General features: G+C 34.7%; 3 protein-coding genes across 3 annotated transcripts; all 3 read left to right on the forward strand.

The window, feature by feature from the left end:
* Positions 1-10,202: 10,202 nt before the first annotated feature.
* On the forward strand, positions 10,203-11,099 carry LOC124162893. Its single transcript, XM_046539637.1, has one exon. It carries the CDS (start codon positions 10,203-10,205, stop codon positions 11,097-11,099), a length of 897 nt encoding a protein of 298 aa, XP_046395593.1.
* A 50-nt stretch (positions 11,100-11,149) lies between these two features.
* On the forward strand, positions 11,150-12,349 carry LOC124162953. Its single transcript, XM_046539758.1, has one exon. The coding sequence runs from the start codon at positions 11,150-11,152 to the stop codon at positions 12,347-12,349; it is 1,200 nt and encodes a 399-aa protein (XP_046395714.1).
* Positions 12,350-20,367: 8,018 nt separating this feature from the next.
* On the forward strand, positions 20,368-43,026 carry LOC124169037 (N-sulphoglucosamine sulphohydrolase). The gene is made up of 10 exons (XM_046547506.1): positions 20,368-20,711; positions 21,591-21,717; positions 22,783-22,919; positions 25,346-25,493; positions 26,729-26,967; positions 33,536-33,655; positions 34,662-34,841; positions 35,068-35,240; positions 39,842-39,988; positions 42,777-43,026. The coding sequence occupies exons 1-10, from the start codon at positions 20,576-20,578 to the stop codon at positions 42,918-42,920; spliced, it is 1,551 nt and encodes a 516-aa protein (XP_046403462.1). The 5' UTR covers positions 20,368-20,575; the 3' UTR covers positions 42,921-43,026.
* Positions 43,027-72,089: the final 29,063 nt, after the last annotated feature.

The following is a 72,089-nucleotide window of genomic DNA, read 5'->3' on the forward strand; positions in this document are numbered from 1 at the left end:
CATTTTTTAATAATCACAAAAGGTCTTTAATAATTTTCATAACTAAACTAGCTACAATTTGCATGTCAATTTTCAGCTCCGGTGTTGCCCTTACTGAAACACCTAAAGTTTAGCTGAAAATCATGACAGTGTATGAGTTTTCAAATTATTTTCTAACGGGAAGGTACATTACATACCTGCAAAACAAAATAAATTGTTGACGGTGAAGAATGCCCTTCTGGTATCTTATATATATCTCAGACTTAGTGGATAGCATATCCTCCAATTTAAAGTTTGATGTAAGATCTCGTCCTAAAGGAGATAAAAGGTCTCCTATTTGGGGAGGAGATATGGAGGTCTTTACCCAGGGCAAGGCCCTAGAAACCTTCTCTGTGAAAGTACTCTGTTTACATTATTTCCAAATGTGAAAATCCAGATATATTTTCCAAAGGCAACTATAAACAAATTATACATTCCAGTCAAATTGAAATTTTACATAATTGATTTAGGCTTATAAACTGTAATAAGGGGATCGTGTCAAGGTATTTATAGTCTGTAATTCATGCGTAATAATGTCCGCCCTGCGACTAATTTTTATAATTTGGATCATGTTAGAAAACCTATAAAACCGCCACAGCCATAAGAGATCCTTTCCATAGTCAGCGTAATACTTTGAATGATTTTTTTAAACAAAAAGTCCATACTGGAGGACAATATGGAATATCTCTACCTGAGAAAAAACATACTGCGTTTTTCAACGATCGTTAATTTCTTCGGTCACCTTTTGAGCAGTGAAAGTAATCTAGCTCAGCTGTGAATCTCATCAATTTCACAGATGGAAAAACCCGGGAGTGTTTTTTTCCTTCTACTAATAGCATGCTCCAAACTTGCCTCTGTCAAGTGGATAGACGAAGCGCTGATACTTAAGAATTAACAGGCCCTGTTCCTGGCACCCAGAATGAAATTTACTTTCTCGGTGACCAGAATCGACCGGAATCGGATTTGTCACAATCCAACATATATTTCCCTAAACATCATGGAAAAATAGATTAGGTACCTATTCATAAATAAATACAATTGAATCGCATAAATATCCTACGAGGTTTTCACCTTTATCCACAACGTATATTTTTAATAACAATTCATTTGTTTTAATGCATAAATAACTATAAAAATACAAATAAGCACACACACAAATTTAATTTCAAAACTGTCAAATGTTTATGCATGCATACATTTTTAATTAAAAAAGTATAATTTCCGCTTAGTCTCATAAACTTATTAGCAAGTTCCATCAATCATAACACTATTATTTTATCAGCTGTATATTCTGTCATTTTTTATTGGAAAACTTTTTAACAGATTCATTCTTTAGGGATTTTTAGTTCAACAATACACATTCTCATTTACAACTTTTTTTATACTTATATGTTGATTAAGAGTAATAATGATGACTTAAACGATTTTCAATTTTTTATCTATATTTTATTTATTGTAGCTAAATTACTGATACCAAATGGTATCATGTTGAATTCTTTTGGTAGTACCCCTTCAAATGTATTACTACCACACAATGTGTATTGCAAAAGTCACTGCATAACAGAACACTGAAACTGTCATATTTTCATGCTTGTTCCCCTTTCCGTATCTCTACCTAACCCTTCTCTTCCCTCTCGTTTCCCCCCCCCCCCCCATCCTCCGAGGAAAAAATGCCTCCGTGGAGTCGCACAATGTGAACAGCACTTCGATAAATGCTTTGCTCGGCAGCTCTAACAAAAGAGTCACATCTGTCATCACAGTTCATGCTCACTTTCACTTCTTATCCTCCTCTCTTATATCGTGAGGCTATACTAAGCATTGACAACTCAATCGGAATGGACATGAAAATACCAAAGGAAACTACCAGATGACTGATGCCTGTTCGAGTCGAAATGACGATTAATGGCCAGTAGATACGTCTGAACTCGTCTCAATCCAAGAATGAACTTCCCTCAATGAACTTTTTGCAAGGCCGTAGAAGGAAAAATATTTCCAGAGGGTTCCTTTAGGGATTGGGGGAGTTAATTAGGGGGAGCTCTACTCAATACCTGTATCTTCCAAATATTTCTTGTGTCTGAACCACCCCCTTCCCCGCCCGCTATGGATTTGTGTTGCTCAAAACTTTTCCCAAGCTACGGCAATTAAGAACTCACGTGATATCTCTCCTATACTTGATTAATTTTCTGCATGGCCACGAGTGTGATGAATCTATTAAATAACAGCATGGTGCGGCACCATTGGTGCCCTAAAACCGTCATTTACCGTTGTAAGTAATATCATCTCGGCGTTTTTACATCACACTCCTGAAAATATTACAAGGAACCTCCTCAGATATCCAGGTATCACTGTGCGTCACATGGTAGTCAGGCTGGATTGTCGTTGAGGAGGAAAAGCTGGCAAGCGGGACGGCTGGGGAAAACAAGATACGATTTCGTTCGGGTCTCAGAGCGCAGGAAAGGAATCCGTGGGCGTTGTGGAATTGGTAAAAAAAAGAGGAAATCTTGGTGAAATATGAAGGTGACAAAATAAAACAATTGGAGCAGGGATGGGATTGGGGGAAGTGATCGAGACGTTGAAATGGGTGGAGAGTGAGGAATGTGACAAGGGACGAGTGGGGTGGGTTTTTTTTTAAGGAGGCTATTTAAAGCGGAAATAAGATCGTCGGTTTCCGCCGCCGAGGGAAAATGTCAAATACGTCGCCGGCCCTAAAATTCTCAAGTACAGCGCGCGTTATGCATGTTGTTTTGCAAAATGTCGATGTTAATTAGTGCACGTTACTGTGCACTATATGAACGAGCAAAAAGACAAATATCTCTTAGCGCGCCTTTGCGTGATTGCTTTGAATTTCAACGATTTCAAAAATGAGCACTTCAATAGCCATGTTGTGCTAGTGCCCCGCGCGAAATTTATGAGTGCGCGTTATACTCGAAATTTTAGAGACATGCGGATAATAGCCAAAAGCTGTCCTGCGTTTTATACATGAGAGCGCGTTTCATTTAGACAGTAAGGGTAATATGTAGACATTAAAATTTCATAACCGAGTAAAATATTAGGTATTAAAGAAATTTTTCAGGATAGGAAACAAAAATTCTGCGAAAATAAGGGAACTAAAATTAATTTGGGATACATTCTTTGACCCTTGATAGTAAAAATAACAAATTATTATCAAAATTTACATCACACTCTGGACAATAATTTATTTTTGATTCAAAGTTAATTCATTCATTTTTTGTATTCGAAATGACTAGCGTTCGCAATGTGGAAATAATATGTCCCAAAGCAGAAATCATTCTAGCATCTATTTTCAATTTTAAGAAATTCTTTGGGTTGAAAATAGAGTTTTTTAATGATATTGTGGCAGATAAAGATTAAATTATTCTTTGGTATTGTTGCATGTATTGTTGCTTTGATATTATTGCAGATCAAGATAAAATTATGCACATAAATTTCGAAATAAAATATTTATTCAGCACCCAGGTTTGGACATTTTACGTCATCGTCAGAGGTTGTGACGCCCGGGGAAAGTACCGCCCGAGGCTGCTCGCGTTACTCCTGTGCGTGGGAAGGAAAGCGTGGGAAGAAGGTATCGGCGATGGCTCGAGGGATTGGGAACGGAGCTGCAGGATTCTCGAAGGATTGGTGGGAAGGCGCCGCGGAACTGAAGATGAGGATGGGAGGAACTGACGCGGGGAAGAACGAATACGTGGAGGAAATGTCGAAGGGCACGTCATTGATATATAGGAGGAGAGAGCGGGAAAGAGTCCCTCGGTGTCCCAAGGGGAGAATGAGAACCACGAATTGCGTAACTCGTGGGTGTCACCCTCGTCCCAACCGGATTTTTCTCTTCCTTAATCTGGGTTTACACGTCCAAGCTGGGGCCGTGTTCTGTAACTCCAAACCGATCGGTGCGGCACCGATTCGTCGGGTGCGACGTCACACCGACTCCCGGCAAGAAGTGGTGCGATTCTGTATGAACCCGATCGGTGCGGTACCGACGTGAGGACGGGAGATCGTCGGTAGCCGTGCCGACAGCAAAAAGGTGTCGGTACGGCCACCGACTAGTGGGTTTCATGAACTCCCCGGTGCGCATTGTACGTTTTATTTTGTTTTTACCTCATCACCGAGTAAATAATGAGGTTTGCTGCAATGTTATCTTTTTCTGTCCCTTCGAATACGCCTCTATAATTCACTGTGTCATCATCTATATTGATTACCTTGACAGAAATATAAGATATTGGTTAATAAACATGAGGTTTGCTAGCATATAATGACTTTCTCTCATTTATGTTACCACTTTCACTCGCTTGTAATAGGCTTTATTTCTCTCTATCATCATTTATTTGCTCCTTTGACATAAAAAATATATTTTTGATTAAATATGAGTTTTGCCGCAATGTTATCACTTTATCTCACTCTGAATAGGCAACTATTATTTCACTGAATCATCATTTGGCGTTTCTCTCGGCATAGAAATAAGATCTTTTTATTTAAGTATGAAGTTTGCCACAACGGTATCAGTTTCTTTAATTTGTAATAGGCAACTATATTTCCTCTGATCGTCAGCCATTGATTCCCTTGACGATAAAAGAAGATATTTCTTAATAAGTATGAGGTTTTCCGCAATATTATCATTTTCTCTCACTTGGAATGCGCTACTTAAACATATGTATTTCACCCAATCACAATTTCTTTACCTCCTCGTCATTACACTTCTTTTAATTACACCCAGCTCCATATTTTTATAACAATTTCCTAACTTGTTACTCTAATATGACATTTACATTTTCTTTTGAATCCTACTTTCACGTTCCATGGTACCTATGTTATTTTCGTCTGCTACGGTGCCAATGGCATAACCTTCCGTTGATAACATTTAGACGGAACTTACTTAATGACAACTATATTACCAAATCATGAATAAATAGCAATATATGGAACCAATATTTAAAAGAAACTACGATCTCATGGATAGTTTCAATAATTCATTCCAGCAACAACAATCTCCATCACATACAAACTATATTGTGATGTTGTAATATTGTTTCCTTCGATTCTGTAGGTACAGCATTACTACCACACTTTATATAAGCATTGTTAACAACTTATCCAATATCGATTATCTTAATCTAGCAATAAGTCGTAATTTCCGCAAATAAAAAGATTGAGAATGACGACAACAAACTGTGCCAATGAGTCTTCACTTGTTTTACCCTTCTTTCATTGGTGGAGACACGTTAGATGACTTTTAACTTCGGATATATTCGGATTTTCCCTGTTTGAGAAGGAGTGGGAACCGTACCGACTGGTTTGATACCGACGACCATACTGAATCGCTGAATTTGCCGTCGTCGGTATGGAAACCGTCGTCGGTACGGAATGATGTGCTGTCGGTGGGCTGGGAAGGGAAACCGACCGGTGCGGTACCGACGAAATACAGAATACGGCCCCTGACAGCTATAGAACTCGACTGAACGCTCGACTCGTGCAAGAGAACATCGATATTGACACACTGCGAAGAGGGGGAAGAAGTTATTGCGTTGGTCGTCCAACTTTCACGGGCAGATTTAGGGGGGGGGGTTTCAATGACGCCTATGTACCCCAATTTTTTTCAAATTTATTTATATTTTTGTGGGAAGTAAAAATGTAGTAAAAGAAAACAGCAGCATGTAGATATTGGGAAGGCGATTTTTTTTTTCATTTCTACTTATACTTCAGCTGCGGTAAGCTAATATCCGAGCACAGATAATAGGATATGTTTCTTCACGCATAATACAAAATGGTGTCTTTTTGAATGACACTAATGGCTTCCATCTTTAATTATCCTTTTAGATGAGTGTTCAACGAGCGAAGACTAGGCGACAGTAGTGCTTAAAATGGCCTGACAAAATAAGTAGTGCATTGACACCACATTAGAATATCATTACAACTTTGAGAAGCATTTGCTTGATCATATTTTTGAATTTAAAAAAATTAAAAAGTGCTAAGATATATTAGCATAACAATGAAATAAAAATATACTTAATATATTTCAAGTTGTTCGTTTTTTCGATGAGAAAAATTAAAGCTGTACTTCATACAATCAGTCAGTGTATTGTTCAATTCATGAAACTTCAGTAGATTTTTAACTCTCCTCTTTCCAATATTGTACATATTATTTCCAACATCGCCGAATATATACGCTAAAGCTTAATTTTGCGGCATTCCGTACACAGTTAAATGCACCACACTTCGAACCTTAAGAAAAGGGGAACCTATCTAAAACGTCGCCAGTATATACTGCGGAATAGACACAGCGAAGTTTCATAGTTTTAGGAGAAAAAAATGGCCAAATGCTGTAATTCAATAACGTGTAAATTATAGTTTTGTATGCCATGCTCAATATCATACTATTATGGAGTCTAAAAAAAACACTCGCCCAGGAGGTATAGGATAGGAGAGAGGGAGAGAAACCGGATGGAATCAAGAGAGTAGTGAGTGTGCGTAGGACAAGGAAATGTCTTGAGGAGCGGGACTAAGGGAAGGAGGAAAGCGGAAATGGGCGAAACGGGAGAGAGGAGGCGAAGCGAATCCGAAAGGGGATTTCCTTCCCGGGCAGATTGTTTTACTGTGGAGGAGTGGGGAATGAGAAGAAGGGGTAAAAAAAGAGGATCCGAGGAAGGTGGCAGAAGAAATCCTTGGGAATGGGCAGGAGGTTGGGTCCCACAATAGGGCACAAGGGCAGATGGGGTGGAATAGGGATTAGGGGGAAAGTCTCGTGAGGGTGCGTCGGATGGGGTCCTGAGAGAAGGAGAGAGAGAGCTTCCGAAATGAATCTGTAGGTGCAAACGAGGATGATAGGGTAAGATTAGGTTGGCGGGAGATGGGCCGTCGCTGCTGAGGGAGACGGGAAGACTGCATGAGAGGAGGAAGATTGAGAAGAAGAGAGAGACGGTAAAGGAAATCTTACAAAGAAATATATCGGAGGAGTTATGACATAATTGTCGGGATTGAAGGTTCGGCCGAGGACGAAAAGTGGACGGAAGGGCTCGGAGTCTCAAGAAACAGTCGTTTCCAGTCCATGGGCAAATTAAAGACGTCGCGTCCTTTTGGGGGAATGGGTGGTTCACTACTTTCCGTGGCGCCTTGTTGATATGCAAAATCTCTCTGCGAAAATGATCCTGAGGTCTGATATGTGTAGACTAGTGGCTTTTAGACATTCATCGTGGAGCGGTCATAAAAATTGCCATCTTTTAAAGTTCTCCCGGAATTAAGAGGGGTCGCCCCCCCCCCTTCCCCTATACTCCATCCCTTAATCCGCCACTGTTCCAGTTCAGTGCAGAGGGTGAAATTTGGTTTGTATTTCCTTCCAATCTCCGACCAGATAATTTCTTCAGTTTCCAGCGGGCGGATTAGGCAGAAGTAAGATGTGAATATTTGAAACGAGTGAAATAAAGGTATGGCTGTTAGGGAAATCGAGAAAGTTAGTCATGGCATTGGTATTTGGCGAGGGATTGTATTGGGCACCCGTTGCGATGGGGCAATCCAGGAAGCTGATTAGATGGATAGGATTAAGACCGAGAGTGAAATATTTTGGGCAAGAGAAAAGTTAAATTCAGGGCAAATAGCTTAATTTTACGGGAGAATGCGTCATTTATGAAGGTGGAGTTATCACCGTGTTTCTTAAGGTTGAAGTTCCGTATTGATCTCTAAACATCCTTAAACCGAATTTCGACGACAGAATGCAAATTATGTTCTGATTGCTGACCTTTTTTTACTCGATGTTATATACAATCACACAATCCTACTGAGGGCACAAACAACATCTTCCCATGATAATAAAAAAGGATGGCTGTAAACAATAAAAGAGTGAGTGTGTCGGTGCAATATATGTCTATTGATTTCAGAAAAAAATATCGACTCACCATTTTTACTTCGCATTTTCATTTACAGAAAACTAATTTTGCCCGTCGTGAGTGAAATTATTGCTATCATGAAAAACGATTCGATATCCTCGATCGAAAACGATTGAAATGATGCGTAAAGTTTTTTTTTAGCTAGCGGTAGCGATTATCCCGAGGATGAGTTTTCTCAATGAACGGTTTGTGCGATTGACACTGTTTTTTATTGGAATCACGAAAGTTATAAATCACTTTTTTATGATAAATTAAATTACAAAGAGAAGCAAGGTTTTCATGAAAGGTGTGACAATTTGCATTTTTTTCTGATTACTAAGGGGGTTTACTCCGTGTTTTCGGCGGCGTGAATGATTTGCTTCTTCAACATTTTATCCATCTCGTCTTGTTGAAAATATTTCAGTACCTCCCGTGTCTGTTTGTTTGATGCTGCGAATCGATGCCCTTCGATTCGCCTCATTCTCAGCGCCCTTACATTTTTACTTTCACCTAAGGTCAATCCTGAAAGTTATTATAAATTAAAGGAAAACATAACCTTCATTTTTGGAGCCACATTATTAAAACCAGGTTAGCAGCAGACACGCTCACAAACGTCAGTTAACCTGAGAATATACATATGATTTTTTCAGGCACATCTGATCAGAGCAAAAAACACTTTTAATTATAATTTTATATCAATAGAGATATTTTATTTTGCAAAATTATTCACGCTATAAACTTATGCGAGTGATGCGTCAAGCGGCAGACACATTACCTACGCTAAGAACCTACGTGAATCCATATGGTTGAGCCCACCTCACACCCTATGATCTTCCAGCTTGGAAGCGTAAACAAAACGTATAACGTAGCGAACTGAACGGTCAATGAAACGGAAGAGCGTAAAAGAGACGCAGAGGAAATGGAAAAAAAAACGTAAATGGAAACAAGGAATCGGAAGACAGGAGCCGTAGCGAGGCGGAAATGAACCGCATGGAAGCGAAAAATGAACCGTATGGAAACGGGAAATGAGCCGAATGAAAACGGAAAAAGGAATCGTATGAAAACGGAAAAAGAAACCGTATGGAAACGGAAATTGAACCGAATGGAAAAATTTTCCCCACGGAAAATAAAATTTTCAGGAAAAATCATGGAAATGATCATCAATATCAGGCTCCTGTAAAATAAAAAGCAGGAAAAATTTATGAAAAAAATGCCTATGTCGAGATTCGTTCGTAGGACCTCCGAGTAGCAGTCGCTCTGCGTGACCACCGGGCTACAACCCTGTCTTGAAAAAAGTGTATTTTCTAGCAATATATTTTAGTCCTGTAAATGCGCGAAAGTACTTCACCGAAAATAAAATTAGGTTTTCTACCGATCATATAAGAAGCTTCTAACTTAATTAATCTGATATTACAGATATGGTTATGATGATTTTGCCTTGATATAACGGCATAAGGTAATGAATAGGAAATGGAAATAGGTAAATGTTGGCAAAATAGAATTAGTTATAGAGAGGGTAGCATGACATCTTGATGGAAATAATTTTTGAAGCTTCAAAGTTGAGTGCCTTTCCAATGAGTTCCCACAAGGAAAATTGCGTAATTTCTTTGCCCATTTTTCAAAATTTGAATGGTTATAATAAGTACCTATATTAGAATGCAATGAAAAGCAGCAGCTGTTCGTTTGCCCATAAGGACGAAGTAATGAAGATGAAGAAGAGACTTACGCTTTTTTTCGGAGCGTAGGGAGATGAAGAAGAGACTTGCGCGTCATATACATGGCAGGAAGGTGTAAGGAAGCGTATCCTAAGCGCGGATCCGGTTCCTGGAGCGGATGTACGTTTTTTTTCGCTCGCTATACGCTCCGGGAACCGGAACATTTTCGCCAGGGTATCGCTAGCGATTACGTGAATCTATATATGGTTGAGTCCTCAGAGTAAATAATATATCCTGAATCCTACTCAGTGAGTTCACCTACAACAACGTATGCTAAAGTAGTGGCGTGACTAGGAATATGCCTTGGGGGATGGGCTGGCGACTCCCTCTCCCCAGGCCAGTATATACTACTAAGATGAAAACTATAATTCAAAGGTTGATTTAACAACTACTCCCGCAAATAAGCAATAATTTTTATTGGCATGCATGTGAGCATTTTCTCTTGTTTTAGAGCCAATGTTCAATAACCTTCGTTCGCTCGCAGTCGAGACGGACGGTCGTGTCTACCGCTCTCCTCAGGCATAGAGTGTATAATGCCGAGCAACTGCTCTAAGTGTGGTCTCTCTGTTAAGCGCGGCGTAGGTATTTCCTGTGGTACATGCTCCGACTTATATCATCCGGCCTGCCAATCAGTCTACCAAGAAGATCTGAGGACTCTGGAGGACCTACTCTGGAGGTTTGGAGTTGTCGGAAGTGCCAGGATATGATCCGGTCAACACGTGGTGATGATACTCCAATTAGGACCCTTTCAACTGTAACACCTAACACACCAGAGATGTCAGCTCCGGAGCTCCGATCCCTGTTCGCAGTGATCAATGAGAAGCTGGATACTCTGATTGCAGACCAAACTGCACTCTCTCATAAAGTAAGTGAAAACAGTGACATGCTAAGTGGTCTTACAGTGAAGCTACATGCCATCGAGAAAGAATTATCTAATGTCACTGGTTTAGTAAACGAACTTCAAGAAAAAGTGTTTGACCTTGAGGTTAAGTTGAACAGAAACGAACAAGAGAGACTCAAAAATTCGGTAGAGATAAGAGGGGTGCCGCTGACCACTGACGAAGACCTCCAAAGTATTGTCCTAAAAATAAGCACTGCCCTTAATGTGAATATGTCAGCTGAGGATATAGATGGCGTGTTTCGGCCAAGGCCAAGACAAGCTAGCTCAATTAACTCTCGTCCACCTCCAATCATTGTTCGGTTTCTCAGACTGAATAAAAGGGACGAACTGATAACCAAACGTCGGGTTCGGAAAGAACTTAATGTTGATGATATTGGCCTAGCGTCTAATCTTCCTCTTCCCCAACAAACAATCTATATCGACGAGGCCCTCACCCCATTCAATAGAAAACTCTTCGCCATAGCTAGAGACCTCAAAAAGAAGGGAAAAGTGAAATTTGTGTGGGTGAGAAATGGAAATATCCTGATTAGACAGTCGGAGGGAGCTCCCGTAGTAGTCATATCCACACAAAAAGACCTTGATCGTTTTTTATAGAGAACAGATTATTCCCTCCTCTCACGGATCCTCCTGCAAGTGAAATCCACATGATCAGTCGTGAGCACAGGAGACTTGTGTTTGATCGCAATTCCCCTGTTATATTACCTAAAAATTCACACCCTCAGGTAGCAAAAACAACTTCCTCAGGTTTATTAAAATTGTCGCACGTTAACGCGCAGTCACTGCTCGCTCATTTCGAAGAATTTAAACTGTACTATCATACTAATGTTGTTCATGTAATCGGAGTGAGTGAGACGTGGCTAAAACCTTCGGTTACATCAAATGTGGTTTCACTTCCTGACTTTACGTTATACAGGAATGATAGAGAAACGAAACGTGGGGGAGGAGTTGGACTGTATATACATTCATCATTGAAATCAAAACGGGTTGGTCGCTCTACCAACTCCTGTGAGGTTATGCTAGAATATATCCTTGTTGAAATAATCAACAACCACAGTAAAATGCTGATTGGAGTGGTTTATAATCCACCAAAGTCCAATAACTTGTCTGACTTTGAAATTATGTTGGCCAGCAAGGTCCCTATGTATGACAATGTGGTAATAATGGGAGACTTTAACATCGACATTTCGACCAGAAATGTACGCAGTGACATCCTTTTAAATATTATCGAGAGCAGCAATCTTAGTATTATCCCCCTGACGCCCACCTGTCACACAAAAACAACAAGTACCACCCTGGATCTAATTCTTGTCGACGATCTCAAAAAAGTGTCGTCCTACGGACAATCACCTGACCCACCTCTCTCTTGTCACGATCAGGTATACATTAACTATAATATGAAAACCCCTATATTTGAGCCAAAATTAGTCACCTTCAGAGACTATAAATCATTTAATCAGGAAAATTTTTTTGAAGAACTGTCTAACATTAACTGGTGTATTATTGAGGAACTTGAAACAATCGACGAAAAAGTTGAGGCGCTTAACTCACTACTTCTAACTGCTTTCAATGCATATGTTCCTCTGAGGACAGTTCGTGTCACCCACCCTCCTACACCATGGTTTACTCTCGACATAAAGGCTAAAATAAAGAAAAGGAATGAATTAAGGGCTTTATACAGACGTTCCAAGAGTCCAACTATTTTTGCTGAATATAAAGAAATTCGAAATAGAGTCAAGGACATGGTTCGTAAAGCCAAAAGGGACTACTGTGAAAACGCCATAAGAAAACGTGCAGATTCAAGAACAATGTGGAAAACTGTTCGCAATCTCGGTGTGATATCATAAAAAAATAGAGCTCCTATAAATATAAACTTAGACATCCTCAACAATTATTACTCATCGGGAGACATTCGTCACGAAAACGTTACTTATGTTACTCCACCCATAGAGAATAACGCCCCGAATGGCCCTAAGAGAAACCAGTTCTATTTCTCTCACGTATCTATCTCCTCAGTTATGAAAGCATGTACAGCTATCACAACTAATGCTAAAGGCTACGATGAACTAAATATTGTAATAATAAAGAATGCCCTCCCGGCTATTCTTCCTGCTCTTTTAAACATCTTTGATTCATCCCTCCAAACCGCACAATATCCCTGCATTTGGAAGCATTCTCTAATTCATCCAATCCCGAAGTGCTCTGAACCCTCTAATCCATCAGATTATAGACCAATAGGTATCCTATGTACTTTTGCCAAGATATGTGAGCGTGTGGTCTACGAACAACTGAATAAATATATTATTGAAAATGATATACTAATTAATTACCAATCTGGCTTTCGAACTGGATTCAGCACTCTAACTGCCTTGTTAAATATCACCGAGGATATCAGAGGAGCAATGGACAGGCGCGAGGTCACAATACTGGTACTATTTGACCTATCTAAAGCCTTCGACATGGTAAACCAAGAAATACTACTCTGTAAGCTTATTAAGTACAATCTCTCTTCGAGTACTGTAAAATGGTTTCGGTCTTACTTAAGCAACCGTACTCAATCAGTCATCGGAACAAACAACACCAGATCCAACTGGACGTATAACCGCAGAGGGGTAATCCAAGGTTCAGTCTTAAGCCCCCTGCTATTTTCCTTGTTTATAAATGACCTTCCTGAGGTTCTAATGCATTGTAAATACCATCTCTACGCGGATGACTTCCAGATTTATTGTCATACGGCAGTATCAGATCTATCTTCCACCATAACATTAATCAATAATGATATCCAAAGAATAGCTTCCTGGATGAGGAAAAACCAACTGCAACTCAACGAAAAAAAAACTAAAGCTATTATATTTGGTCCTAGACATCTCATTACTCAAATTGATGAATCCGCTCTTGGAAAAATTCAATTAGAAAATCGTGTAATACCGTACGAAGAAACGGTTAAAAACCTTGGTATAATATTTGATAAGGAACTCAAGTGGAAAAAACAAGTCCATGTCACAAAACAGAAATGTCTGAGCATACTACATCAATTGTATAGAACCAAGAACATAGTTCCGCCCAAAATTCGAACCACCTTGGTTCAGTCACTAATTTTTCCTCACCTTGACTACTGCTCCTCTCTGTTTACTAATCTCTGCGAAGAAAGTAACAACAAATTGCAAGTAACAATGAACTCTTCAATGCGCTACATTTATGACCTAAAAAAATGGGATAGGATATCTGATACTTACGTTCGATTACGTTGGCTGAAACTAAAACAGCGTCGTTTATACCATGTGATCCTGCTTGCCTATAAAATTTTATCCACTCGTAATCCCGTTTACCTAGCTGCTAGATTTACCTGGAAAAAAGATCTACATGCAGTACCCACTAGGAATCACTCCGTAGATCTTCACATCCCTCAACATAGCACACTTCACGTAACTAAATCCTTCACAATAATCGCCTCTATAGAGTATGGAACTCCCCACACAGCACATCGTTGCCAGAGGACGTCCGCTGCGCGTCCGTCGCGTCCTCTCAGTGTCCGCGGATTTTCAGGACAGCCAGAGGACATCCGCTGGCTGTCCTGGCCATCCGTCCGCACACTGTCCTATCTCGGATGTCCAGCGGACGTCCAGCTAGTGTCCCATTACGCAGGGTTTGGGAGTTTTGGTTTCCTCTTAAAACACTCACCTCCTCAAGGAGGAACTCCGAGAGAAAGTCTCGTGATCCTCCTCCGAGTAGGGAGTATAGGAGAAGGGAGAAAGAAAAAAAACTCTCTCTCGTTTCTGAAGCCAGAATACTTCCTCCCGATCGAGGAAGAGGAAATTTTTCGTGGAGGAAGAGATATTTTGAGGATTATTTTAGGTAACCAAATGTAATCCTCTTGTTGGAGTGTGGACTCGGAGGAAATTATAAACTATTTAACGAAAAAAAAAATTGACATTTTTACCGCTTCTATAGTTTAAGAACAACAAATGTACGCTATTTTTAAGTTTTATATTGTTTATAACAATTAATCAAGTTTAACAAAGTTAGCAACAATTTAAGTAACATTTACGAGCGTTAAAAATTTCTACATGCCTCACGGGTTAAACAACAACAATTGAACGAACTTATGACTCTCTACATTATTTATAACAATTTTTAAAGTTTAAATAAATTTAGCAACAATTTTAGAAACTTTCAAAAAATTAAAAATTTCCGCATGTTGTACGGTTGAGAAGCGTTGGATGAACAATAAACCCGTACTTTTCATGATTATAAAAATTACTTAAATTTAAACAAATTTAGCAACTTTTACAAAAATTAACAACAGGAATAATGGAATTTATCGATTTTTACTGAAATTTTATATTATGTACCAATGTCCTGCGGACGTTCGCGTCTCGGGGACATTCCATTCCTACAGGTTAAATGAACTCTTTCAACTTATTGATTAATTAATATTTACTCTCTAGGGATTAAAAAATCTCAGAGGCGATTGATTGGAAAGTATTTTAATGAAACATAACGCTTTAAATTCATTTTAATTTTAATGGTAAGAATTCTCCTAAAATTATCACGGCATCGATGGCCTCATTCCCAGATTAGAAATTGTAATTGTCCAATTTAAGGATAGGCAAGTAGAAGAAGTAGTAGAAGATAGAAGGTAAGTACTGCCGTACCTTTACTTTATATCGAAATTCTAGTTTTTTTGGTGGCGAACGAATTTTGAATCTACCGCTACTCCGCGATTCAGGTGTTCTACCATGGTTCTCCACATTCCTCCGTTCCTCCTTTCCAACAGAGGAACCGGAACGGAACACCGGAGACAGCATGGTGGTTTGGCGGTTACAAAGATGCTGCTGCAAGTAAGTTTGATGTGACTTCTAAATAATTTTTTCTTGGCGTTCACTGGCGGCAGTATAGTGTTTCCGCATGCTCCTTATATTTCTTATAACTCAGCCTGTAACATCTCGAGGAAAAATATGGCTCTGCTTGGAACAACATTACCGTCTTGGTAAAACCGTTACTTGGCAACTAAAGGTAGCGTCTTTTTCCGTTGTTCATGGTGAAATTTTCGCTTTTGTTCCTTGTTTACATGATATAATTTAAAGTGGAAGTTCTTGTACTATAGTCTCTGTACGCGAGAACGTATAGGAAATAATGTAAGTGCTAGCGCTTAAAATAGAACCTGTTGTTTTGATAGCGTAGGTTACGGCTGAATTTGTTGGAAGTCCCAACGGTCCGTTTGGTTCCGTTCCTAAATCAAATCAAGTAGGGTTCTTGGCAATAAATATAACTAGGAATTGTACTTACGTGTAACCGGGGGATTTTGCAACACGCATGTATGATTAATAGGTTTCACGTAAATTATTAATTCTTTGAAATCGGACTACACCGTGTGATTTCTTTCGATATGTATAGTTACGCACGCATCGAAAAAGAACAATAATGTTATGATAGGATAACCACCAATGTTTAGCCTTTTTACAAAAAGTTTTTATACTCTTTATCTGTTTGATGGAACTAGGTTAATAATTAAAAATTTTAGGTCCTAAATAAATAAATGATCTATTATGTCAGTAAAGATAAGGCTTAGGGATTGAAAAATTACAATGCCGACGTAACTTTTATAGCGTTTATTATATTTTTTCTGCCAAACTTTGCTAACCTAATAAAATATAAACTAATTTAACTACAAACTAAGTAACTGTGCTATTAGTCATCCATGCATTTAATTTAGTGGAAACTATAGGACGACTGTAAGAAACTCGGGATGAATCTAAACAAGGTCTAATTGTAAGTGATATATTGTGTAAACAAACCTTAAGGCTATGTTTCATGGTTCATTTATTTGCTCAAACTGCTGCATGAAATCTTATACCCAGAAAATAGAACTTGTGCATCTTTTCGTACAGCCATCGGTACACATTTTGGTGTAGAGTATCGTGAACCTGATATATTTACCTGGAGGCATTTACTGACTATAGCTTTCATGTAGTGGAGTTGAATAAAAATAGTTCATCTGTATTTTTATTTATTTCCTATCTCTATTTATAAGTTTGTATGTCTCTCTTCTTATAATTGTCTGTATACTTATTTGTCTTCATTCTTTACAGATGTTGCATTTAACCAGGACGATACAGCCACCAATTCTAGTGTGGAAGTTACAGTGAAGAGTTGGCTGGAACATGCTAAAGCGAGGCATGTGAGAGAGGTGTAAGTATTCGTTTGATTATTATATAGGTTTGAGCAAGGAGGAATAATTTTGGTCTGGATACTTTTTTGACAAGTTGCTCCTCTAAAGGGAGCTCATATAAAGTAAATTTAAATAATTATTAAACATCTTGTAATACAAGGTTCACCCTTCCATGCTAAAGGTAGAGAAAATAGTATTGTTATGTATTATTTTCAGATGCAGATTCCACTACCAAGTAATTCAAACATTTGAAAACAATTTTTGTTCTGCATATGGGAGGTATAATTACCAAAAACGTGGTTGAAAAGGATCTCATGCTCTTTAAAAGTTCGATGTATAGCACCTGTAGAACTTAAGAATGGGATAACTTATTCAACAGGGATGGTAGTTGCACAGTACTACAGAAGCTACTATTTTCTAGTAGCTCTAGCTAACTAAGATGTTTTGAAGTAGGTGTTTTTGTAGGAGCTATAGAAATTTCAGTAGCTCACAGCAGGCCTTAGCTGCTATTCCCCTGTTATGTCTCTGTCGAAATGTGAATATTGCCAGTGAGCTAGGTTGTCACTTTTGCCTTGATACCAGACTACATTAGAAGATCTATTTTAATTATTAAGATTGGAAGAATTCGGAGATCTAAATCATGGAATGGCCTTAACTACAGCAAGTTTTTGCTAGTTTTTCAAAGTTTCTATTTTTTTAAGTTGCATCTCGGCCAATGCAGCTAAGTGGTTTGTGTGCCAAATCAGTGTGGCTGTTTTCACACTAATCCCAAGAGATCTAGTTCACTTAAACTTCCTCCTTTAAATTTTCTAGTTTCCTTTACTCCTATATCATATTCAGCTCTTCTGCATTAGTCTTCCTTAGCTCCAGCTTATGTAACACTTTTCTTCACCTCCACAATTCACTCTAGTGTAGTCATAATCTTCAAGGGGAGACCAATTGTTCAGAAATATTATCCTCCATTTGAATGCTTTTTCCAATATCTTTTTCGAGACCTCTACTAAGCTGTCTGGCAAGGATGGATCAAAGAATTTTTTTCTAGATGGTGCACCAGGGTCTAACAGGCAACAGTCTTCTCATATTTGGGATTAAAATCTAGTTCAACAATTGTTCTATGAAAAATGTTCTTAATCATAATATATACATTACTAATACATTAATAATTTTACTCAAATTCTTTTCTTATTTAAGAACAAGAAAAAGTCAAAGAAAAGTTTGTAAAATGTATTCAGCCTGTAATGGACAGGTTTCCTAATTTTGAAACCTTAAGAATGTTAAACATGTGACTAATAAGACTGTAGCGTCCTGTCTTATGTAATCTGCTTGTTACGTACAAGATACAATTTCTTGCTACAATGAAATGTTTATATACTTCATTATTACAGGAGCAGTGCAGGAGAGCAAGACAGCCCCTGAAAAGGATGTGGAGGTTGCCATCCAAAGCTGGCTAAGGCACGCCAAGGAGAGGTTACAGGGGAAGAAGAAAGTTAAATAAATCGTATGTAGTTTCTGGCATTGTACTGTTTTAAGAAGCCAAATAAATATTGTGCATGAAATTGATGCCTTATTTATTTAAATTCTTGTCTGGACCTATTATTTATTAGTATCGAACAAAATGCAATCCTAACCTAAACGTGTCCTGAAGGTGTCCAGAGCGGACAATTTCAGGTCGTCCATAGGCCACCTTTTTTACTGACATGCGGACTTGCAGCGGACATCATTTTGTATGAATTCGGCTGTCCGTAGGATGTCCATAGGCCACTTGGCGGACAATCACCGGATGTCCGAAAGGTGTCCGTGTGCTGTGTGGGTCCCTACCATCCAAAATTAGAAATACTAAATCCATACATGCCTTCAAAACCCAGGTGTACGATATCTTAATAAATAACCCTAAAATGCTGTCTGTCTAAAACTGATTGAAGTAAAATTAAAACGGTGTTAAATCGAATGGCTCTAACATATGGTTGCAGAAAATTGAGTGTAAAATTATGTTAAATTTGAGTGTCATACTAAGTTGTTATTTACTTTTTTTGTTTTTTTTAATACTGTTTGTCTGACACTATTGTTATATTAAATTATCGCCTTGATTTCTTGCGATGGTTGGTCAGTTACTCCGCAGTATGATGTTTTCCCTTGTGTTGCTGTTGTTTTGCCGTATTGTCTGTGTGCTGACGGCGGTTTACAACGATTAAATGTTTTGTATTTCTTTTCATTTTTTGTTTTTCCTTATGAATATGATGTCACCAAGGAGGGGAAACTAAAGTATCTCCATTTTGGAAACTGTTTCTCCCCCTATGAAAAAATTGTATAAACCTGTTTCAAAATTTTATACAATTTATACAATTACCATGGCAATTGTATAAATTGTATAAAATTTTGAAACAGGTTTATACAATTTTTTCATAGGGGCCTTTCGTTGGTATTGTTTTTGCCTAATTGTCTGTAAGTTGGCGGCTGTCCGCAACAAGTGTATCTTATGTGTTTCTTTTTATTTATTTTTTTCTTTTGGGAATGTAATATCATGCTTAACATGTGAAAGTTGTGCAATGGTTTTCTCATGGGCCACAGGCCCACGAAATAAACGAATTTATTATTATTATTATTTATTATTAATAACCGATATTGAAGTTTCTGGGCTGTCCTCCATGAGTCGTCCTGCCTGGGGAAGGACTTTCAAATAAACCCCACCCAAAAATAAACTAACGAAATGGACTTACTTAGACAGAAAAAGATTTCTGCGCACGAGGCCGCGAAAAAAAATCGACTCTCCAATGAGTTTGATTATTAGTCCCCCACCCCGACACCGAATATAAAAACACAATTACTTTGCTTCGTCATAAAAAAATATATTGAAAACTCATAAATTGACAAAAAATTTCTTCGAAAGCTGAACTTTTTCCTATTATGAAATGTGTGCCCTAGGTTTTTCAAAAATTTTCCCCCGGATCCCGATGATTTTGGAACCCCTTCCAATTTTGTTAGGGGGATCCAAAACCAGAGGGAAATTATTTAAAATCAGGATACTAATTAGATGGTTTTTAAACTAATTTTAATACTTTTCATAATCGAAAAAACTTCAGTTTTCGATGAAATCATTTGAAAATTAATGATTTTTCAATATATGGTTTTCTTCTGTGATGCAAAGTAAGTGTGCTTTCATATTTCGGGGGAGATCCGGACACCCCCTCCCCCTCGCTACGCCGCTGCCCACCGAATGAAATTCGCCACTGTTACGAGATACAAGATGCAGCAAACACAGTGTCCCCTGTAAACATCGTCGGTGATTCCACAGCACTTATTCTTCACCACTCCGTCTATAAAATTCCACCTCATTGCCTCTTCAAGAAAATCCACGATTCCCACTTGCCATCATTACTCCCATGGAACGCGGTCTTTTATAATTTTAAAGTGTCCCTCGCTATTTCTTAGGAAACGGTATGAACTGTACGAACAATTTATTTGATTAGTGCAAACATTTTATAGTATTTGGTACAGATAGAATAGTATTTTATCATATAAATAGTTTTTTACGTAAAATATTTTTTTTTAACTGCTGCACTCTCGCAATAACGTATAATTGACATTATGTGGGGTCAAATGGCTCTTCACCCGTTTCAGAGAATGAGTTGCTCAAGTGAACCAGTCGCTCCTTATGGTCTAAGAGTCGCTCGAATAACATCAACGCAGCGTAAATCGTTACATTACCACCGCCAAATACCATTTCGTTAAAAAACAGCTGTTCGAATGTTAGTGCAGCTTTTGTAGCCTGTTTGATGTCTGCCAGTGGCGTTACACGTGTGGTATTTAATGTTTTACAGCCTGTTCGACTATATTAAAAGTGCTGTTGCATGTTTCCGCAGTTCAATCGTAAAGTGGAGATAACTTTCGTGTGATATTTACCATGCTGATGCCTCGAAGTATTCGTGCAAAGCCTTGGAGCCGTATTCTACTACTGCATGTGTTTCTTATAAGCATTGGACACGGTTTTACTGAGATTCCTGTACATAATGGAATGAAGAATGCTTTAGTTATAGTCGGTTCGTACTATTACCATAAACTGAATCTTTTAGCGTTACACTTAGTGGACTTCTTAATTTCATAAATCTCTATCAAAAATTCTATATTCCTCCACGTTTTAGAGGGCCTATAGAGGATTTTAAATCATAAGTTGGCCATAAAATGTCTCCATTGTGTCCTGAAGTATTATAATCTTTGATTTGCCAAGGCCTCGTTGCAACAAATGTGCAGTATTGATAGTGTAACTCTAACTTTATTATGGAATTTTACCCAGAATTATTTGCTCTTTCTTTTATTTTATTTTTAATATTAAGAAGTATTTCATTTCCCTTGTGCGTATTCTAAGTAAGGATATCGGAATGAGAAGAATATTTATTGGAATTTAGTTAATGGTATTGTGGAATATTCTTTCTGTTAACAGAAATAGCAGTTTTTCTAAAGTTTGTGTCCATCCTTGCCTCTATATATCTAGTACCATTATTACCCTCGGCAAGTCCACACTTGTGGTGCTCGCGTAATCTTTTAGTGTAATATTTTTGCAGTTTTTCTAGTTGTGAAAAAATGTTACCTTTCAGTACATATATTGCCCCCTTAAACATCCGTTACATATCACTGTTGTCATGCGAAAAGAAATCGAGTGCTTGTTATTTTACACTTAATTTATTGATTGATACCCAAACAATTACAATAGCCTCCGAGGTCATGAATGATTTGGTTTCAATTGAAGTTTTAATGAACAAAGTCATTTGGTCTCAGCATGGCCAAGAATGGCCGCAATAGACACGGTTATTAATTTTAGGCATGGTGTGGTGTTTGAAGGAGCTATCAATTTTAACTGTTTGCACCAAGAGGACCACAGATGTTAGTCCATTATAAAATGTGTTTTCTCTTACGAGCAGCTGATGATGCAGGATTTGAAATGGGATTGTATAACAGCAAATGCCTCACCCCGAATTTGGATGCCTTGTCAAAAAGAAGCCTAATTTTCAACAATGCATACACGTCAGTAAGCAGTTGTTCGCCCAGGTAAGTCAACTTCTCTTTCATCGATGACCCAATATAACACTACCAAGGTTTTTAAATCATGGGTAATGCCCAAATTGAATCTTCATAAAATGTAATGGAAAGCAGTCACCTTGGTGATGCAGATGATATTTTCGTTACAAATTCATATTTTCTGAAAGTGCTCACCTTAACCCTTTCCTGCCGGCACCCACAATAGAAAAACGTTTTCGTGCTACGAGTAGCATAAGAATATTTTAAACCTCTCTGTACGGAGCTCTTTTTTGGGGGTGAGTTGTGAGTTGCCTGGGTATTTTCGTCCCAAAACATTTGGGGCCCAGCTCAATGGGGTGCCCATCCCTTACCCCGGCCACTAGACTTCACCCTCTAACCCTATCATAGCACGAATCCACGGTCAACTTGCATTACCAGTGTTTTTTTTCAACCAAACATTGTAGTTTATTTTAAATGATTTACTCTTCTAAAAGAATTACTAACGTTTTTTTAAAGCATTGTGGAATTTTAAATGGGATTCTAGCATTAATATCAACAAAGTTAGTAAATATAAGGTAATAAGACTATAAGTCCGGAAGTCCATTATTTTTAACGCTAAAATTTCGTTTAAAAATTGCTTGGGCACAGAACAAAACGAAGAATTCATTTCAAAGTATAAAAACATAGTAGTATGCAATAAAATATATCACTGAAAAAGCTATTGAAAACGTAACTACTATGCAATGGATTCCTGTGGTGTGGATGGTCATAAATGAGTGGGAGGGTCTGGCTTTATTGCCCAGGAGTGGCCCTAAGGACTCGCTAAGCTGGGTCTCAGGCCGGGCCTGAATGCATCGAGCAATTGCTACCTAAGCGGTCACATCTTTTCCCTCGTATCGGCCAGAGCCGACATCTGGTCGTCTGCGTTGAAAAATCAGCTATACCCGACGTCAGGTGTTCTGCGTATGAAAATGCCCGTCGGCTCCACCCGACGTCCGGTGCGAAAGGGTTAAATGAAGTCTTTACCCTTTTCTCCTCAGCTATTGAACAAAATTTTTAAATTGGAGAGAGATGAGATATTAATTTTCTTTTCAGTCGATCAACAATCTTAACAGGGCTGCCTAACCACCAAAATGGGATGTATGGCTTGAATAATGGGGTTCATCACTTTACCTCATTCAGGAAAACAGCCAGTCTTTCAGCCATACTTGCCCAAAATGGAGTACGAACTGGTAAACTTTTAGTCTATTCTATTCTTAATCTATCCTTTGTCACTGGAGTTAAAATGTCTTCATTACTATTAATATTTCTGCTGCTGCTGAAATACCATTCTGTACATTGCTCCAACTTTTTTGCAAGAACAGGCTGGTGGATTACCTACCAGTGAACAATGTGTGGCCCTTCCCAGGCTTGTCCAATAGTGTGAATACAACATCTTTGACAATATTTTCTTTCCGACATAATACAGTTGAGGACCTTAAATCCAGAATCCATAAACCTGGAAAACCAGAAATTCGGAGCATTTGAAAATTCCTCTGCGTAGTGTTTTGACTTGCCACCTTGTGGCACCACTCTCCGAGCCTTGTTCTGGGACAAAGAGGAAGTTAGCACACGCTATGAACATATGCTACTAGGCTGGGACACGTACGGATCTCAAATATCGAGCACAAGAGCCGGAGCACGAGATCGAGAGAGATTGAGTTTAGAGGAGGAAAGTGCAGTGGAGGTGGATGATCTTGGGCCAGGGATCTTAGATTCGGAAATCAAGAGAGCACTTTGTGATATGAAGGCTAGGAAAGCAGTGGGTGTGGACAATATCCCGTGCGAGCTCCTGCAGAATCTAGGGAAGGATAGTAAGACAAGGTTTTTGGATCTAGTACGCAGGATCTATGAGGAGGGATGTTGGCAGGAGGATTTTGTGAAGATGGTTTTAATTCCGCCACCGAAAAAGAAGAAAGCTGTGGAATGCAGAGATTATAGGACTATTAGTCTAATATTGCAAGAGGCGAAAGTGGTTCTGAGGATATTGAACAGACGAATGGAGGCTAAGGAAAACGAGTATTTGGGCAAAGATCAGTTTGGTTTTAGAAAAGGCAAGTCAACTCATGACACAATATTGCGTCATGAGTTAGCAATTGCTAATTAGCAAATAATGAGGACCCTCGTGGAGAGGAACCTAGAATATGACCAAGACATGTATGCCTGTTTTTTTGACTTTGAAAAAGTATTTGATTGGGTGAACTGGGTAAATTTAATGGATATACTTAGGAGAATAGGTGTAGATTGGAGGGATAGGTGGCTGATTTGTAATCTGTATTTGGCCCAGACAATGCAAGTGAATCTGGGTGGGCAAGCAATGGCCGGGCAGTGAGACAAAGTTGTCCTTTATCGCTGCTGCTTTTTAACATATATGCTGAAGAGATGGTAAGGGAAGTGTGGAACGAGTTGGAAGCTGGAGTGAATGAGGGAGGAATGATGTTTAAATCGGTAAAGTTTGTGGATGATGAGGCGTTGATTAGCCAGTCAATGAGGGTACCGCAGGTACTAGTGGATGCATTAGACATGCAGTGCGAGGAGTATGGATTGAGGATTAATCACAAGAAGACCAGATAGTACAATTTTGTAAAGCATCGCGAGCGAGGAATGTGAGACTCAAGATAAAAGTAGGTGGGGAGAAGCTTGAGCAGGTAGAGCAATCCAACTATTTAGGCAGCATATTTGAGGAAAATGGACTCAGTAGTAAGGACATCAGGAAGCGAATAGCATTAGCAAAGGAGGCATTCATGAACAGGAAGGAGCTTCTGAGAGGATCGTTATGTAAGAGTTTAAAGAAAAGGTTAGTGAAGAGTTTGATATGGAGTGTAGCTCTCTACGGTGCGGAAACATGGACTCTGAGGAAGGAGGATGAGAGAAGATTGGAGGCATTTGAGATGTGGGTATGGAGAAGAATGAAGAAGGTGAAATGGACAGAGAGGAGGAGAAACAATGGAGTGCAGGACATAGTGGGTGAGGAGAGGCAACTTTTAGATAATATACGGAGGAGGCAGAAGGACTGGATGGAGCAAATACTTAGGGGAGAGGGGATGTTGAAAACAGTGTTAGTGGGTAGAATTTTAGGCAACGAGAGAGAGGAAGGAAGAAAACAGGATTTTTAGATAGATTGAAAGGGAGTAGGCCTTACAGTGAATTGAAGAAGGCAGTGCTGGAAGGAAAGGAAGGCTCCCAGATTACTTTTTAAGCACTCCATGGAAATCTACCTTAAATGGTAGAATACTATAATAATAATAATTATAATCTTGAATCTGACAACATATAGAGCTCAATGCCGTATCTACTGGGTTTCTGTTTCTCGGGTTATTGTGATATCTTCTGAGGAATAGTGTGCCAGTTTGAAACATCTGCGAATGGTTTCAAACATTGGCCAGACTTTTAATGCAATGGATCATAGCTCTTCCATTTACATCATAAAGCTGTTGTTATTGAGATGATAGTTAGCCATTATTGAATATCTACATATTCCTACTTTTGGATATAAGTTACATGATATCACTGGGTTTATGCTTTATATTATATGGTAAATTTTAGACTACTTATATTCTATGTGATACGACTAAAAATAATTTTTCAATCATGTACATAATTTGTTCTTTCCTGTTAGGAATCATTGGAAAGAAGCATGTAGGTCCAAATGAAGTATATCCTTTCCAATTCTCTGAGACTGAGGAAAATAATGACATTGATCAAGTTGGAAGAAACATAACAAAAATCAAGCTGTTGGTCAGAGAATTCCTGATGCAGAAAACTGAGTAAGAATCTTTTTTATGACATATTCTCCAAGAAATCAACCCGTTTACAAAGGTGCAAAACACACCATCTAAATGGAAGCTTGCGGCAAAGTCATTTCCCCATAGCTTGATCATTTTCTTCAATATTTTTGTTAGACATTTCACTTATTTTTGATGTGTAGTCATAATTTCATGTGTCAAAAGTTAACCATGTTTTTTGTGATTCATTTGCTGTAAATTTTAAAAAGTGCTTAATTTAATTTAGTGCATGGGAATGAGGAATATCAATCAAGATAGAGATGGAGACCCTCAGGAAGAAGGTGGAGGTATTTGTGTGTGGATATTTTTGCTGTATGCCATCACATCCAAAAATTTTCATTATTGGTTTAAAAATTACAATATTAGTCAATAAATGATAATTTGATTGAAATCATAAATGAAAACCATTAGAAGTTGTTTCCAAAAAATAAAATTCCATGGCCAAAGACAAAGAATGTGTTGCAAGATTTTTAATCATAATTGAAGGTAGGAACCCACATTCTGCCAAAGGTGCAAAAATTATACACTGTGTATTATATTTTTCATTGAAATATGTTTTTCATGGGCTCAGTCACTCTGAATTTTCTTTTCTAGTGTAAATTATGACGTCATATGAAAGGAAAAACTTAAATATTTTATTGATTTTAGCCATGGTTGTTAGTGAGTTAATGTGTTTGATGATATTTTAGAGGACAATTTCATGACCACTTAGTAATTCTGCTAGGTAATGGCAGCAATTGTAATGCTGTTTCAATTTCAGTGTGGCCATTTGTTTATCAATGCCATATTTATTTTTTGATGATCATTGATGGTGTATTGTTCTGGTAAAATTTTAGGCCTGTGATTATGAATGTATGTATTTTATATCAGTTAAGAACTCACTGATGGTGAAGAATTGTGGATTAAATCAAGGATCCATCATTACTGTATTTTTTACCTGGCTTTTTACAAAAAAAAGTAACATTTTTGGAGATTGATTTGAAGAATATGTTGGCTCCACTTTGAATGCTAATTTTTCAAAAACTTCTCCAAGTATCTATCTCTATGAGAGACTATGTAAAATGTAAGAACAGAGAGAGGACAATGTTATATACAATTCTTTATGCAGAACTTTGTGGTTGAATATAGCCTAAGACATAGCCTGTTGTTTTCTCAATTTCAATTATTAGAAGTTTATTGACATTAATTAATTTTCTCATCATTCACCTCTTTTTGAGGCCTTTTTTGCTGTATATTGGATTTCATGATCCACATCGCTGTGGACGTCGAACCCCTCAATATGGAGAGTTCTGTGAGCTCTTTGGTAACAAACAAGAAGGGATGGGTAACATACCAGATTGGACTCCGATATATTATGATCCAGAAGAAGTCCATGTGCCTTACTTTGTACAAGATACCCCAGCTGCAAGGCAAGACATAGCTGCACAGTGGGCTTCAATGACTAGACTAGATCAAGTTAAGTACTATCATGTTGTTTGAAAACTTGAACACACAGTATTCATGCTATTAAAGTCTCTTAACCAAGTTTTGAGAATTCAATTGGGAAAAAAAGAGTAATTTACAATGGAATATAATCCTCCTTTACTTTTGCAAAATCAGCTCCTGAAATATTTTATTTTTCCAGAAATTACTCTTCCTGTCTTTGTTTTTCAACAACGTCAAACTTTTACATAATGCATGTAATATATTTGAAATTTTCATTTAACGCTTTTGAGCCAGAGCCTCATATTCTTCCATGTTACAAGACCCATGGAAATTTTTTGCACTCCCCTGTACAAAGCTCCCGAGCATCGACAGAAGGATGAAGTTTACACCCATCCTAATGCAAGGGCCCAACTCAGCAGGATGCTGATCCCTTTCCTCGGCTGCTGTCTGAGAACATTGAAGGATTAAAAGACTCCTTCACAGCTTGAGTCCATGGTGAACTGACTGAAATAGCCATGTTTTATATGAACAAATATTTATTATTCCCATAGAATTTTTAATACTGTATATTCCGTTTAATCGGTCCACCGGTTACTTGGGGCAGCCGCTTAATTGGGGCAGATCTTGAAGAACAGAACCCAATAGAAGAATATACAAGAGTTTTCTCCCATTAATTAGGACAGCATGCCACTTTATTGGGCCATGAGTCGGCGACATAGACTCTATACTCGCAACGAAATTAAATTTTTTTGTTTTCAGAATACTATTTTTTATATTTTCCTCCTTTGATTTACTCTTATTTTTCACAAATGGTCCTATTCTTGCCCTATTTTTAAAACTCTTGTTGTTATACTATCCGCAAGAGAATAGCACTTTTCTGTAATAGGACTTAGTAAAAGACATTCATTCAGCATCTGTGAAAAATATTTTTAACAAAAATGTAATAATTCTTAAAAATGATAATAAATTAACAAAACTCGCTGGCTTATTAACCATATATATAATTTAATAACCTTATGTTGCATTATAAACATTCTTTAGTCTTTTTTCTACAATGTAAAAGTTTTTAATGCCCACATACAAGAGAGTTCGCCTAATTAGGGCAGCCCCTTAATTGGGGCAAAGTGCACAAGTCCTGATATGTCCCAAATAACCGGAATCTACTGTATATAAAATGAATTCTGTGTTTTTCTGTGCATGAAAAAATTTTCATCATCATCACTGGTCAACAATCCTAGGATTGGTTTGATGCAGCTCTCCACTCAGTTCTCCTATCAGCTAATCTTTTCACACCTACGTATTTCTTCTCTTTCACATCTCTCTTTACTTGTTCCATATATTTTGTTCGAGGCCTTCCTTTTCCATTCTTGCCTTCCACTTGTCCTTCGACAATTGTCTTCATCAGGCCATCATGTCTAAAGATGTGGCCTATGAGGTTGTTCTGTCTTCTTATTAAGGTTTTCATGAGGCTTCTCTTCTCTCCTACCCTTCTAAGGACTTCCTCGTCACCAACTCGGTCGATCCATTTGATTTTCATCATTCTTCTGTAGCACCACATTTCAAAGGCCTCTATCATTGCTTTCTCCACTGCGGTCATTGTCCATGCCTCACTTCCGTATAGGAGCATACTCCAGATGTAGGTTCTTATAAATTGTTTCTTTACATCCATACAGTACAACCTCGATATAACGACACCCCACGGTGCACTAATAAACACTCGCTATAGCGAATTGTCGCTTTACCGGAGGTGGAGCAAATAATAGCCAATATACCTGTTGCGAACAGATATACAGGAACAGGAGTGGTGCGGCGACAGATAAACATCTATCCGATAAACGTAAGCATAAATCCAGACGAAAGGCGATGTTTTTTTGCATCATTAAATTTCCTTACTCAAATAACGACCAAATATTCAAACAATTTATAAGCGCCACACTGAATAAAAATCATGCAAAGCATTGTTTCGTCAATCATTATATTTATCGAACGACAGTTTACCACATAGATTTGAGACTGAGCACTCCATTAACTTCATTTCTAACAGATCGCTAGCAATTACAGAGGTTAAGGAGTCTTGATGAAAGTCTTCCGGTGGTGAAACCCTCGCTATGGTGAGAGCCAACGCCAAAAGGGTCTCGTAAAAACGAATTTTTTAGCACCCATATTATAGGGTCAATTGACGGTGCATCGGCTATCTCTCGTAATAGCGGGGGTGTCGCTATAGCCCGTACTCGCTTTAACGAGGTTCCACTGTATTTAAGTTTCCCGCTGTAAGCAGGTCTCTCTTTTGGTGGAATGCTCTCTTTGCCTGGGCTATTCTGCTGATAATTTCTTTCTTGCTTCTCCTGTCACTAGTTATCTTGCTTCCCAAATAACAGAATTCATCCACCTCTACCAGTTTTTGCCTCCCTATTTTAATGTTGGTCTTGACTTCTTCTCTTCTGCTGCATACTAAGATCTTGGTTTTCTTCGTGCTTATTTTCAGTTGATATCTACTCATTACCCTACCCATATTAACCAGAATATTTTTCAAATCCTTCTCTGTTTCTGCTATAACGGCTATGTCATCGGCAAATCTTAGCATGCTAATTTTTTCTCCATGGGTATTCACTCCCAATTCCTTTTCTTTGATTTCATTAATGGCTTTTTCAATGTAAACGTTGAAATTTACGGGTGACAATGAACAGCCTTGTCGCACTCCTTTCCTAATTTTTGCTTCTTCACAGCTGGGCCCTGATTTTATCACAGCTACTTGGTTTTTGTATAAACTGTGGATGATTCTTCTGTCATTATAAAGAACCCCAATTTCCTTTATGATTCCAAGCATTGTGCTCCAATCCACGTTGTCAAATGCTTTCTCTGAGTCCACAAACGCAATGAATGTTGGCTTGTTCTTTTCAATTCTCTTCTCTATGAGCAGTCTTAGGGCCAGTATTGCTTCCCTTGTGCCTTTGTTTTTTCTGAATCCAAATTGGTCCTCTTCCAAGTACTCTTCTGCTTTTCGTTCTATTCTTCTATAGATGATCCTTGTCAGTATCTTTGACGCATGTGTAGTAAGGCTTATGGTCCTAAAATCTTCGTACTCCTCCGCTCTTTTCTTCTTTGGAATAGGGATTATAATGTTCCTCTCGAAATCCTTTGGTATCTCACCTGTCGTATACATTTCACTAATGATTTTGTGTAGCTGGTTCAACGTCTTCTCTCCTGAATTTTTAATTATGCAAAAAATCCACAGAGAAAAAATCATTCGCCTTGACCGGGATTCGAACCCGGATCCCTCGATTTCCGGCCGAGTGCTTTAGCCAGTTAAGCTACCGAGGCGTCATTCATCCCTGTGGAAATTTGTGGACTATACCGGACAAGGTGGTATGGACTGCTGAGCATATTATGCGACGAGCAGTCCAAATCGTGCGCACGGCGCCACAGCCGGAGAGTAAAGTCCGAACTTTGAACACATATAGGTGCTCTCTATTTGACGAATTTAAGTATACCGGGACTAGCCACGGTGATAACTTTTACGGGAGTCACCCGCAATGCACAATTGTGCGTGTATTATATCCAAAGCAGCGGCAAATATATGTACGGCACAAAAGGGTTAATTAAAATCTCCCATTTATCAGTGGATTCTTAAAATTATTCCCTCTTTCTTGTGATTAGGGTATCCTAGTCTGTACTGAATCTATTATCGTATGTTAAATTACAAATTCTCTGTGTGTAGTAAATAAATATGTAAATCATGCTATTGTAATTGAAATTTCTAATCTATGGATGAGAGTGAATCTATAAAGAAGTGATGGGGATAATGCACAATACTGTTTATACATGATATATTTTAATACTGCCATGTTAATTTAGAGGGGGATTATTGAAAAATAAAAATGAGAATAAAAATTAGGTTAAGCATTTACGAAAAATAGGAAATATATAATGTGATTTATACATTACAGCTATTCAAATAGGATACAGGAGGTTGGACTGAGGGTGAATTAATGAAAAACAAAAGCAGTTGCACATAAATTGTCATGGGAATCAAGAAACGTGGATATCTTAGTAGTGTGCGCAGTGTCCCTTAAAGCCAAAGGCCTGTGGTTCCATTGTCAATCAAGGGAATATTTTCCTACGGCATAAAGGTGGAGATTATACTTGGTGAATCTCACCCTGGTAACTGTGAGAATATTGTCAAACCGGCAACAGCCCCTGCCTGGATGCCATAGCATTTACGAATGCAGAGGAGAATCATTGTGAAGGGCCCCCTTTTTGTTTCCCTGTCGATTTCTGAAACAACAATGCCTGTTCGCTGTCCGTTTGAAGTCTGTTGATAGCCTGTTGGAGATTAGTGAACAGAGTATAAACAGCCAACGAACAATCTCGGGTCACTCACAAGTAGGAACAACTTACGAACAGCCTACCAACAGTTTGTACTCTGTTTGCAGCTTGTTCCTTAACAGGCAGGCAACAAGCATTTCGGGAACAATAGTGAACAAGCTTTTAACAGGCAGGGGCCGGTTGGTAGTATGTTTCACCGAACAGGGAATGAACAGACAACAGTGAACAAACACTTAACACCCTATCGATTTACGTAAAAATGATGCCTGTTCGCTGTCAGTTTGGAACCTTTTGGAGATTTTGAGAACAGATTATGAACAACGTACGAACAATTGTTTTAAATTTCGGAATTTGGACAACAATTTGGATTAATCCAAATTTAATTGAGTACAAGGAAGTTTGATTGAATCCAAAGAAAATATCATCTACTTAAACAGTAATTATATACGGTTGAATTCATTATCACGATTACCATCAACCACGGATGACGGTTATTGAAGTGAGCACGCAAATTATATTAGCTATCTGCTCGGCTTACGCACGTTAAAGACTTTACTTCGCCAATTACAGGCTGGGGCCGTATGTTTCAGCCAAAGAGTATGTACTCTGTGGTTTCAGCGGACTGGGAACGAACAGACAACAGTGAACGGACAGTCAACAGGCAAGGGCCGGTTCATAGTCCGTTTCACGGTACAGGGTACGAACAGAAAACAGTGAACAGCTAGTGAACAGGTTCTCAACAAGGACGGAAAGATAGCGTGGTGCTGCTACCTACCTATAGAAGATAGCAAACGCAAACAATGACGCCAATAACCGATACCGTTATCCGGACAGTTTACGAGCACATGGTCGACTGTGTTGTGGTGAAGTTGTTGGATGCGGAGAAAACAGTTATTTATTTGATTATTATTTAACCTGTGCTAAATGCCCGCAGTGACGAATTGAGTAATTCGTGCATCCATTCAGTGATAGTGAAAGTCGAAGTGATATTTGTTCTTGAGTGTGTTTATTTAATAATTTATTGTGTCTCTTAAGTTTTTGAGCAAGTACTGAGATTTGTATTGTATTTGTATTATGCGTATGTGCGTTACGTCGCCAATAAGAACCAACAAACATTGTCAGAGGACTGTCTTTCTTGTAGGTTTGTTTGTGAGAAGTGAAATCATCGTGTTCATAAATATTCTTTAAAGGCGTGTTTCTCTTTTAAAATCACACGTATTATATTGACATAGTGCAGAATCCGAGTTGTATTAATTTAAGGAAGTACATATTTCTTTGATGAAGGCATGTGAAATATTTGTTGATGTAGTGGTTGTTCTGTTAATGATGACAAAGCTTGCTTTTCTGCAACTATTCAAGATATTTATAACCAATGGAATATGTGGAAAAGCACAATAAAAGTTTTTCTTACAATCATTCAAATGAATTTCAACTTTTAATTCTATTTTAACATAAATCATCTCTTGTCTATTATGTCCAACTTAGCAACAGCGAACAGTTAAGGAAAAAAGTATGCGCATAGGGAGAGAACAGACAAATAACCATCTTCCCACATTGTCACAGACAAGGAACAGACAAGGCGTTCCAATTTACATTCTACGAACAGTCGCCTGCCTGTTCTCTCTTGGTCAAGGAACAGGGAACAAACAACCTAAGAAAACAGGCAATGAACTGACAGCGCACAGTCCCCTGCCTGTTCATTGTCTGTGGTCCAACAGGTAAGGAACAGAGAATGCCGCTTTCTTAACAGGGAGGGAACAGACAAGTAACCGTTTTCTCACAGACAAGGAACAGACAAGGCGTTCCAATTTACATTCTACGAACAGTCGCCTGCCTGTTCTCTCTTGGTCAGGGAACAGGGAACGAACAGCCAACTGACAGACAATGAACAGACTTTATTGTTACAGAAATCGACAGGGTTTCTCTTTACAGATTTTTATTTATTCTTTTTTGTCTTTTTAAAAATAACCTTATGTATTGTTAGCAGAAGAATCTTTATTTATTTGACTTTTTGTCTTAAGTTCCCTACTCCCAATCCTGTATAAAGACCAAATCAAAGGTTTCACCTGTGACCCTAGGTAGGGTAGTGCCAATAGGAGACCACACCAGCAGTGATGCAAATAGAGGAGAAATAAGGCTATACTGTTCATCGATTTGAAAGGATTTGACTGAATCTGTGAATCAATATCCTATTTCAACCTTGTAAATGCCCTCATCCAACTGGTTTTCTTAAATATGTGCATGATTTATCATAACTATGTACATATTTACAGGAATTGGACTAGTCCTGAAAGAATTCGAAGATGCAGGCTTTGCTAGCAACACCCTCATTCTGTTTACATCAGACAATGGAATATCATTTCCCAGTGGAAGAACTAATCTGTATGATCCAGGTTTGCTTATTATCTTTATTGATTTATTAATTTTTCAAATAACTTGATGTCTTTAAAACAGCCAGGACCTGATAGATGCAGTGTACCCACCCTACTTTTCAGTATAAATGCAGTCAAGAGTAAAGGCCATTCAATAGTATGTTATTCTTAATAATCCTCTTGTGCCCATAATCCATACTACTCAGACCCAACCCAGCCTGATGTATTATTCTTAATCCATATCACTTAGACCCTGCTTGATAATAAAAATTTATGTTTTTAAATGCTATCAGATTTTTTTTCTGGAATGGCTGAACCGATTATCTTTTCATTTACTTAGTGAACCTAAAAGCACAACCACAATATCTTGCTATTAACGCTTTCACTCTCACAGCAATTTTTGTTTTAGCTCCCAGAAAGCTCAACCCCAATTTAAGAGCATGTCATCAGTTTGGAGAGACAAATTCTTTTGTTTTTATTGAGTACAAAATACTGTGGAAGCAATTCCATTTCATCAGTGATAAAGGTTTATAAAATCTCTAGTATAAAAGTGAAACTAATTCAAAATATGATAAACAAACATTTTTACATGAGGTTGAACACAGGGCTGATATATCAGTACCTTGACTGTTTTGAGACAAAAACCAATGTATATATTTGCACCTTGAGCGTCTAAAGTTTAATATTACTGCTCCAACCATATTTCCTGAGTACACTCTGGAAATATGTACCTTGAGAATAATGGAATAACTGATAAGGATGCCCCAGACAAAATTTCCAGTGGCACTAGACTTGCGTAGTATCAGATGCACTACGGCCTTGTGTACAGAATTAGAAAGGCATATTAGAAGTCACAATTCTCTTGAATCTTAGAGTTACTAAATGGAAAAAATTCCCATTCATATTTAATTGAAGTGTTTTGAAAATCAAATGTGCATATCCCGTTTGTGTGTATTCGGTTAGTTTTTGCTACCACCATAAAAATGTTGAAATGAATTCTTTATAACTCCATGAAAATTTTTTCCAGGAATGGCTGAACCAATGCTCCTATCATCTCCTTTTGAGACACAAAGGCACAACCAAATTACCTATTCAATGTCAAGTTTGTTAGATGTAACTCCCACTTTACTTGACTGGTTTGGGGTGGAGCACCCTTATGGGAATGATGCTTTGACGGGAAAATCCTTGCTTCCACTCCTTATTAAAGGTATGTATTTCAATTCAAATTCAATATTATGTAAGATGTAACTGATACTTTTTGTCAAAACATTAGAATTACAAATGAACAGTTGGACAAACATGCAATAGGTTCATTTGTATTCTCCGGGATGACATCTCTAAATTGCTTTTTGGTGACACATGGACTCACTGTCATAATTTTGATCATTTTGTGGCAATTTGTGAAATATGTAATTGTGATCAAACTTTTTCAGAGCCTGATCCTTTTCCTGATGATGCTGTGTTTGCTAGTCATAGTTTGCATGAAGTGACAATGTATTATCCAATGAGAGCCATTCGTACAAGAAAACACAAGCTGATTCACAACCTTAACTTCAAAATGCCTTATCCAATAGACCAAGATTTTTACATTTCACCTACTTTTCAGGTAGGTACCTGGTATTAATTAGTCTATAACAGTCACAATGATTTTTTTATCGTTAAAAAATGGAGAATGTGTGTTTGATAAGGTCTTGCAAAAGCTGAGATAACATAGTGTGTGGTCATGTATTTCTGTAACTACTCAATTAGTTGAACTGAAATGAACTGGAAATGATAGGATATTTATTTATAAGTTCCCTGAATATCATCCAAAATCAGGGACCTGGAGCACTCCTCAGCTCTGCTATGCTCTGGCTCCATTGTCGGAGTGGAGCAGTTCAATTACATGGTGCTCCACTCTGGAGTGGAGTGACAACAATAGGACCGAGGTGCTCAACTCCAGAGCGGATCATTTCTTGCAAGAACTCCACTCCTGATTGGTAAACTGATGCCAATGCTCTGCTCCTTAGCGAGCAGTTAACATGGACTCATTTCTACGGCAGTGGGATGTATCGAATATTCCCCGTCGCTATTTTTATGTTGCAAAATGAATCCATAATCAATGCTATTTGTGGTATTAGCTCATGCCAATACATTCCAATATACAAATAGTATATATGCTGAATTGCATGTTATATTGAATGTATATATATACATATATATTGAATATATATTAGAGATGTGCGAATAGTATCCGCGAATACCTGCTTCGAAGTTCCCCATTTCTGGAGCTCAACTGCTGCATGAGTAGCGTGAGATAGCAACAAGCGCATTTCCCAAGATCCGCTGTCCCCCTCTGAGGCTTTCCTCTTCTCCGAAATAAAAAAAGGTCCCAGCTCATGCAGGGATCATATTATGAAGACCTTAGCTTCGAAAAAAATATCAAGTTACGCGAGAAAAATAAAAGCGTGTCTCGTGCCCACCCCCTTTTCTCACCCACTGACTTTTTTTACCTACCTGCTTTGAATTTCCCCCTTTCTGGAGGTCAACTGCTGCATGAGTCATCTACTAGCCCGAAAGGTGTCTAACAATGACTTTCGGCAATTATTATTACACCTTTATTGGATTGAAATATTAGTAATGTGCGCGTAATTTAAAAAGAACAAGACCAAACGCGACGCATTTCTGACTTTATTTAAGCATTTTACGCGAGGAAATAAATGTCAAAGGAGGCTTGGCATTCTGGCGACACTCGATATGAGCAGCAAATCTTCTCGGAAGTTGATGTGGTATTTTTTTCCGAAAACATATATCAAGTTACAATTTATGAGTGGTGCTATAAATCTTTATTGTTACAGTCCCAGACGAAGGAATATTTTCTCAGGATATTTGGTTTCTCCCTGATAGCAATTCCAATTCATCTTCTTATCTCGTGAGAACTCCCAAAGATGGACTGAAAATAATTGAAGAAAATCCGGTGGAGAAGAGCTTGTATTTTACAAAATGCCTCAGATTGTCAGCTAGCACTTGGCAGCAGGAGTGGGGGTAAAGCGATGTTAGTTGAATAAATTAAATGCCCAATTGTTTCCATAAAATTAAAATATTCCATTAGTCAGCTAAATTCCTGTTCGAATCCTTTAAAGGAAATCAAAATTACTCCCCAAAATCTTGTGTTGCCTGCTGCATAGGCAACCGAGTCAAACATTCCAGCATTCATCATTTAGTCATCGAGGTATTCGAAATTTGAGGTATTCAAATATTCGAGCAATGATTTAATATTCGGATTCGATATTCGAGTTCAAGAAATCTGGTATTCGACCCATCTCTAATATATACACACGTTTGAAATAAACTCACACGAGCATTATACGCAAAGGGCATAGCCGAGTAAGATATTGAAAAGTCCCCCCTCACGGATTTTTTCTCAGACTTAGGGCATAGGATTTGGGATCAAATAGGACTAACCTCCCCACACTTCCAGCCCGCTAGAGGCCCACCAGGGCCGGCTAGCTCGAAATTTCGATTTCTACTCTTTTTTAAATATCTCGAGATAGAAAGCATATTTTTCAATGCAGTTTGTGCCATTTGTAGGCTTTCTTAATGGAGCAGATGCCCAATTTTTTTCACAACTTCTCAGGGGCATAAGGAGAAATGGCGTCGATTTGAAAATTTCAAACGCTAGTTTTCATAAAATATTTTTGAGAGGGCCACAATTAAAAAGTGTGTTTCGAAGGAGTATTTAAATACCTTTCGGCTAATGCAATGAAAAAAGAACATTTTTGTGGTGGAACACCCCGAAAAAAAATAAAATATGCCATTTTGGCCATTTTTTGCTGTTTTTCCCGTCATGCCGCCCATAGAGCTTAGAAACGCATGACCCACCAGTGGGTCATGCCGCCCATGGGGATAGGCCAGCCATGACCCACCGGTGGGCCATGCCGCCCTGAACGTGTTAAAATCATTTTTGCAAAAATTGTTGCCAGATCAATTGACATGCTCCATATTTCAATATTGGCGGCCTGTATTGCTTTCTTGATAAAAAATGAGCGTGTGGGCTGTACTTCAGGATAAGTACAAATGTTCACGAAGTTTGCAGTAAAGCTATTTTTGTCCCTTTGGCACTGGGTTTTTTTCATTTGTGTTCGGGATTATTATAAGTAAAGGAAAATACATTGACTGTACTATGGGGCCACGCTGCTATGAGTAATGAAATCCACATACGATGACACGTTTCGGATCAAATGAAACTAAGTTTTTTCTGTAACCATAACTTATATATGTACTGGACTAACAATAATTAGGTTTCATTATGTATGAGAATGAATTGATTTCTATGGCTGCTACCTTGATTTACAAGTTTATAATGCTTGACGGCTAGTGAATGCCTGCCATAGGAAAACTGTGCCACACATCTATCAGGCTTGCTGGATACTATGTACACATAGATAGACAAAAATGGGCAGATATTATGGCTACTAAATAATTTACAACATCGAAAGTCAGATCACACTCTGAGGTCATGGTAAAGATAACATTTACGTTTGCAAATATTTCGTCAACAGACATGCATAATAAATCTTCATTACGTTTAATTCTTTTGATGCAACACCTACTTTTAAATTTGTTAACTTTTTTAGGGCCTCTCTGTGCATCGCTATAAATAGGAAGGAAATAGACTAGTTTAAATAAAAAATATAATATTTGCACAGTGTTCGAATGAAAATTTACTCCCACCCTTGCCAGGTGCTACAGAGAATTTTTTTCCCTGAGGTCTTGATGTGAAATTTTTTTTGTAGGAAAATAAAATATCCTAATATTTTAACATAAGCAGCAATATAAAATTAATACTTTTGGGGCTCAAAAAATTAAGAGCTATCCCTCTTTTTAGTTCTTTAAATTCTACTAATAAAATAAGCAATAATTAGTCAAAGTACTAAAAACATTTAATATGTAATGCAAATTTATGGTTTTTAAATGTGTATGTAATATAATTTGGCACAAAAAAATGAAAACAATGGAAAAGATAAAATGTTACATAAAACCTACAATAAGTATCTCATTAATAAATATTGATAAAAAATAATGACGTATACCGACGTGAAGAGCAAAATATGGACGAAAAATAGAGGGAGGTTTCCATGCCATAGCTTCCTTTTAATCAGTGCTATTTACGAACGGCGCACACGGTTCAAAAGAGGGAAGCTTGCTGAAGGCCAAACACATAGGAAGACTCAGGAGTGGATATTAGTTAGGTACGGAGGCGGAGAAGTGGGCTCCCTTCCTTCCCGGCAGAGCATGTCAATTGATGTGCTCCGTATCTCGTCAATTGATGTGCTCCGTGCTGAATGCGTAAAGTTCCCATATTCCTTACGATAAGGAATAATTGTTACGGGTGGGAAAAAGTTAGCATTAAACACATTTTTGAAAGATGAAAGTTGCTTTTGGCAAAATGCTGTGAAGAAATTTTAAATGTTGAAAGTAATGAAATGCGTTTTTTTAGTGCATATTTTAAATTTGAAACACGGACGTATATATGGACATTATTGCATCATTTACTTTTTAATCTTAAAATTTGTTGTTATCATTGAAATAGTTGTAGACATATTGACGAAAATCAGTACACATTTAGAGGGTTATTATTATGCTAAGAATCAGATATTTAATTATGAAGTGACATATTCTAAGTGTAAACATAAAAACACGATAAACATATAAAGACGAGGTGAATTGCAATTAAATCTTGCCTTGCCATTTCATGCAAGTAATCCTCCATTGTATTTATATGCAATTAATTATGGGAAATAGATATCTATTGAAAATTGTGCAGTTCCGAATGCCAATAGAATTTCTGGAACAAAGTTAACCTCATGGAGACTACGGAATACCGAAGCAGAGCAACATTATAGCAATTCGCTTCGCTCCAAGGAGCCTGTCCCTCCAGGTCCCTGTCCAAATTTCATCCATGCATTTAGAATATTTTTATCTGGCTTTATAGGAAAAAGGCATGGTTTCTAACTTTTTTAAGGTTCAGTAGATAGCTATGAGCTATTCCCATGCATACTATAATCATTTGTTAAGATTGTTTCTATTCTGTCTAGGGTCCTATCATAAATAAGGTCAATTTTTAATACCTATGCATATCGCATAATCTCATGATGATTACTGATATCCAATTCACATTTATCTCACAGAAGTGCATTATTCAATCATGTTTCTAAATATTTGCAGGATTTAATCAAAAGGACTTCTTCGAAGGAGCCTCTTAATTGGTACAAGAATTTGAAAAACTACTACTACCGAGAAGAATGGGAATTGTATGACTTGAAGGAAGACCCTGAAGAACGTTGGAATGTTTACTTCAAGAGCTCATATCAGGTCTCTATAAATCTTCATGTTATTTTTTAATTTGTCCCTCTCAAACTCATTCCCTCTCTCATTCTTCACTATCAGAGACAATGGCAAGGCATAATAATGCCTTGCCATTATAGTTGATGAGTTTGGGAAATACATAGATACATATTGTGATGACTAAGATGATATAGCATCAAAACTTTTCTGTCTCATTGGTGAAACCAATAAGTATTTAAGGTTGAGCATGAGTATGAACTGAGAATACATATTTAAATATATTCACCAGCATTTGTTAACAAATCTGTGAAATTAAATCATAAGAAATGGAATTTGCATCATCATTAGTAATCATAGGATTCTTTGTTTCTAGAATTTGTATCCAAGATACTATCTCTGTCCTTCTTAGGAATAGCATGAGGATAATTATTTTATGTAAACTATTTTATTTCAAGAAACTTGAGGACCCTTATATTTGCCTACACTAAGTATCATGCTTTCCCACTGCTCATCAATGCTTTTTGCGTGCACTATGTGGTGGTAAATTGAGTTACATCTAACAAACTTGACATCAAATAAGTAATTTCGTTGTGCCTTTGTATCTCCTCCTCTGTAATTAGTACATACCTAGACTATGCATCATACAACAGATAATATCAATGAATAAGCTTTATTTGATAACTTTTTGCAATTTTTACATCTTACCTTGGTTATGTTGTTGTGTGCCACTCACCTCTCTCAATGAAACTTCAATAGTAAGAAGGTGAAATACAGGTATGCATATTATTTTGGCTTTCTCCTAATACTTAACCAAACATTCCCTTGCAGAATTAAGCTGCTCTAAAGTGACAAAGATCTGCATGTAACAAGTGATTGTGCATGCATTCATTCTTACGGGTACAATGTTGTTTAAACCAATGGTGAAACTTGCCTTTAATAAGTCATTTGGCTAGGTGGTTTTTGAATCTGGATCTCCCCATTGCTGCCTTGGGAGATCTCCAAAATGATGATGATTGGGAAATTTCAGACTTTGTTTACCAAGTAGGATTTTTGTTCAGCAAACCCAGTCTGAAATTCACCTTGTTGAGAGATGGCTTGTGGTGAAACAAGTGGCACACCTGAGTGTCAACAGCGAGATCCAAATTCGAACCCTAGTTAACCCAAATGATTATTTCATGGTAGATTTCACTCTTGGTATAAATGCTCAAAAATGCTTTGAAACCCCTTAAACATGGTATACCAATCACAAAACTGGTAGACAGAGTAAAATAGAGGCGTGAGAAACATTTGGAAAGGAAACATGACTCATGAAATTTACGATTGCATACCGATGGCTAAGTTTTAACAACACATATCTCAAATTCGGCCGGTTTGAGACAGGTATCTTAAAGTGTAATAACATTTTTTTAAATAATATACAAGTATAAAACAACTCTTTGTTTGCAAATGAACGCTTCTTTTTCAATTTTATGTTTAATTTCAGTGTACAAATAAAAAACATTAATCGTTTTTTTGCTTTCCTGAAAGGTTGCTATTTTTTTAGATATGTGTTGTTAGAATTTAGCCATCGATATGCTGTACATGATTGGTGTTCTATTGAGGTTATCAATCTCTTCATGTACATGAGGATTTTCTCTCATCTTCATCAGTATAATATACAGGTCCCATATTTGATTGACGCTAATTGTTCATTGTAACTTAAGATTTAAGAAGACTTTTTTGTTAGTCTTTATAAAACCGAAACCTGAGAAACAAAGATATATTTTCTTTAGAGATGTGCAAATAGTATCCGCGAATACTTGAATACTGGACTGAAAATAATTGAAGAAAATCCAGTGGAGAAGCGCGTGTAATTTGCAAAATGCCTCAGATTGTCCGCTAGCACTTGACAGCAGGAGTGGGGTAAAGTGAGCTACCTGTTGAAAATAAAAAGTTGGATGAAGCCGAGTATCAGATGGGCGTGCCGCTGAAATGGCGTTTGGTAGATAAGAATGTAGACATCAGACAGAAATCCATCATCATTTGATATTCGACTTCGAGAAATCTGGTATTCGACCCATCTCTAATTTTCTTACATGTGAGTGTAACGATACCTCCTCTGCAGAAATGCTCAACTATCGCCCACCAAATTAAATCCACTCATCTAGGAGCTTAACAATACAAATGCGCTCAGCAGGCTGTAGCCAGAGCAGAAATGCTCTTCACTAAAGCTTGGAGGATTGGAGGTGAGCGTTTATGCTTCGGCTACTGCCAGCTGAGAGCATTCTAAATATTGGGCTCCTAGATGAGCAAATTTGATTCGATGGGCTAAGGTTGAGCGTTTGTGCAGTGGAGGCATCGATAACAAACTAGTGATATACATTCATAATGTTTTCACATACATATTCAACGTACCTAATATGTAATCAGTTTATAAGAATCAAGAATAATCTATGTTCATGTTCTCTTAGTCATTAAAGGAGTCATCATGAGTTAAATTTTTCATCAATAAATATTTTTTTTAATGATCTTTTTGAAGATATTAGATTATTATCATTTAAAAACTGATTTGAGATATCCATATCATATAGGAAAAGTCAACATCAGCCCTGTGTAGAAATAAAAAATTTCCGGCACATTCGTAACAAATTAGTCTCAAATGTGTTGAAAGATAATAATATTTACATATGTATTAGACAATTAGGAGCTATTCAACCTTAATGTTTTGATGGAGGATTTTGGAGCTTGAAAAAGTCTTTCTAGACTTTTTCATCGTAGTCTATTTCGATCATTAACTTGGATGATTATCTATAGAAAATTTCCTTTTGCCTTTCAGCCTGTTGTGAAGAAATTAAAAGCTCGGCTCATGGAATGGCAAAATAAAACAATGGATCCATGGATTTGTTCTCCAGGTGGTGTATTGGAAGATGTGGGTAAATATTTAGATCATCCGTCATGTTTGCCTTTATTTAATTTGTAAGCACTGCAGACATTTATTTTTGTTGTCAATGTATATGCTGCTGATAAGTAGCCCTACATTTTAATGTATTATTTGGTAATTAAAACTTAATTTTCATTGATACCTATTTGCCAGTTCTCACAATTTTCTTTATCCTCATGAAAATTGAGATTGGTTTACATTACACCCTTGCTTTACGATATTTCAATAATATATGTTTTAGAAATCTTTGAATTTTAGGAGATTGTGTTATAGTGGTATGATTTTTATGGACTGAAAAACACAACATTCCCTTTAACTAGTAATTTGCCTATATTATCCATGACATCTGAAGATTTTTTCCTAACATTCACGGTAAGTCTGAATGAATCACATACTTCTAACACATTCCACGCTAATGAATGACATTTGGAGTGTAATTATAATTTGTAGAGTTCTTACTTCTAACCCCAGTAGAAACAAGGATATTCGTGCCATTGGCGGCCAATCTAGCCGACCGTCCTGCATGGGCAGTGCCAGGAGCACAGCTAGGAATTAAGGCTGGGGGTGTTTGGGTGCAAGTAATACGGGGTGTGTGGGAGTATGGTATACCCACCAGGATTAGTAGGTGCAGTTTAATAAATTGCAGAATTTTAAGATAAATGGTTCAAAATGGTGAGTTTTACAGCTTTCTGAAGGATATGTTATTATTCGTGCCATTAATACTTACACTAGTCTATTAGTATTATCAATCCAATTAAGTAAAATTGATTAAACTTAAAATTTTCTCTGAGCTCTGGGGGTGGTTTTATTCTCCAAAACCCCCCCTCGCTGCACCACTGGACAGTGCTACCTTTTATGCCTAGGTCAGCCATATTTGCCAACTATGGGTATATTAGGCATGGGTGTACTGGACCAGACAGAATTCTGGATTGGCGATGGCTGGCAGTTTTTCTTTATTTAGACTGTGATTCAACAAAATGTCTTGTGTTTCCATGTGAAGGTTCTGTGTGAAGTAAGAAAGTAAGGGTATGGGGTCAGTTCTATTCACTTTGCCACCTTGCTTGACAAAGATTTTGGATTGGGTTCTCCAATGGCTCCGTATGGTAATGTATAATGAGTCAGAATCTTTTTAACCCCTTCCAAATCTAAAAATAAAAGGAGAGAAATTTATATGTAGCAAGCATTTGACATTAAACAAGAAAGGATAAGTACCAAATACGAACCTGCACCTGTTTTTCATAACTCCCAAATACTAGGAAAATAAATTTTGATGATTTCCATTCAAAAGGTGCCATTTGGCATCAAAATTAATCATATAAAAAATATATTTGAATTATAATCCAAACACCTTCCAAAATGCCATTTTTCAAAAATTCAAAAATTACTCTGTTCCCAAAATCTGTATATTAACCCCCATCATTAACCTTTTCGCGCCGAGCTCCCTCGCGGGAAGTTGCTTTTGGCTCTACGAAGGGTTTGAGATTTTCTTTTTAGCCCCGTACGGAGTTTTTTTTCGGCTCGGGACTGACCAGGTAGTCGCTTCCTCCCCTTAATGACCTTTCCTAGTGGGGATAATCCTCGACCCTTTTCCCCGAGAGCAGCCCATCCCAGCGTACTTTTGCGGTCAGTTAATTGTTACCAGTGCAATTTTAATTTTTTTTAATTGTTACTATTGTAGCAAATGTCAGTTCATCAATGTATTCCTTTCATTTTGCAATGCCTGTAGAACTTTTAAACGAAGTTCTATGGTTATTTTTAGGGTTTTCAGCAAAACGGCATTATGTCATAGACCAGCAAATACTTTAAAGGGAATGAAATCTTTCAATGTTCCTAGCCTACTTCTAGGTATTTACGATTTATGATATTAACATAATTTAGATCCATGATGCCAAAATCCACACTCCTCATTTGCGTCTGCTCTCCAGTTCTCTGAAAACATGAGAATGATACATTTAGAATTTTTTTAGAAGAATATTTTCCCGAAAAATTCTCCTAAAACTACTTGAATCATACAAATGCATACAGAACATTTACGGTTAAATTTGAATACACGCCAAGAAAATTTTGAAAAGAAAATGAGCTTTTCTGAGAAGAGTGAGGTTATCATCTTCCACGTACATATTTCCGTAGGAGAATACTTACACCAATATACTCTTGGGTCTTCCAGTTGGAGGATGATAAGTTTTTCCTAGAAAACATTAATGCGCTAATGTGTCCCGAAATAAGCCCGTGAGGGTCACAAAGCAGACCACCAGAATCCTGACCAGAGAAGCAAGATATGAGAGTAATTACCTGGGTGGTGCAGTTCTCTTTCATTCATGGTATGGGCTGCATCGCACAGCAGGGTTCCACAGAAACCATCCCTGGTATAGGTAGCGGAATACGTACAGATAGTTAACGGCTAAATTTGAATACACGCCAAGAAAATTTTGAAAAGAAAATGAGCTATTCCGAGAAGAGTGAGGTTATCACCTTCCACGTACATATTTCAGTAGGAGAATACTTACACCAATATACTCTTGGGTCTTCCAGTTGGAGGATAATAAGTTTTTCCAAGAAAACATTAATGCGCTAATGTGTCCTGAACTAACTCTGTGAGGTGCAACCTGACCAGAGATCCAAGATATGAGAGTAACTACCTGGGTAGAGCAGATGTCTTTCCTGCAATGGTATGGAATGCTTCTCACAACATGTGTCTACGTAAAACATTCCTTATCATACATTATCGTACATTAAATTTACGAATTTTTAGGATATGCATTAATCAGTATTTATAGCGAAATTCGTTTATAATACCTTTGTATCCAAAGGTTGGTAAGAGGTTATTAAAAATAGTCGCTGTAATTTTGGCTCACGACAAAGAACTGAGAGAATCATATTTTATTACATTACGAGGGCTTTTTTTCATAGAAGTTAAATCGAATATTCTATCGAATTTCACCGCAAATGTACATCTAGAATGTAGCTAACAAAATAACGTATATTTTTAGATGTAAATCATTACAATATCGCTCCTACAAACTTGCTAGTGAGTTGTAAAAATAACAATTAAACATCTAACCTTAGCGTCTCCAAAAATTGTTCTAGGTGATGATCAACTCCGTTAATATGAACGCTAGAATTCCGTTTAAAATTTGGAACCAATCAGCAGAACATACAGAATGTAATTCCTCGCATTGATTTTCAATAAATGCAACATGAACGTTTTTAGTTATTTTAACTTATAAACAAATAAGTGACCATGAGCACCTTCCTTGAGTGGGTCACTAAGTGCCGGGATGGGCCGAGATAATCCCCACGCGGACAATAGGAAAGGGTCGGACCTCTCACGCCGAGAGACCCTAATGGCGGTTGGGACCCACTTGGCATGCTTGACCGCGAAATCGTGAAAACACGGCCTTTGGCCTTTTGCTTCGAAAACGTCAAGCCGTGATAATCCGGCCTTCCTTCTTTAGCTTCAGAAAATTCAGGCCGTGAAATCACGCCCTGCGTAGGGAAGAGGTTAAATTTAAATTTCTTTGCCACCTCTACCAGTAATTGAAATGAACTGAATCACACAATGAAGAACAGGGAAAAAAGAGAAATTGTGTACATTTCGCAATTTTTCCCGACTGATGTCTGATTTTTATTTTGATACTCCTTCACTTTCCATGCAATACAAATTATTTTTATTCAAAATGAAAGATAATGAGAGCAGCCACGTGTGAATGAATGCTTTTCTTTGTTATATTCACTGCTGCGAAAAAGACGTGGGATTTGAGATTTCACAGGAAAAAATGTAATTTTTCTGTTCTTTGTCCTTCCCTTGAAATACTTATGTTGTATCAACAATGGGAAAAAATATCACCAAAAAGTGCTGTACTTTATGCAATAGGGTGGTTTCCTTTAATTTTTTATTGCCTAAATCGAAAGATTATTACTCCTGGAGTAGTAGGTATTTCACGCTTTTAGATTTTTAAATGACGATATCTATTTTTCGCAATTAAATGAAAAGTGAAAATGTACCTCATGCATGCATTGGTAACCTCAGACAAAGTTAAACTCCTATCTACTCGTATAGAAACTAGGTCCCTGTGACGTCATGTGGAATGGCATCGCATGGGCGCCAATCTGGCCTTTTTCAAATGAGGATAAAATTGACCCTTGCCATTCGCCTAAACCGTTTTCTTTGATGAAGGAAACTACCTTATTGAAATTTTGTTTTTGTTCTCCTTGGTTACAATACATTAATTAAGGAATTCATTGAAAGTCACCGAATATTTATGTTTTCTTAAGATAATCATATAATTTCGTCAACTTTTAGCCTACCTATCGGTTGAATTGGAATTTCTCAAAAATTTCTAAGTGCATGAAGCACTGTATTTAATGTCAAAAATAGTAAAATGCTTGAAACTTGTTTCATCGTTTCTCCAGGGAAAAAAGAGGATATCTGGATATTTCAAAATTTTTCCCATACATATGTTTGGTTTTTACTGTCATTCTCTCTAAGACTGCGATAAAGATTAGTTGTATTCCTCATTAAAGCTATTGAATGTGGTCTCGTATGATTGTTAGCTTTTTAGTCTGCTGTTGCGAAAAAGCCATACAATTTAATATTTAACAGGAATTATTGTATTTTTTTACCATACTTTGTGCTGCATTCATTGTAATAATGTGATATTGACGACAGAAAAAAAAGTAAAATGTAACTCCAATGTCCTGCACTGTTTGTAGTTGAAAGTTTGCTGTTTTCTTTCTTAGTTATACATAGTTCTTCCTCAAAAAATGTTTCCAGAAATAGTACAGAAGATTGTATGCTTCTTTCTGGCATTAAGATGGCTGCAAGTGAGTCGATAAAATATTCTCAGTGATGTCAATTATTTTAAACTGAGAATTAGGGAACTAAATCGCATTTTATATTGGACCTGGGACATATTATTGTTTGTACTGAACCAAACACAATAAATATAATATTGGTGTAATATCTAGCCAAATTTAAGTTTCTGATCCATATACAAAGAAACATCAAGTGCTAAATGTTCTTACTAAGTTGATAGAAATTGTGTAAACTTTAGGTGGATGAAATGATGTGCTAATCTTTAAATGATTGAAAATTTTCGTGACATTCAAAGAATGTTCCATTTTTACCTGGGTAATGAAAAGTGATGACAACAAACTGTTACTCACACACAGTGGAGAACATAGTAGGCATTAATTAAAAATTTTCTTGTCGTTGATGTCACATAAGCTCGTTGAGGGCAGTAGATGGTATTGAAAATAGTACAGTTTTTCCAATTAATCTGAAATAGGGCTCCATGGCAACAGTGAGCTTACTAAACAATAAGTGATAAATCACAACTTCACATGGCCATTTTCAATTTCTTTCATTAATAACTACAACCATCCGTTTAGCATGCATAGTTGTGGAGTATCAAAGTAAAATTCAAACGTCCGTCTGGAAAAAATCGCTAAGTGTCCTTCAGCATAATTTTTGCCATGAAGGTCAATGCAATCGGTTTTAAAAAATTAAGTATTTTTTACATCAAATGCAGAGCTGCTTGTACTTGTATGTTGAGCAACAATCATCCGTATGCCATGCATAGTTTGGGATCATAAAAATAATTTACAGAAACCCATTTAAAAAATGTGATATTTTTACCATTTTAACGTGTTCACTGTGGGGGTTTATGAAAAATTGCTCTTTTTGGTATTGTTTTCTTCATTTCTACTGGGGAAAAAGGGAAAATCTGGACATTTCGTAATTTTTAGGAATGGACGTTTGGATTTTACTCTAATCCTCAAAACTATGCATGCGAAACGGATTATTTTTATTCCTCATGAAAGCAAATGAATGTGGCCACATGAGCATGCAAGGTTTTTGTTTGTTTTTAAGTTCACAGTTTCCAAAAAGCCATACGATTTGAAATGTCACAGGAAAAATTGTGTTTTTTCCATACTTCATGCTTCCCTCTTGGTATTTATGAGTGATCCGACTCGATAAATATAAAAATATATGACAGCAGTTTCTTCCACTGCATATGGATAAATATTGCTTTCGTCAGCCTTGATTTCTGAGATAAAATTGTGCAATCTTTGACGCACCAAAAATTTCAATTATATTAAGATTGTAGCAGTTCATTTCGTTCAAATTTAGCTAACAGCAGTTCTTTAAACTTATTGTTAGTAATAACATGAAGCAGTCTTTATGTCAGAAAGTCAAATTTTCGATATTTTCGTGGCATCGATTCTCAAGGGAAAAAGAGAAAATGCAGGCTTTTTGGAAATTTTCTAGAACTGATGTTTGCTCTTTACTTTCATACTCCCAAACAATGCATTTGATACCGATAGTTTTTATTATGTATTAAAGGTAATTATGTGGCCATGTTTTAATGCAATGTGTTTAGTTTGTCTTCACGTCACTGTTGCATAAAAGGCACACAATAAGAGATCCAAAGGAAAAAATTATTTTTTTCATGCTTTGTGCCGGCCAGGACATAAAAACTTGAAATCAATGATGGTAAAAGAATTAAAATACATAAGGAATGCCTTGGTTTGAATGCGGTAAATATTTTGCTTTTTTCCTACTTGATTATTTAGATAAAATGTATGCAATCTGTGAATGTCAATAAAATTGGCAAATCATTTTGACCATTTACTCCCAACCATATATAAACTAAATAAATAAATAATAAACTATAAACTTTGTGCATCTATAACTTTTGTAAGTGCATGAATCACTATATTTGATGATAGAAATAGAAAAATGTTTGAAATTTGTATAATCGATTATCGAGGGAAAAATGAGAAATTGAATACATTCACAATTTTTCCAAGCTGGCATTTCGTATTTACTTTGATTATCTCAGACATCATTTGATAGAGAATATTTTTATTCCTGTTAGAAAACAGCAATACCGCCAAAAACCGGGGACTTTCAATGATTCTTTAATTAATGTATTGCAATCAAGGAGAACAAAAACAAAATTTCAATTGCGTAAAGTACAGGACTTTTTGGTGATATTTTTTCCCATCGTCGATATCACATAAGTACTTCAAGGAAAGGACAAAGTACGCAAAAATTACATTTCTTCCTGTGAAATCTCAAATCGCACGTCTTTTTCGCAGCAGAAAATTTAAACGAAGAAAAGCATTCATGTACACATGGCTGCTATCATTCTTGAAACTGCTCCATGTGAAACTGTAGCAGTTTTTATATATAAGAAAATTATAGCAATATCTTATTCTGTACTGCTCTGCTTTATTGAAATTTCATCCCTCACTTGTTAAGATCCAATTTTAAAATTTTTGAAACACACAGGAAATTTCAGTTTTTTTTTTATATTACCTCTATTTTTATTTTTTTCTTAAAATATCCTTTAAAATTTCAACTACCTGAGGAACTCTAACTGTTGTCAGAAAAGTATTTTTGAAGATTTTCATGTTTTTTCAGGGGAAGGGGTAACTAGGCAATTCACATTTTTTTGTGCAGTGCTTTAGTTTTAGCTTTCAGAATGCCAAAATATTTGAAAATATACTTTCATCCTCCACGGAATGGGAAGAAAAACAGTGCCTTTCCCAATTTTTCATGCAAATATTTGCTTTTAATTTACAGAATCATAAAAAATACATGTGCCACATTTATTTTTTCCTTATGAGCTTTTGAAAAAAGTCATGCGTTAATATATAATTAATATTTTACACCTTTGCAAAAATATTTAATATTTGTCATTTTAAAGTAAAATTTTTCATTTTTTCTAGAGATTGGTGGAATAGCAGATTTCTCGAACTCTAATATCGAATTCGAGGATTAAATCATTGCTTGAAAATTCGAATACTAATTTTTAATGCCTCGAATACTAAACGATGAATGAGGGAATGTTTGACTCGGTTGCCTATGCAGCAGGAAGCACAAGATTTTGGGGAGTAATTTTGATTTCCTTTAAAGGTATCGAACAGGAATTTAGCTGAATAATGGAATATTTTAATTTTATGGAAACAATTGGGCATATAGTTGATTCAACTAACATCTCTTTCAAATATCCTTTGGGGACACACCACCTCACGAAAATGATTGCATGCGGTCTCGGCATTTACACTACTACGATGGATTTCTGTCTGATGTCTACATTCTTATCTACCAAACGCCATCTGATACTCGGCTTCATCCAACTTCTTATTTTCAACAGGTAGCTCGCTTTACCCCCACTCCTGCTGTCAAGTGCTAGCGGACAATTTGATGCATTTTGCAAAATACACGCGCTTCTCCACTGGATTTTCTTCAATTATTTTCAGTCCATCTGTGGAAGTTCTCACAAGATAAGAAGATGAATTCGAATTGCTATTAGGGAGAAACCAAATATCCTGAGAAAATATCCCTTCGTCTGTGACTGTAACAATAGAGATTTATAGCACAACTAATGAATTGTAACTTGATATATGTTTTCGGAAATAAATACCGCATCAACTTCCGAGATGCTCTGCTGCTCATATTGAGTCCGGCCAGATTACCTAAACATTTTGAACTACCTGAAGCACACTAACTGTAGACAGGAAAGTGAATTTTTTTGTTTTTTTCACAATGCAGATGGAAGAAAAACTAGACCATTAGCAATTTTTGTGCGGTATATTAATTTTAACATTCAGAATTCAATAATATTTACATGAAATTTTTGTTAGTATATACTTTGAACCACCATGGAGATGGAAGAAAAACTGTATATTTTGCGGATTTATGTATGTATATTCCATTTTTACCTTCACTGTCAAAAAAAGGTGTGCGAAACAATAAATTTTCTTCCTTATAGGATTTTGAATAAGGTCATGCGTAAAGCCAAAAATTAATTTTTTATAACATTTGCAAAATTTTTAAAATTTCATTAAAACTCTCTCCCTTACTTCTTAACGTCCAATTTTAAAATTTTTGATTTGCACCGGAAATATCAGTTTTGTGAATATTACCACTATATTTGTTTTCCTTAAACAAATTTTTTTAAATTCTCAACTACCAGAAGAACATTAAATGTTGACAGAAAAATAATTTTTTTAATTTTCACATTTTTCATGGTGAAGGGAGAACTATGTAATTCTATTTTTTCCGTGGCTTTAGTTTTAGTTCTCTGAATCCCAAAAATTTTGAAATATACTCTGAACCTCCACAGAATGAGAGGAAGAACAACGCATTTCGCCATTTTTTGCGGATATTTTTTTAAATTTGAGCGCCAAAAAAATCGCGTATACCACAATAATTTTTCTTCCTCATGAACTTTTGTATAACGTAATGTGTAAAGTCAAATATCAAATTTCTTTGTCAATTTTGCAAAATATTACAAGATTCTAAATTTTACATAATGTTTTTTTCATTTTTCACTACTTTAAACTACAATTTGTGAAACTGTTTTTTAAACTTAAAACAAATTGTAAATTCTTGCTAGAATTAAGATATTAGAACGAACTAAGAAAATTGCGAAATGACACTCCGGTGGTGAAAATTCTTGCTATAAACACTATTTCATAAGGAAGTCATAAAAATGCGAAATGACACTCTAAAAGTGAAAATTTTTGCTATATACACAATTTCCGAACGATGTAAGAAAAATGCGAAATGACACACCTTAAGGGAAAATTCTTCCTATAAACAAGATATCAGAACGAAGTAATAAAAATGCGAAATAACACTCATTAATTGTTGCTAGAAACAAGAATTCAGAACAACGGATTTATCTTGTTGTAATCACGATTTCAGAACGAAATAAGAAAAATACGAAATGACACTCTCAAAGTGAAATTTCTTGTTGTAAACACGATTTCAAAACGTAGTAATAAAAATGCGAAATAACACTACTAAAGTAAAAAATCTTGCTATAAACACGGTGTCAGAACGAAGTAATAAAAATGCGAAATGACATTCCTAAAGTGGGAATTCTTCCTATAAACACGATTTCGGAGCACTGTAATTAAAATGCGAATTAACACTCATAAATTTTATATTCTTGCTAAAATTAAGATTTTAGAACGAAGTATTATAAATGCGAAATGACACTAATAAATTGAAAATTCTGGCTGTAAACAAGATTTCACAACGAAGGGAGAAAAATGCGAAATGACACTTAGGTAGTGACTATTCTTGCTATAAACACGATTTCATAACGAAGTAATAAAAATGCGATATGACACTCCTAAAGTGAAAATTCTTGAAATAAACACGATTTTAGAACTAAGTAATAAACATGCGAAATGACACTACTAAAGTGAAATTCATGTTATGAAAATAAATAATAAATAAAACTCCTATTGTAAAAATTCTTCCTATAAACATGATTTCATATCGAAGTAATTAAAATGCGAATTGACACTCCCAAAGTGAAAATTATTGCTATAAACTCGATTTTGAAAAACGAAGTAATAAAAAAGCAAAATGAGACCCTGATGTGAAAATTCTTGCTATAAAAACGATTTAAGAACGAAGTAATAAATATGCGAAATGAAACTCTTAAACTGAAAATTCTTGCTATAAACACGATTTTAATTTGAAGCAATAAAAATGCGAAATGACACTACTAAAGTAAATACTCCTACTATAAACAAAGTTTCGGAACTATGTAATAAAAATACGGAATAACACTCAAAAATTGAAAATTCTTGGCATAAACAATATTTTAGAGCGAGGTAAGAAAAATGCGAAATGACGCTTCGGTAGCGAAAATTGTTGCTATAAACACGATTTCAGACCGAAGGAAGAAAAATGAGAAATGACACCCTTAAAGTGAATTTTCTGGTTGTAAACACGATTTCAGAACGAGGAAATAAAAATACGCAATAACACTGCTAAAGTCAAAATTTCTTGTTATAAATACGATTTCAGAACGAAGTAATAAAAATGCGAATAGAACCTACGGTAGTGAAGATTCTTGCTCTAAACAGGATTTAAGAACGAATGAAAAAAAACGAAATGACACCCTTAAAGTGAAATTTCTTCTTGTTAACACGATTTCAGAACGAAGTAATAAAAATGCGAAGTGAAACTCATGAAGTAAAAATTCTTGTAATAAACACGATTTCAGAACGAAGGAAGAAAATGCGAAATGACACCCTTAAAGTGAAATTTCTTGTTGTAATCACTATTTCAGAATGCAGTAATAAAAATGCGAAATGACACTCCTAAACTGAAAATTCTTGCTAACTCCTACTAACACTCAAAAATTGGATATCCTTGCTATAAACAAGATTTCACACCCAAGTAAGAAAAATGCGAAATAACACTCTCCGATAGTGACAATGGGGAACATGCATGAAACTTGTTCATCATGCTAGTAAGTCTCATTGAATAGACTATTTTCTCACGAATCCAAATATGTGAGTCAAAACTCTCCTAGCCCTCAACAAACGTCATTAAATGCTTATTAAAAGTTCTCGAATATCGCTTGATGTCACGTGACCTGAAACGCCTTCTGACGTCATCGCACGGTACACCATTCACTTCGCTAAGAAAGTAGAAGGTCAGAGTCTTGATTTGCGAGATATCGAAGTAAAAATCATCAACGAGCTTTGTAGAAGTTCCTCAAAGGACAAATTGACGGAAAGAGGGATATAAGAAAGCACAATACCTCAGTTTACTTTTGGTCTACTCCCTTATGGCGGCTGATTTTCTGAAAACTATTGATTGCTTCCAAATCTCATCAAACTATCCCCTTCATTTTTTTCAATAGCACCTTGGCAACAATCTGCTATTTGACGTTGAAACAGCAATTATTTTCGCCAAATTTGCGTTTGAGCACCTGCATAGACCGATTTTCTACTCACTTCCTCAGTCTGTCATCAGTGGATACCGTGCCGTGACGTCACGCTCCGATGACGTCGTGTTTTCAAGCAGTCGATGAAGATTAATTTTCAAAGACTCATAACTCAGCTGAAAAACATTATTTATCCGCGAAAATTTCGGCGAGTATATTTGAGGTATGGACCTTCTTATTTCAGTACTTTGAAAAAATTGTGCATGTTCCCCATTCTTGATATAAGCACGATATCAGATGAAAGTTATTAAAATGCGAAATAACACATAAATTGAATATTAATGCTATAATAAAGATTTCAGAACGAAGTTAGAAAAATGCGAAATGACACTCCCGTTGTGAAAATTCTTGCTATAAACACGATTTCATAAGATAGGTAGATAAATGCGAAATGTCACTCCTAAGTTGAAAATTCTTGTTATGAACACGATATCAGAACGCAGTATTAAAAATGCGAAATGACACTCCTAAAGTCATTGCTTGCTATAAACATGATTTCGGATGGAAGTAATAAAAATGCGAAATAACATTTCTAAACTGAAAATTCTTCCTAAAAACAAATTTCAGAACGAAATATAAAAACTGGAAATTATAATCCGGTAGGGAAAATACTTGCTATAAACACGAATTCAGAACGAAGTAGGAAAAATGCGAAATTTCTTTTTGTAATCACGATTTCAGTACGAAGTAGTACAAATGCGAAATGACACTCCTAAAGTAAAAATTCTACCTATACATAAGATTTCCAAACGAAGGAATAAAAATACGAAGTGACACTACTGAAGTGCAAATTGTCATAAACACGATATCAGAACGAATTAATAAGAATGTGAAATGGCTCTACTAAAGCTAAGATTTTTGATATAAACAACTTAAGAACGATGCAAGAAAATGCGAAATTACACTCCGGTAGTTAAATTCTTGCTATAAACACGATTTTAGAAAAAAGTAATAAAAATGCGAAATGACGCTCTTAAAGTGAAAATTCTTGCTATAAATACAATCAGATCGAAGTAATAATTATTTTAAATGACACTCATACCGCGAATTTCCTTGTTGTAAACACGATTTAAGAACGAGGTTATAAAAATGCGAAATAACATTCCAGAATTGAATTTTATTGCTAAAAATACGATTTCACTGCGAGGTAAGAATAATGTGAAAGGACGCTCCAAAATTGAATTTTATTGTTATAAACACGATTTCAGTGTTAGGTAAGAAAAAAGCGAAAAGACACACCAGAATTGAATTTTACAGCTAAAAACACGATTTCAGTGCGAGGTAAGAAAAATGCGGCATGACACTCCAGAATTGAATTTTATTGCTACAAACCCAATTTCAGTGCGAGGTAAGAAAAATGCGAAATTAGACTCCAGATTTGAATTTTATAGCTATAAACACGATTTCAGTGCGAGTCAAGAAAAATGCGAAATGGCACAGTATAATATAATTTTATAACTATAAACACAATTTCAGAGCGTGGTGAGAGAAATGAGAAATGACACACCAGAATTGAATTTTATTACTATGAATATGATTTCAGTGCGAGGTAAGAAAAATGCGAAATGACTCTCTAGAATTAAATTTTACTGCTATCGACACAATTTCAGTGCGATGTAACAAAAATTAAAAAAGACACTGCAGAATTAAATTTTATTGCTACAAACTTAATTTCGGAACGAATTAAGAAAAATGCTAAACAGCACTCCAGAATTGTATTTTTTTGCCATAAACACGATTTTAGCGCGAGGTATGAATAATGCGAAATTGCACTCCAGAATTGAATTTTATTCCTATGAATACAATTTCAGTGCGAGGTAAGAAAAAGGCGAAATGAAACTCCAGAATAGGATTTTATACCTATCAACACGGTTTCACTGCGAGGTAAAAAAAAAATTGAAATGACGCACTAGAACATAATTTTTTTACTATAAACACAATTTCAGAGCGAGGTAAGAAAAATGCGAAATGACACACCAGATTTAAATTTTATTACAATAAATACGATATCAGTACAAGGTAAAAAAAAGCGAAATGTCACATCAGAATTGAATTTTATTACTGTAAACACAATTTCAGAGCGACGCAAGAAAAATGTGAAATGATATTCCAAAATTCAATTTTATTGCTATATACAGAATTAATGAGCGACGTATGAAAAATGCGATATGAAACTCCAGAAATCAATTTAATTGCTATAAACACAATTTCAGTAGAAGTAAGAAAAATTAGAAACGACACTGCAGAATTTGATTTTATGGTCATAAACAATTTTACGGAAAGAAATAAGAAAAATGAGAAATGACACTCCAGAATTGAATTTTATTGCTATAGACACGTTTTAAGAGCGAGGTAAGAACAATAAAAAATGATGAAACGAATAATGAAAAAATCAAAAATGTTACTTGAAAATGAATATTTTTGTTGCTAACGCGAATTCATAACCCGAAGTAAAAAAAATTAAAAATGTTACTTGCAAATGAATATTCTTGTAACAAACGCGAATTCACAAACCGAAGTAAAAATATTAAAAATGTTACTTAGAAATAAATATTCTTGTTGCAAACGCGAATTCACTACTCAAAATGAAAAAATGTTACTTGGAAATGAATATTCCTGTTGCAAACCCGAATTCACTACTCAAAGTTAAAAAATTAAAAATGTTACTTAGAAATGAATATTCTTGTTGCAAACGCGAAAGCACTTCTCAAAGTGAGATATTTAAATACGTTACTCAGAAATAAATATTTTTATTGAAAACGCAATTTCACTACTCAAAACGGAAAAATTAAAAATATTACTTGGAAATGAATATTCTTGTTGCGAACGCGAATTCACTACTCAAAGTAAAAAAATTAAAAATGTTACACAGAAATGAATATTCTTGTTGGACACGCGAATTCTCTACTCAAAGTGTGATACTTAAATATATTACTCAGAAATAAATATTTTTGTTGCAAACGCAAATTCACTACTCAAAATGGAAAAATTTAAAATATATCTTGGAAATGAATATTATTGTTGCGAACGCGAATTCACTACTCAAAGTAAAAAAATTAAAAATGTTACATAGAAATGAATAATCGTGTTGGAAAGGCAAATTCACTCCTCTAAGTGAAAAAATTAAAAATGTTACTTAGAAAGAAATATTCTTGTTGGAAACGCGAATTCACCACTCAAAGTGAGATATTTAAATATGTTACTCAGAAATAAATATTTTTATTGAAAGCGAAAATTCACTACTCAAAATGTAAAAATTAAAAATATAACTTGGAAATGAATATTCTTGTTTCGAACGCGAATTCACTACTCGAAGTAAAAAAATTAAATATGTTACAGAGAAATGAATATTCTTGTTGCGAACGCGAATTCACTCCTCAAAGTGAAAAAATTAAAAATGTTATGTGGAAATGAATATTCTTGTTGCGAACTCGTATTCACTAGTCAATGTGAAAAAATTAAAAATATTACATGGAAATGAATATTCTTGTTGCAAACGCGAATTCACTACTCAAAGTGAAAAAATTAAAAATGTACTTAGAAATGAATATTATTGTTGCAAACGCGAATTCACTACTCAAAGTGAATAAATGTAAAATGTTACTCGGAAATGAATATTCTTGTTGCAAACGAGAATTCGCTACTCAAAATGAGAAAATTAAAAATATTACTTAGAAATGAATATTATTGTTGCAAACGCGAATTCACTTCTCAAAATGAGAATATTGAAAATGTTACTTGGAAATGAATATTCCTGTTGCGAACGCGAATTCACTCCTCTAACTGAAAAAATTAAAATTGTTACATGGAAATGAATATTCTTGTTGCGAACGCGAATTCACTACTCAAAGTGAGAAAATTAAAAATGGTACTTAGGAATGAATATTCTTGTTGGAAACGCGAATTTTCTACTCAAACTGAAAATAATGAAAATGTTAAGTGGAAATGAATCTTCTTGTTTCAAACGCGAATTCACTACACAAAGTGAAAAAATTAAATATGTTACTTGGAAATGAATAATTCTTGTTGCAAACGCGAATTCAATACTCAAAGTGAAAAAATTAAAGATGTTACTTGGATATAAATATTCTTCTTGCAAACGCGAATTCACTACTCAAAGTGAGAAAATTAAAAATGTTACATAGAAATGAATATTCTTGATGGAAACGCGAATTCTCTACTCAAACTGAAAATATTAAAAATGTTGAGTGGAAATGAATATTATTGTTTCAAACGCGAATTCACTACACAAAGTGAAAAAATTTAATATGTTACTTGGAAATGAATAATTCTTGTTGCAAACGCGAATTCACTACTCAAAGTGAAAAAATTAAAAATGTTACTTGGATATAAATATTCTTCTTGCAAACGCGAATTCACTGCACAAAAAGAAAAAATTAAAAATGTTACTTAGATATGAATATTCTTGTTGCAAACGCGAAATCACTTCTCAAAATGAGAAAATTGAAAATGTTACTAAGAAATGAATATTCTTGTTGCAAACCTGAATTCACTATTCAAAGGGAAAAAATTAAAATTGTTACTTAGAAAGAAATATTATTGTTGCAAACGCGAATTCACTACTCAAAGTGAAAAAATTAAAAATGTTACTTGGAAATGAATATTCTTGTTGGAAACGCGAATTCACCACTCAAAGTGATATATTTAAATATGTTACTCAGAAATAAATATTTTTATTGAAAGCGAAAATTCACTACTCAAAATGGAAAAATTAAAAATATAACTTGCAAATGAATATTCTTGTTTCGAACGCGAATTCACTACTCGAAGTAAAAAAATTAAATATGTTACAGAGAAATGAATATTCTTGTTGGAAACGCGAATTCTCTACTCAAAGTGAAAAAATTAAAAATGTTACTTAGAAATGAATATTATTGTTGCAAACGCGAATTCACGACTCAAAGTGAAATAATTTAAAATGTTACTTAGAAATAAATACTCTTAATGAAAACGCGAAATCACTTCTCAAAGTGAAAGAATTAAAAAGGCTACTTGGAAATGAATATTCTTGTTGCGAACGCGAATTCACTCCTCAAAGTGAAAAAATTAAAAATGTTACGTGGAAATGAATATTCTTGTTGCAAACGCGTATTCACTAGTCAATATGAAAAAATTAAAAATATTACATGGAAATGAATATTCTTGTTGCAAACGCGAATTCACTACTCAAAGTGAAAAAATTAAAAATGTACTTAGAAATGAATATTATTGTGGCAAACGCGAATTCACTACTCAAAGTGAAAAAATGTAAAATGTTACTCGGAAATGAATATTCTTGTTGCAAACGAGAATTCGCTACACAAAATGAGAAAATTAAAAATATTACTTAGAAAAGAATATTATTGTTGCAAACGCGAATTCACAACTCAAAGTGAAAAAATTAAAAATGTGACTTAGAAATGAATATTCTTGTTGCAACCGCGAAATCACTTCTCAAAATGAGAATATTGAAAATGTTACTTAGAAATGAATACTCTTGTTGAAAACGCGAATTCACTACTCAAAGTGAAAGAATTAAAAATGCTACTTGGAAATGAATATTCTTGTTGCGAACGCGAATTCACTACTCAAAGTGAGAAAATTAAAAAGGTTACTTAGGAATGAATATTCTTGTTGGAAACGCGAATTTTCTACTCAAACTGAAAATAATGAAAATGTTAAGTGGAAATGAATATTCTTGTTTCAAACGCGAATTCACTACTCAAAGTGAAAAAATTAAAAAAAGTACTTAGAAATGAATATTTCTTTTGCAAACGCGAAAACACTTCTCAAAGTGATATATTTAAATACGATACGCAGAAATAAATATTTTTATTGAAAACGCAAATTCACTACTCAAAATGGAAAAATTAAAATATATTATTTGGAAATGAATATTCTTGTTGCAAACGAGAATTCACTACTCAATATGAAAAAATGTTACTTGGAAATGAATATTCCTGTTGCAAACCCGAATTCACTACTCAAAGTGAAAAAATTAAAAATGTTACTTAGAAATGAATATTCTTGTTGCAAACGCGAAAGCACTTCTCAAAGTGAGATATTTAAATACGTTACTCAGAAATAAATATTTTTATTGAAAACGCAAATTCACTACTAAAAACGGAAAAATTAAAAATATTACTTGGAAATGAATATTCTTGTTGCGAACGCGAATTCACTACTCAAAGTAAAAAAATTAAAAATGTTACACAGAAATGAATATTCTTGTTGGACACGCGAATTCTCTACTCAAAGTGTGATACTTAAATATATTACTCAGAAATAAATATTTTTGTTGCAAACGCAAATTCACTACTCAAAATGGAAAAATTAAAAATATATCTTGGAAATGAATATTCTTGTTGCGAACGCGAATTCACTACTCAAAGTAAAAAAATTAAAAATGTTACATAGAAATGAATAATCGTGTTGGAAAGGCAAATTCACTCCTCTAAGTGAAAAAATTAAAAATGTTACTTAGAAAGAAATATTATTGTTGCAAACGCGAATTCACTACTCAAAGTGAAAAAATTAAAAATGTTACTTGGAAATGAATATTCTTGTTGGAAACGCGAATTCACCACTCAAAGTGAGATATTTAAATATGTTACTCAGAAATAAATATTTTTATTGAAAACGAAAATTCACTACTCAAAATGGAAAAATTAAAAATATAACTTGGAAATGAATATTCTTGTTTCGAACGCGAATTCACTACTCGAAGTAAAAAAATTAAATATGTTACAGAGAAATGAATATTCTTGTTGCGAACGCGAATTCACTCCTCAAAGTGAAAAAATTAAAAATGTTATGTGGAAATGAATATTCTTGTTGCGAACTCGTATTCACTAGTCAATGTGAAAAAATTAAAAATATTACATGGAAATGAATATTCTTGTTGCAAACGCGAATTCACTACTCAAAGTGAAAAAATTAAAAATGTACTTAGAAATGAATATTATTGTTGCAAACGCGAATTCACTACTCAAAGTGAATAAATGTAAAATGTTACTCGGAAATGAATATTCTTGTTGCAAACGAGAATTCGCTACTCAAAATGAAAAAATTAAAAATATTACTTAGAAATGAATATTCTTGTTGCAAACGCGAATTCACTTCTCAAAATGAGAATATTGAAAATGTTATTTAGAAATGAATACTCTTGTTGCAAACGCGAATTCACTACTCAAAGTGAAAGAATTAAAAATGCTACTTGGAAATGAATATTCTTGTTGCGAACGCGAATTCACTACTCAAAGTGAGAAAATTAAAAATGGTACTTAGGAATGAATATTCTTGTTGGAAACGCGAATTTTCTACTCAAACTGAAAATAATGAAAATGTTAAGTGGAAATGAATCTTCTTGTTGGAAACGCGAATTCACCACTCAAAGTGATATATTTAAATATGTTACTCAGAAATAAATATTTTTATTGAAAGCGAAAATTCACTACTCAAAATGGAAAAATTAAAAATATAACTTGCAAATGAATATTCTTGTTTCGAACGCGAATTCACTACTCGAAGTAAAAAAATTAAATATGTTACAGAGAAATGAATATTCTTGTTGGAAACGCGAATTCTCTACTCAAAGTGAAAAAATTAAAAATGTTACTTAGAAATGAATATTATTGTTGCAAACGCGAATTCACGACTCAAAGTGAAATAATTTAAAATGTTACTTAGAAATAAATACTCTTAATGAAAACGCGAAATCACTTCTCAAAGTGAAAGAATTAAAAAGGCTACTTGGAAATGAATATTCTTGTTGCGAACGCGAATTCACTCCTCAAAGTGAAAAAATTAAAAATGTTACGTGGAAATGAATATTCTTGTTGCGAACGCGTATTCACTAGTCAAAGTGAAAAAATTAAAAATATTACATGGAAATGAATATTCTTGTTGCAAACGCGAATTCACTACTCAAAGTGAAAAAATTAAAAATGTACTTAGAAATGAATATTATTGTGGCAAACGCGAATTCACTACTCAAAGTGAAAAAATGTAAAATGTTACTCGGAAATGAATATTCTTGTTGCAAACGAGAATTCGCTACACAAAATGAGAAAATTAAAAATATTACTTAGAAAAGAATATTATTGTTGCAAACGCGAATTCACAACTCAAAGTGAAAAAATTAAAAATGTGACTTAGAAATGAATATTCTTGTTGCAACCGCGAAATCACTTCTCAAAATGAGAATATTGAAAATGTTACTTAGAAATGAATACTCTTGTTGCAAACGCGAATTCACTACTCAAAGTGAAAGAATTAAAAATGCTACTTGGAAATGAATATTCTTGTTGCGAACGCGAATTCACTACTCAAAGTGAGAAAATTAAAAAGGTTACTTAGGAATGAATATTCTTGTTGGAAACGCGAATTTTCTACTCAAACTGAAAATAATGAAAATGTTAAGTGGAAATGAATATTCTTGTTTCAAACGCGAATTCACTACTCAAAGTGAAAAAATTAAAAAAAGTACTTAGAAATGAATATTTCTTTTGCAAACGCGAAAACACTTCTCAAAGTGATATATTTAAATACGATACGCAGAAATAAATATTTTTATTGAAAACGCAAATTCACTACTCAAAATGGAAAAATTAAAATATATTACTTGGAAATGAATATTCTTGTTGCAAACGAGAATTCACTACTCAATATGAAAAAATGTTACTTGGAAATGAATATTCCTGTTGCAAACCCGAATTCACTACTCAAAGTGAAAAAATTAAAAATGTTACTTAGAAATGAATATTCTTGTTGCAAACGCGAAAGCACTTCTCAAAGTGAGATATTTAAATACGTTACTCAGAAATAAATATTTTTATTGAAAACGCAAATTCACTACTCAAAACGGAAAAATTAAAAATATTACTTGGAAATGAATATTCTTGTTGCGAACGCGAATTCACTACTCAAAGTAAAAAAATTAAAAATGTTACACAGAAATGAATATTCTTGTTGGACACGCGAATTCTCTACTCAAAGTGTGATACTTAAATATATTACTCAGAAATAAATATTTTTGTTGCAAACGCAAATTCACTACTCAAAATGGAAAAATTTAAAATATATCTTGGAAATGAATATTCTTGTTGCGAACGCGAATTCACTACTGAAAGTAAAAAAATAAAAATGTTACATAGAAATGAATAATCGTGTTGGAAAGGCAAATTCACTCCTCTAAGTGAAAAAATTAAAAATGTTACTTAGAAAGAAATATTATTGTTGCAAACGCGAATTCACTACTCAAAGTGAAAAAATTAAAAATGTTACTTGGAAATGAATATTCTTGTTGGAAACGCGAATTCACCACTCAAAGTGAGATATTTAAATATGTTACTCAGAAATAAATATTTTTATTGAAAACGAAAATTCACTACTCAAAATGGAAAAATTAAAAATATAACTTGGAAATGAATATTCTTGTTTCGAACGCGAATTCACTACTCGAAGTAAAAAAATTAAATATGTTACAGAGAAATGAATATTCTTGTTGCGAACGCGAATTCACTCCTCAAAGTGAAAAAATTAAAAATGTTATGTGGAAATGAATATTCTTGTTGCGAACTCGTATTCACTAGTCAATGTGAAAAAATTAAAAATATTACATGGAAATGAATATTCTTGTTGCAAACGCGAATTCACTACTCAAAGTGAAAAAATTAAAAATGTACTTAGAAATGAATATTATTGTTGCAAACGCGAATTCACTACTCAAAGTGAATAAATGTAAAATGTTACTCGGAAATGAATATTCTTGTTGCAAACGAGAATTCGCTACTCAAAATGAGAAAATTAAAAATATTACTTAGAAATGAATATTCTTGTTGCAAACGCGAATTCACTTCTCAAAATGAGAATATTGAAAATGTTATTTAGAAATGAATACTCTTGTTGCAAACGCGAATTCACTACTCAAAGTGAAAGAATTAAAAATGTTACTTGGAAATGAATATTCTTGTTGCGAACGCGAATTCACTACTCAAAGTGAGAAAATTAAAAATGGTACTTAGGAATGAATATTCTTGTTGGAAACGCGAATTTTCTACTCAAACTGAAAATAATGAAAATGTTAAGTGGAAATGAATCTTCTTGTTTCAAACGCGAATTCACTACACAAAGTGAAAAAATTAAATATGTTACTTGGAAATGAATAATTCTTGTTGCAAACGCGAATTCAATACTCAAAGTGAAAAAATTAAAGATGTTACTTGGATATAAATATTCTTCTTGCAAACGCGAATTCACTACTCAAAGTGAGAAAATAAAAAATGTTACATAGAAATGAATATTCTTGATGGAAACGCGAATTCTCTACTCAAACTGAAAATATTAAAAATGTTGAGTGGAAATGAATATTATTGTTTCAAACGCGAATTCACTACACAAAGTGAAAAAATTTAATATGTTACTTGGAAATGAATAATTCTTGTTGCAAACGCGAATTCACTACTCAAAGTGAAAAAATTAAAAATGTTACTTGGATATAAATATTCTTCTTGCAAACGCGAATTCACTACACAAAAAGAAAAAATTAAAAATGTTACTTAGATATGAATATTCTTGTTGCAAACGCGAAATCACTTCTCAAAATGAGAAAATTGAAAATGTTACTAAGAAATGAATATTCTTGTTGCAAACCTGAATTCACTATTCAAAGGGAAAAAATTAAAAATGTTACTTAGAAAGAAATATTATTGTTGCAAACGCGAATTCACTACTCAAAGTGAAAAAATTAAAAATGTTACTTGGAAATGAATATTCTTGTTGGAAACGCGAATTCACCACTCAAAGTGATATATTTAAATATGTTACTCAGAAATAAATATTTTTATTGAAAGCGAAAATTCACTACTCAAAATGGAAAAATTAAAAATACAACTTGCAAATGAATATTCTTGTTTCGAACGCGAATTCACTACTCGAAGTAAAAAAATTAAATATGTTACAGAGAAATGAATATTCTTGTTGGAAACGCGAATTCTCTACTCAAAGTGAAAAAATTAAAAATGTTACTTAGAAATGAATATTATTGTTGCAAACGCGAATTCACGACTCAAAGTGAAATAATTTAAAATGTTACTTAGAAATAAATACTCTTAATGAAAACGCGAAATCACTTCTCAAAGTGAAAGAATTAAAAAGGCTACTTGGAAATGAATATTCTTGTTGCGAACGCGAATTCACTCCTCAAAGTGAAAAAATTAAAAATGTTACGTGGAAATGAATATTCTTGTTGCGAACGCGTATTTACTAGTCAAAGTGAAAAAATTAAAAATATTACATGGAAATGAATATTCTTGTTGCAAACGCGAATTCACTACTCAAAGTGAAAAAATTAAAAATGTACTTAGAAATGAATATTATTGTGGCAAACGCGAATTCACTACTCAAAGTGAAAAAATGTAAAATGTTACTCGGAAATGAATATTCTTGTTGCAAACGAGAATTCGCTACTTAAAATGAGAAAATTAAAAATATTACTTAGAAAAGAATATTATTGTTGCAAACGCGAATTCACAACTCAAAGTGAAAAAATTAAAAATGTTACTTAGAAATGAATATTCTTGTTGCAAACGCGAAATCACTTCTCAAAATGAGAATATTGAAAATGTTATTTAGAAATGAATACTCTTGTTGCGAACGCGAATTCACTACTCAAAGTGAAAGAATTAAAAATGCTACTTGGAAATGAATATTCTTGTTGCGAACGCGAATTCACTACTCAAAGTGAGAAAATTAAAAATGTTACTTAGGAATGAATATTCTTGTTGGAAACGCGAATTTTCTACTCAAACTGAAAATAATGAAAATGTTAAGTGGAAATGAATCTTCTTGTTTCAAACGCGAATTCACTACACAAAGTGAAAAAATTAAATATGTTACTTGGAAATGAATAATTCTTGTTGCAAACGCGAATTCAATACTCAAAGTGAAAAAATTAAAGATGTTACTTGGATATAAATATTCTTCTTGCAAACGCGAATTCACTACTCAAAGTGAGAAAATTAAAAATGTTACATAGAAATGAATATTCTTGATGGAAACGCGAATTCTCTACTCAAACTGAAAATATTAAAATGTTGAGTGGAAATGAATCTTCTTGTTTCAAACGCGAATTCACTACACAAAGTGAAAAAATTAAATATGTTACTTGGAAATGAATAATTCTTGTTGCAAACGCGAATTCAATACTCAAAGTGAAAAAATTAAAGATGTTACTTGGATATAAATATTCTTCTTGCAAACGCGAATTCACTACTCAAAGTGAGAAAATTAAAAATGTTACATAGAAATGAATATTCTTGATGGAAACGTGAATTCTCTACTCAAACTGAAAATATTAAAAATGTTGAGTGGAAATGAATATTCTTGTTTCAAACGCGAATTCACTACACAAAGTGAAAAAATTAAATATGTTACTTGGAAATGAATAATTCTTGTTGCAAACGCGAATTCCCTACTCAAAGTGAAAAAATTAAAAATGTTACTTGGATATAAATATTCTTCTTGCAAACGCGAATTCACTACACAAAATGAAAAAATTAAAAATGTTACTTAGATATGAATATTCTTGTTGCAAACGCGAAATCACTTCTCAAAATGAGAAAATTGAAAATGTTACTAAGAAATGAATATTCTTGTTGCAAACCCGAATTCACTATTCATAGGAAAAAAATTAAAAATGTTACTAAGAAAAGAATATTATTGTTGTAAACGCGAATTCACTACTCAAAGTGAAAAAATTAAAAAAAGTACTTAGAAATGAATATTTCTTTTGCAAACGCGAAAACACTTCTCAAAGTGATATATTTAAATACGATACGCAGAAATAAATATTTTTATTGAAAACGCAAATTCACTACTCAAAATGGAAAAATTAAAATATATTACTTGGAAATGAATATTCTTGTTGCAAACGCGAATTCACAACTCAAAGTGAAAAAATTAAAAATGTTACTTAGAAATGAATATTCTTGTTGCAAACGCGAAATCACTTCTCAAAATGAGAATATTGAAAATATAATTTAGAAATGAATACTCTTGTTGCAAACGCGAATTCACTACTCAAAGTGAAAGAATTAAAAATGCTACTTGGAAATGAATATTCTTGTTGCGAACGCGAATTCACTACTCAAAGTGAGAAAATTAAAAATGTTACTTAGGAATGTATATTCTTGTTGGAAACGCGAATTTTCTACTCAAACTGAAAATAATGAAAATGTTAAGTGGAAATGAATCTTCTTGTTTCAAACGCGAATTCACTACACAAAGTGAAAAAATTAAATATGTTACTTGGAAATGAATAATTCTTGTTGCAAACGCGAATTCAATACTCAAAGTGAAAAAATTAAAGATGTTACTTGGATATAAATATTCTTCTTGCAAACGCGAATTCACTACTCAAAGTGAGAAAATTAAAAATGTTACATAGAAATAATATTCTTGATGGAAACGCGAACTCTCTACTCAAACTGAAAATATTAAAAATGTTGAGTGGAAATGAATATTCTTGTTTCAAACGCGAATTCACTACACAAAGTGAAAAAATTAAATATGTTACTTGGAAATGAATAATTCTTGTTGCAAACGCGAATTCACTACTCAAAGTGAAAAAATTAAAAATGTTACTTGGATATGAATATTCTTGTTGCAAACGCGAAATCACTTCTCAAAATGAGAAAATTGAAAATGTTACTAAGAAATGAATATTCTTGTTGCAAACCTGAATTCACTATTCAAAGGGAAAAAATTAAAAATGTTACTTAGAAAAGAATATTATTGTTGTAAACGCGAATTCACTACTCAAAGTGAAAAAATTAAAAAAAGTACTTAGAAATGAATATTTCTTTTGCAAACGCGAAAACACTTCTCAAAGTGATATATTTAAATACGATACGCATAAATAAATATTTTTATTGAAAACGCAAATTCACTACTCAAAATGGAAAAATTAAAATATATTACTTGGAAATGAATATTCTTGTTGCAAACGCGAATTCACTACTCAATATGAAAAAATGTTACTTGGAAATGAATATTCCTGTTGCAAACCCGAATTCACTACTCAAAGTGAAAAAAATAAAAATGTTACTTAGAAATGAATATTCTTGTCGCAAACGCGAAAGCACTTCTCAAAGTGAGATATTTAAAAACGTTACTCAGAAATAAATATTTTTATTGAAAATGCAAATTCAATACTCCAAACGGAAAAATTAAAAATATTACTTGGAAATGAATATTCTTGTTGCGAACGCGAATTCACTACTCAAAGTAAATTAATTAAAAATGTTACACAGAAATGAATATTCTTGTTGGACACGCGAATTCTCTACTCAAGGTGTGATACTTAAATATATTACTCAGAAATAAATATTTTAGTTGCAAACGCAAATTCACTACTCAAAATGGAAAAATTTAAAATATATCTTGGAAATGAATATTCTTGTTGCGAACGCGAATTCACTACTCAAAGTAAAAAAATTAAAAATGTTACATAGAAATGAATAATTGTGTTGGAAAGGCAAATTCATTCCTCTAAGTGAAAAAATTAAAAATGTTACTTAGAAAGAAATATTATTGTTGCAAACGCGAATTCACTACTCAAAGTGAAAAAATTAAAAATGTTACTTGGAAATGAATATTCTTGTTGGAAACGCGAATTCACCACTCAAAGTGATATATTTAAATATGTTACTCAGAAATAAATATTTTTATTGAAAGCGAAAATTCACTACTCAAAATGGAAAAATTAAAAATATAACTTGCAAATGAATATTCTTGTTTCGAACGCGAATTCACGACTCAAAGTGAAATAATTTAAAATGTTACTTAGAAATAAATACTCTTAATGAAAACGCGAAATCACTTCTCAAAGTGAAAGAATTAAAAAGGCTACTTGGAAATGAATATTCTTGTTGCGAACGCGAATTCACTCCTCAAAGTGAAAAAATTAAAAATGTTACGTGGAAATGAATATTCTTGTTAAGAACGCGTATTCACTAGTCAATATGAAAAAATTAAAAATATTAAATGGAAATGAATATTCTTGTTGCAAACGCGAATTCACTACTCAAAGTGAAAAAATTAAAAATGTACTTAGAAATGAATATTATTGTGGCAAACGCGAATTCACTACTCAAAGTGAAAAAATGTAAAATGTTACTCGGAAATGAATATTCTTGTTGCAAACGCGAAATCACTTCTCAAAATGAGAATATTGAAAATGTTATTTAGAAATGAATACTCTTGTTGCAAACGCGAATTCACTACTCAAAGTGAAAGAATTAAAAATGCTACTTGGAAATGAATATTCTTGTTGCGAACGCGAATTCACTACTCAAAGTGAGAAAATTAAAAATGTTACTTAGGAATGAATATTCTTGTTGGAAACGCGAATTTTCTACTCAAACTGAAAATAATGAAAATGTTAAGTGGAAATGAATCTTCTTGTTTCAAACGCGAATTCACTACACAAAGTGAAAAAATTAAATATGTTACTTGGAAATGAATAATTCTTGTTGCAAACGCGAATTCAATACTCAAAGTGAAAAAATTAAAGATGTTACTTGGATATAAATATTCTTCTTGCAAACGCGAATTCACTACTCAAAGTGAGAAAATTAAAAATGTTACATAGAAATGAATATTCTTGATGGAAACGCGAATTCTCTACTCAAACTGAAAATATTAAAAATATTGAGTGGAAATGAATCTTCTTGTTTCAAACGCGAATTCACTACACAAAGTGAAAAAATTAAATATGTTACTTGGAAATGAATAATTCTTGTTGCAAACGCGAATTCAATACTCAAAGTGAAAAAATTAAAGATGTTACTTGGATATAAATATTCTTCTTGCAAACGCGAATTCACTACTCAAAGTGAGAAAATTAAAAATGTTACATAGAAATGAATATTCTTGATGGAAACGCGAATTCTCTACTCAAACTGAAAATATTAAAAATGTTGAGTGGAAATGAATATTCTTGTTTCAAACGCGAATTCACTACACAAAGTGAAAAAATTAAATATGTTACTTGGAAATGAATAATTCTTGTTGCAAACGCGAATTCCCTACTCAAAGTGAAAAAATTAAAAATGTTACTTGGATATAAATATTCTTCTTGCAAACGCGAATTCACTACACAAAATGAAAAAATTAAAAATGTTACTTAGATATGAATATTCTTGTTGCAAACGCGAAATCACTTCTCAAAATGAGAAAATTGAAAATGTTACTAAGAAATGAATATTCTTGTTGCAAACCCGAATTCACTATTCAAAGGGAAAAAATTAAAAATGTTACTTAGAAAAGAATATTATTGTTGTAAACGCGAATTCACTACTCAAAGTGAAAAAATTAAAAAAAGTACTTAGAAATGAATATTTCTTTTGCAAACGCGAAAACACTTCTCAAAGTGATATATTTAAATACGATACGCAGAAATAAATATTTTTATTGAAAACGCAAAATCACTACTCAAAATGGAAAAATTAAAATATATTACTTGGAAATGAATATTCTTGTTGCAAACGCGAATTCACAACTCAAAGTGAAAAAATTAAAAATGTTACTTAGAAATGAATATTCTTGTTGCAAACGCGAAATCACTTCTCAAAATGAGAATATTGAAAATATAATTTAGAAATGAATACTCTTGTTGCAAACGCGAATTCACTACTAAAAGTGAAAGAATTAAAAATGCTACTTGGAAATGAATATTCTTGTTGCGAACGCGAATTCACTACTCAAAGTGAGAAAATTAAAAATGTTACTTAGGAATGAATATTCCTGTTGGAAACGCGAATTTTCTACTCAAACTGAAAATAATGAAAATGTTAAGTGGAAATGAATCTTCTTGTTTCAAACGCGAATTCACTACACAAAGTGAAAAAATTAAATATGTTACTTGGAAATGAATAATTCTTGTTGCAAACACGAATTCAATACTCAAAGTGAAAAAATTAAAGATGTTACTTGGATATAAATATTCTTCTTCAAACGCGAATTCACTACTCAAAGTGAGAAAATTAAAAATGTTACTTAGGAATGAATATTCCTGTTGGAAACGCGAATTTTCTACTCAAACTGAAAATATTAAAAATGTTGAGTGGAAATGAATATTCTTGTTTCAAACGCGAATTCACTACACAAAGTGAAAAAATTAAATATGTTACTTGGAAATGAATATTCTTCTTGCAAACGCGAATTCACTACACAAAATGAAAAAATTAAAAATGTTACTTAGATATGAATATTCTTGTTGCAAACGCGAAATCACTTCTCAAAATGAGAAAATTGAAAATGTTCCTAAGAAATGAATATTCTTGTTGCAAACCTGAATTCACTATTCAAAGGGAAAAAATTAAAAATGTTACTTAGAAAAGAATATTATTGTTGTAAACACGAATTCACTACTCAAAGT

Source organism: Ischnura elegans, chromosome 1 (assembly GCF_921293095.1).
Source record: "Ischnura elegans chromosome 1, ioIscEleg1.1, whole genome shotgun sequence".
NCBI classification, from domain to species: domain Eukaryota; kingdom Metazoa; phylum Arthropoda; class Insecta; order Odonata; family Coenagrionidae; genus Ischnura; species Ischnura elegans.

Coding starts and splice junctions, on each gene's coding strand:
- LOC124162893 (XM_046539637.1), top strand. CDS start 10,203: ATGCTCCGACTTATATCATCCGGCCTGCCAATCAGTCTACCAAGAAGA.
- LOC124162953 (XM_046539758.1), top strand. CDS start 11,150: ATGATCAGTCGTGAGCACAGGAGACTTGTGTTTGATCGCAATTCCCCT.
- LOC124169037 (XM_046547506.1), top strand. CDS start 20,576: ATGCTGATGCCTCGAAGTATTCGTGCAAAGCCTTGGAGCCGTATTCTA. Junction 26,968..33,535: donor AATGACTAGACTAGATCAAG/TTAAGTACTATC, acceptor ACATATTTACAG/GAATTGGACTAGTCCTGAAA. Junction 34,842..35,067: donor GCTTCCACTCCTTATTAAAG/GTATGTATTTCA, acceptor AAACTTTTTCAG/AGCCTGATCCTTTTCCTGAT.